This window comes from Hetaerina americana, unplaced genomic scaffold, assembly GCF_022747635.1.
Source record: "Hetaerina americana unplaced genomic scaffold, ioHetAmer1.1.p SCAF_32, whole genome shotgun sequence".
Classification (NCBI taxonomy): Eukaryota; Metazoa; Arthropoda; class Insecta; order Odonata; family Calopterygidae; genus Hetaerina; species Hetaerina americana.
Window position 1 is genome coordinate 3,842,058 of NW_027286897.1, and position 72,089 is coordinate 3,914,146.

Sequence of the window (72,089 nt, forward strand, 5' to 3'; positions counted from 1 at the left end):
GTTTTACGTATTGCCTCCACCTTCAGCCCACTATTATGGAGCCAACTATGACTATGGAAGTTTGTGATAATGGTAATCGAAACGAGGCAAAGAAAATTACAACTCTGCCTGACGTGAAGTCACCATAATGTTGTGCTGTCGGGGGTGTTTATCCATGTCTCAAGATCAGGCGGTCACCTTGCTTTTATATTTATTCCTCGAATCGCTCCATACCCTTCCCAAGGTCCTCTTTCCACGCTCACCTCCTCCCATTCCCCCCGGCTCGCCCTCTCTCCGCCTTCGCCGGCGCCGTCCTCATTCCCCCCCATCCACTCCGGCACGCACGGATCCTATTCCGCGGCCATTGTCCATTTCCCGCCCACCGACGACCCCCGCGTCTCTCCTCTCTCACCCAGCCGTCCTTCCCCGTGCATCGCGCTCGCCCGCCGCTCACTTGCGTGACCGGCACACGGGCGCGAAGTCACGAGTTCGACTCCCGTCCGTCTCCCTCTCTCTTTTCTCCACTGCCTCGCCACAACGGTTTTATACGTGAATGAAGTGACGTCGGGCTTCATTCAAGGCGGCGGGATTCCCAGTCCTCCCTCGCGGGAAATAAATATATCCACCCGTCTGGGATACGTTAAAGTCTCGCATTGGTGATGGCGCAGGTACACTCGGACGCGGCCACACCCACACACAAACGAGTCGTTTTGCATGGGGCTGCCCATGTATTACGTCAGACCAAAAGAGGGGAGAGAGAGGTCCAGGTGAATGCGATACGGGGAAGGGGGGGGAGTTAGTTTGAGGCGTCGTACGACACTAAGCTTTTGAGTCACACACCATAAACGCGACGGTCACCAATAAAATTAGATACCGTCTCACCTCCGAGCGATAATGAACCGATGACCTAATGAAAACGCGGGTGAAGTTTAATGTGACCGACGATACTACGAGGACCCATCTAAAGACCAAATGAAAACATTTTATTTTCTTGTTATTTTTCCACACAAATTTATTCATTATAGAACATTACATTCCACCGATGCATGTATTCACCGTTTAAAATCACCCTGAACAAATATATATCGAAAATAACGAAGTTACTCTGGGATAAAAATATCAGAGTCGCGAAGTAATGTCGATATAAAAGTAGCCCAAAAATGGTATTTCAGAATTGGATAATGTTTTGTTGATGCCAACTTCAGATACACTCGTGAAATACATTAAAGTCGAAAGTTTATACAATAAGTTTGAAGAATCCACACAAAATGTTAACACAAGTTCTAATGTAAGTACCGTGATTGATACTGAAGATATAATTACGATATTCAATCTTCTGTCACAAGCTGTGCATTATTCCTTGTCCTTTGAAGATCTGCCATTTAGAGGCTTTTAGAACGAAAGGCATGGCATGAGATGCCATGCCATTGGCAGGATGCTAGCGCTCCGAAATACGATTCAATCCCAAGGAGACTAATGCGGCCTGGCGAAAAAAGCGTCTAGCTCAAATGAGTGCCTAGACAAGGCAAAATGGATCGATGGCGGTGTTCCACTGCGCAATTTATCGACTTATGGCCTCAAAAAGAGCTCAAGGTGGAAGGAGCATGAAACATAAAAATCGTTCAGGCTCTAAGTTTCTGTTTTGGATGAATGCTTACGCCTGCATGCTGTTTATAGCAATAGGAGGCTAAATGAAAAATAAAAATTTAAACATACCAGCCCAACGTACTCTGCCGTAAACTTGAAAATATTTTCTAAAAATAAAATAAAAAAACTTTGCCCCACAATTATAACATTCGATTTTTACTGACCATTTTCGCAATAGACTTCCAGTCGAGCAAACATCTATTCTGATAAAAGTGGTATTAAATCAATCGAAAAATGAGAGGGGGGTTAATTTCAGATAAACGAAGAGCACTTGAGACGATGCAAGTTGCTATAAAACGTGACGGCCACTCTGATTTCGACATTGACTTCGACTGGCGCTTGACTACGCTTGAAATTTATCGGAATAGTGTGATATTTCATGAAGAGATACGCCTTCTCGTCAAATTCTCAAAACATAAGTGCGACTGAATTTTTCTGGATCTAGAAACTGGAAGAACGGTCTGACCTAAATAAGATCATGAAATAGAATTATGACCGAGAGAATTGAATGAAAAGAGTCAAGCAAGCAATCCGCAGAAATCACAAAATTTTTCGCCATTCGGGACAAAATGAATTTCCATAACCCGTAGATCCTATCTCCTGCCAAACTAAATCATATTTTTGAGTATTTGCGATCACCAAAGACGACGAGCCGAAAAACCCAACTCAAAATGTTTTCGTTAAGACGTGAAGACTGGTTACTTACCCACGGCAAAACTATTTTCATGTTTCTATGACGAACCGCAAATGCATCCAAAGATACTTTTTTAACCCTTAATTTTAGTAATGGAACATAAAATAGGATGCGGTAATTGTTTCATATCTAATTTGGCCTACATCAGATTGGTTTTTGAGAAATTTAAAAAACCTCACTCGCAATGGCGAACCAGTCGTTGTATTCGTAGTAGCTTCCGCTTAACCCAAATATTCCCCCAGACGATAGCGTGGCAACTTACTTTTGCCTGCAATTCGCGGCTCATTACGATGAGCTAGCCCAGCGACTGCCTATAACAGGCACGCTGGTGCCCCGCCCTCTCCCAGTGGGACGGAAATGCATCAATACAAGGTCACCACGCGCGTCAGCTTCCTCTACCCGATTAATGTAAGCGAATAGTTTCCATCCCTCAAAAGTGTAAAGGAAACAAAAGAATATTTTCCCATCGCTCCCTGAAACAATATTGATTTCGCAAATGTGATGAACTGTGTCAAGGTGGATGAGTCCAAAAACTGTCTCCGGTCGGCCTCGTATGTTGAAGTGGCGATGACATCCTATTCAGCCATTTCACACGACCCCAGAAAAGGATCTAATACTTGGGAAAAGTCCGAATTAACGGATGAACGCGCAAACAACGACATTTAGACTAACCTAGACACGAAATCCATCAATTGGATCAAGACGCAGGAAATCATTGCATTTTGAGCATTTTTGGACAATTTACAGATGAAGAGACACCTTGACATTGACCAGGATGACTTGAAATATATTCATTTTGTACCAGCTTCTATGAAGTTCCAGCATTACTCAAGTATTTTGATGGCTGATAACATTATATACGAAAAAAAACCCGGGTTTGGGGAAAATGAAGATTATCTTTCCATCACAATCAGCTGAGAAAATCGCAAGTCATTATAAATATATATGTTGTCTTTACAGTACTTAAATACTTCTTCCATATCCTTAATTGAATAACAAAAACCTTTTCTCCGAAATTCAGAGTAAAGAGAGTCCTATTCTAGGATCACATCACTGATAGCCTTAGTGCCCACTATTATTGTTGATGGACCACAGATAAACGATTCCTTTATATATTTTGTTTGCCGTCAAGAGGCCCATTCACAACCAGTGGTGTCCATTAATGATAAAAGTACGTTTTTTATTAGTTTTGTTGGAATAAAACAATTTCGACACAATTGGCCAATGTAATACATATATGTTTGCGACATAATACGCAAATTTTATCGTAAACCAGATTAGATCCACCAGTGTGTTTACTGTTTATTAATTTATTATTAAATTTCAATTCCATTTTCATTTAAACTCGCATTGGTAACACGATAAATTAAAATAATCACATTTAAGAAGAGATATTGGAAGAGAGATTGGATTCAGCGAATGAAAATTAATGAAATGGCTAAATAAATGAAATCACTGATAATATTTGAATCCCGAGTAGTGCATTAAGTATCCAGTTCATTACTTGTAGTTTTCATTCTGATGGAAAAGGGGGAAATGGAAAATAAAATTCAGATTTGTTTCATTCATCAAGCCGCAACATAAAACGCAATCTCTCCTCGCGCTTTTAACTAAACTATTATATTTTTTTTTTGTTTTCGTGGCTGATAATGCACCGTAATAGTTCAGGCGGTGGCACAGTTTTTCGAAAGAAGGTACGACTCTTTCACCTCGGGCGAAATTACCCAGTTGCGTCGACGCATATGTCGTTGGGAAAGCGGTTTCTGAGATCGTGGTCAACCTTAAGACCTATATTCACCAAAAGAGAACTTCCGATTGGTCAAGGTCCACATAAAAATAGAATCAGGTAATCTTAACTACGAAAGTATGGCTAGATATGAGGTCCTTCGATTGAGTACTAACAGTCTCTCTAAACAAGTTTTATCTTTCAATCACACGTCTAACAATTTTATCTCAGTGGGAAAGAAACCTTTCGGTCGCAGGCTTAAAAAGGAGTGAAGCGACCCCCCGTGTGGCTAGAAGGATTAATGGTTAGCACAGGACACGAGCGGGCAAAGATGGAAAGGCAGCCGTGCATCAGTGAATTTCGATGGTTTGGCAGCAAAGTTAGAAAATCACACGCGCAAAATTCATTTTGTTTGTAAGCCGATGTTGAATCAATCAAGAGCTTAACCCAACAAGAAGAATAAATTGTCAAATGTTGCCAATTATTATCTTAGTTTCGTCCAGTAAATCAAAGAACGTCTCCATCACATTTTCCTCCAGGAGTGAAGGCTTGTTTTGAAGCAGCGTTTACAGCAAACAAAACTCTTCACCTCTTTATACTCAAAATTCAAAATCACGCTTTTCATTGTGTCAAATTTGAAAACTCTGTGACGTTAATCATGGATATTGGTCGGTAAAATATGAGTAGATGCTTGAAATTTGCTGTTTCAACTTTCGCTGTGTGGCATTTCGTTCTTTCTGAAAAAAAACTCACCATCGCAAAACGTTTGAGATGTTTAATGGACTTAATTTCTTGATCGATGTCTGTAGTCCTACCCATACTTTCTCCTACCACTTCCTGCAGATAGCTTTAATGCTTAAAGGGTAGATATGTTAAATAAGATATTTCACAATATGAAATTATGAAACGACAGATTTTTTGGTTTTCAAACGTGAATGAAGGGCTTAGCAACATTTAACTCTTTATAATTCACGCAGCATAAATGGCGAAGTGTTTCTAATATCACTTTGGGAATCAAATGGATGATCTTGTCATAATGAGGTCATTGATAACGCTCCACGTATTAACCAAACTCACGGATACCCACATAACTAAGTTCATATTAATTCATGCTAAAAATAAGCTCAAATGACAAATCACTTACAGAAGCAAAAATGGAGTAGTCACTACAAAGCATAACAAAGAACATGAGAAATATGGATACACTATGAAACATAATAGAATCTTAAGGACAATAATGAACGAAACTATTGAAAGGAAACACATTAGCATAAAAAAATATAGCAGGTAATTCAAGAAAATTGCAAGCTATGTGAGAGAGACCTCCATTATGGGGAAAATGAGTTAACATTAACTGCGGTAATATTGGACGAAAGGAAAAACAAATCAATGAATATGAGCTCATTTATAAGTATCCTCATTTTTAAATTAAAGTTTGGGCGATAATATCGACTCTGCTGAAGAGAAAATGGAATTTACTGTTCCCGCAATGCTGCATCTAAACGTACACTTCAGAAAAGAGAAGTTACGTCTCGGAAAATGCTGCCAATATACGGGATCTTAACGACATCGTTTCATATTTATATGGAAGGCAGTTAAGAAAATATGAATTAAGAAGGGGATCAGGGTGATGTCGTGGCAAAGGTACTGGCTTCCCACCGAGAGGGCCCGGGTTCGCATCCTGGAGACGGCAGACCTTTTTCACTGGCGTTACGACCATGCTTGAGATTCTTTCTGGAGAGCACTTTGAGTGAGTACGCCGTCCATCGGATGGGACGTTAAACTGAGGACCCCTTGGCGCCTTTCGTTAAGAGTAGGCTAATACCGACGCCGGGTTCCTCTCCACCCTTCATCCTTTCCCATCCATCCCAAATGGCGCTCTCATCCCCACCCCTAACAAGCTACTATAAATGAACAAACATGCGAACCTGTGAAAAAAGCAAACGCAACTATTCCTTGAGGAATTGGGTAAATGATCGTTCATAGTATTACGAAGTTGATACCCTCTTTTGAAAATTTTAGTCATGTGTTAGCAGTTAATATCTTAAAAATACACTTATTACATATACCAACTTATCATTTTAATATGAATCATACAATTAGAGAGCGGGAGGGAGACCAAAGCGGACGTGTTTAAAACCTCGCTACTTTCAGCGAAAAATGCCATAATATTTATCATAGGTGACATAGCCTTCAGCAGTTTTTTAATCTTTACAGTCAACGTAAACCTAGAGGCACCGGAAGATCTTGAATACTGTAAGTAGCACTAGATGCAGTTATCATTTACCTTAAATTTTGGGACTTCCGATTCACTAACGGCGTATTCTTTGTCACCTTTTGTTGTCAATCTCAGGTTACGTGTTTAACTCCAGGAGTGAAACACGCAGTGCTCCTGGTTGGGAAATAACGACTTACCTAGGTGACCTAGTTTATATTAATATTTGTGCGTGTCTATTTTTGTATAAGAAAAACTACTCAAGTCTACGTTCACATGCTAGATATATATTAAAATACTGTGATGCATTTTGAAATATCGTTTGCCTCAGTCACATTCATGTTTTAGACTAAATGACTTTTCTCCTAGTTCCTAACCTTTTAGCAATATAAATGTGTTCTGTGTTTGGCTGATGTTGAATGACCACTTGCTACACATCCCCACGGTGACTTGGATGAAAGATAACAGGTAGACACTCGTGAATTTAGGGTATTCGTCTTGCAGTGAGCTCCGATGCATGTAAATTAAGAGCTAGGAGAAAACACGAAAATAAAATAAGGCCTCCTTATTTTCAACTGTTAGGTGTGCTCAGCCTAGCGTCAAATGCTTAACTGGCCCAATTTCTGGGACGATATATTTAAAATACAACCCCGCTCTACTAAAAAACAGTTTATATATGACTAGCTCCAGAAATAATCCAATATATGTAAAACGGGTCAAATGATCATAACTGTTGAAAGTTGACGGAGGTATACATTTCCTATATTGAAATGACTATTAATTCTTACCAACATCTCTAAGGTTTTCAAGCATATACTATATAAAAATAACCAAACAGCATGTATTGTCTCTCTGCATTTGAAGTAACGATCGCTGAGTTTTTGTTTCGTTTCTCCCGCAACAGTAATGATAATTTGTATTCTAAGTGCTGCGGCGGTTGAGATACAACGCAACGCAAGGTAAAACTTTCACAAGAAAAGCCTTCTTGTGAGAGAACAACATGTCATAATAAAAATATGATAAACTCTATAGTGTGCGTGTTAGCTACGAGCAAGCACGACGTTGAGTCAAGCAATAACTTGTGGAAATTGAACATATTTCGAAATAATAAAATTGTAATTTCCCACAGCCATCTATTAAGTAAAAACGTTTCAATATTTTTGCAACACTATCAGGGGCAATATGCCTAGTTAAAAGTATGTAGATGCGTAAATGGTACTTGCGATGGCATTGAAATGCATTGCACACAATAAATTGCTGAGTGCAGTGATAACAATTTATATTTATTTAAGAATTCGTGTCAGCTAGGTACCACCTATCGAAACGGATCGGCACTGTAAATGATATTGCACTTTAGCTCAATTTATTGGCAGAGAGAGTGATAGAGGACTTCACGGAAAGTGAAATAGAAGTGAAGCGAAGAATTTTTGAGAAATAACAAGGAGGAATTGGATTGATCATTTTTGGAAAACAAAATCGTTAGCCATTGTTAAAGGATTGGGCATAACAGGACACTGCCTCAAAACAATTCCGGGATTTCCTAACTTATGAGGATGATGGAAGCAATTTTCTTCCATAATGGAACTTACATATTCTTGAATATCCATTCACTTACACCATCAGATATTGATTACATAATAAACGTATTGCAAATATTCATCTAAAAAGTTTCAATTAACTGAAGTTCTTTCAAATAATGCAAGATGCTATCAATTTATAGATCCTTAACTGTAAAATAAAGCGTCATAATCATTAACTACGACTCGCACTAGCTATTGAGCCTAAATTGTTCAAACAAGACTGTAGAGTGACCTCTCCAAATGAAATCCTGACGGTGGGTATTAGTTTTTGCAAATTAACTTCATAACGAGTAAAATTTCCGCTAAATAAAACAATCTATGGGTCTAATTCTTGGCATTGAATTGAAAAACAATGTCAGTAAACCGCACAAGTACCAAGTAAATTTTCGCAAATTTGAGAAATATTACAAGCCGTAGGTATGACGGGTTGCACACTATCTGCTGTCTTTACCGTTAACTGTCCGATTACAGAGAGGCCAGGACTATGCTCCCTCGCGCGCATGGGTCAGGTTTCTCAAACCATCTACCAACTTTGCTTTGACATACAGGCGTTCCCTTGTGCTTTGGCTCACATTACCGCACCGTGGGGTCATAAAATTGAGAGAGAAGTGTTTTATCTTGGCGTGTCTCTAAAGTTATGCGCCAAAGGCGAGCGTAGTTATCAATTATAGATGCGGCAATTTGACTCGAAAAACGGTACATTTTAGTGGATAAATTACATTTCAGACATGAGCAATTTAACATTGGCAAAGAGGCAAGCATTGCACGGTCTACTAGATCGTGCCTACCACCAAGACGAGTTTCGTGCATTTTCCTTAAGATTATCCGGTAACTCTGCAGAAAGGTATTGAAGAAAAGAGACGAAGTGACATCGCGAGATACCTAAAGCAATATTTACAATATTAATGATATTACATATTTTATTTCAATAAAGGAAACTGTTTTTTTAACTGTACGAGGCGATTACACTTTACCGAATAAAACTGGAGGTGTATTCGTTTGATCATTATAAAAAATTCGTTCATTTCATTCAATCTTAGCATTCAATGCTACGATTACAGTCCGAAATAGCTTCTTGGAATTCCTTAAGATCTTTTTCACATGTAACCGAAATGTAGAACGGAAAAGTATTATAACTAAGCATCTATTTTACTGACCCGAAATTTTGAAAAATTGTATAAATACAGAGAATATGCCACTCCTAAAAATCGCAAAGCCATTAGGGTTAAAATTAAAAATGTGAAACCGATTTGTGGGAGCGAGTGGTACCCACTCAGATCAAAGTCTAATGTTAGCATATGTCCGAGTGGAATATGGCTGTGTCTTTCTTTTACATCGCCTTCAATTGTCGTTTGTAAAAATATTGACTCTCTTCCAATTCTAAGTACACCATGAACATTACGACCTCAGGCAATTAAAATAACTATTTGTATCAATGTCAATACTTATGATCCTTATATTATAAAAGTCCTTAGAACTAATAAAATTAAAAATGACAATATGTTCATATATTTGGACCATATTTTTAAAGATCTTTTCAGCAAAAAATTACTGCCTTCACATTAGAAATCACAATTTTTTAAAAAGACGTTTGGGGTATTTAAATTACTTTTAGGGAACAAATTCAGATGCATCTCTTAACATATTTCCTTTATCTTGCATGCATTTATCTTAAAAGAGAACTATATGAGGAGGGATGGAAATCAGTTCGTAAAAAATAGAGTTCCTGGTGAGAAAAATAGTCTCTTAAATCTCTCTTTCTCTCCCTAATTCCCACGCATCACCACTTACGCCCATTCTGTGCATCCTATCTTTCCAGTCGCGAGATTTCCTTCATCTTTACACCAACACAAATTTCACCAAGCTAAACCAAATTACTAATTTGTTTCATAAACTTGAAAGTTTGACCTACACCAAGAATGACTCGCATATCCGGTATATATCTAGGCGGTCTTGTCCAATTCCATTTCCGGTGGCCGGAAATGGTTCAGGATCTGGACCGGATTCGGATAAAGTGCGTTATGATTTATCCCGGAGGATTTTTTTTTTGCGATTTTGCTCTTCCAGTGATAAATTCCTTTTACGAGGCGGCTTGCGGAAAAGAGATATGTCAACAAATGAGAACACACTACAATTGGCTCCAATAATGATTACAGATCATTAGTGAACACTTTAATGCTTCAAAAGTGGCGTTTTTTTCAAGAATCTTTATACAAAAGCAAGCTAAAAAAATATCTATCCTTATTAAACTAATTTTATGGTTAATTGCAACTTATGACGACCTATTTTCATGAGCTTAGCGTTTTATTTGAACAAGACACGTTTAATTAATCATCTGCTGTCGATACGTCCAGTCCAATCCAATCCAGCACAAGGCCCGAGCAAAGTACTAATCTATTATCAAATCACATCACTGGTGTAGGTCTATATCTTATGTTTTGTCAATTCCAACAATTATTTTTTTGAAGTCTTATCACCCAGGAAAAGAAAAAGTAGCACAATGTGCATGTAGCCATTAGATTGGCATTATATATAGCTTAATGACATTTGGAGGAGATAAAATATCTCATTACTTGCAAAATCTAGGAAATTTTCCATTCCTGGTCCGGACCTGATAAAGCACTAGGTAGCATTAGAGATGGAAAGGATATAATGATAAAATAGTTTGCTCTTTGAGTTAACAGCATTTGAAAGGTTAAGATAGAGCCTGACTCAACGACAGCCTACGTGAGCTAGTCCAACCAGAAAATGACAATGCAAAAAAAAACTGTCAAGATTCAAATAACCTTGATATTCAATTTCACTCCGGTTAGAAAATTCATATAACCTATTATTAATTTCCTTATGAAATTGAACATTCTGGGAAAGGGATAATACTTATAAGCATGCCTCACGTCGTAAATAAACAATATCTTTGAGAACTTAAATTACAAAGAGAATGAGTCCCAATAATCACTCACAAGTGACTCAATATAATTTCAGATCGCAGAAAGTTCTGTAGATTATCCCACTTTTAAGTTATTTCAACCATCGTTTGTTTAAAAAAAAGAGAAAGTTCGATTATTAAAAGCCAAAAGTTCTAAATAAAAAGAAACTTCAACGGCATTCAATTTTTTTAAGGTAGCAAATTACATATGAAAGAATTGGATTCAATGAGGTAAACCCGACGTAAATAGTCTCGTGGTTGACCATTTTTTTCGCGCACAACCATTGAAGTATCAATTAAAATATCTAAAAAGCAATTTACGCCACCCCAAAATTATAAATGGAAGTGCCATATTAGTTCAAACTTAAAATGCTAAAATATCAAGTCATTCGTGTCAAATTATTTTATTTATAGCGCTAAACGTATACATTTTTATAGCAAAAGGAATCACGAAGTGGCCGTTTTGGTGATAACCACAAGAGACTCCCCAGTACAAATTTAATGAAATCGATTGAAGGATTAAAATTTTGCAATTTATGTAATTCATTTTAAAGAGTGTATATCACGACAAGTTAAATCCAAATGATGGAAAAGTTTCATGACATTTTTACCATGGCTAACTTTGGCAATAATGAACGACTCCTAAAACTTATCATCATAGCATTAGAATGATACAATGTATCATAATTATTTTTATCGTTAAGTAGAAATGTATCATTAAGATCACTATAATAATAAATTACAGGTACTGCTGTAATATTTTAACCGGAGGGAAAGTTTTAGAGAATATAAAGTATGCAAGTCTGATAAAAGGCAGAACCAAAACCTAAACACCTAAACATAAATACCCTGATGTACGACGGCAGCTGAGTAGATAATGTAATGAAGGATTAGAATTCATTTTTGTCCATCCATCTTTATTTATACTCATTATGATTACTCCTTGGCAAATAATCCCTACGAAGCTGAGAAATCATAAGAATGGGGCAAAGTCAAACCTGCAACTGAAACATGGAAAGAAAAAAATAATTAGGAAAAATTTCAAATTTTATGACAACATTACAATAAATTGTCAAATGTACTTAATATTTTGTGCATTCAGATGGAATTCCTCGAAGTCGATGCTTTTGCAACCAACTCTGCGACTAGAATTCCGACAGAATGTTTCAATTTTGCCAGTGAGTGGTAGCAGGGCGCACATATACTCTTCGACACTTTAGGTGAACAAATTTCCTAATCTTCATCCCTGCCGTCGACTGGAGGTGTTCGTGACGTCACGAAAACGTGAAGCCTTAATGCGGTGGTGTCCTTAGACAAACCACGGCGTGATAAAGGTCGACGCCTTTACGTAACAATCCGTTAATATTTTAAGCTCCTTCGAAGACGCTCTAAACTTAACTCACACAGAACGGAAAACCTCCAATGAGAGAAATGGTTTCAAAAAAATGCTAAGAAGAACCGGGAGAAATTTATCGTAGTCGTCTGCCCTACGTGTTCCTACTTTTGCGTCGTCTCTCTGCAATTGCTTAAAATTAAAAATTAGCATCGAAAAACATGTGAAGTATGGGAAAGTACGCAACCCTTGATAACAGCGATGTGAAAATTTATTTACCATAATTGTTTTTTGTAATGCCCAATTATTTATCGACACTACCAATGCCCAAAAAATATTACAAGTATTTCCACCGCACTCTGTACTCATGCTTATATTGCCTCTATCTGGGATATACTTTATTTAGCCGAAAAAGGGCTATCTTTGTGATATCCTAAAGCAAGCTGCACGCGATCTGATTCGACAATCAATCCGACTTCGTGAGGATCCTACTTACTTGCAGCATATTCTCAATGAGGCCTAACCAGCAAAAGATAACATTTATCCTTGACCTTTTCATCACATTTACCTAGTGCTCTTCCAATAAATCCTAATATTTTGTTAGCTTGTCCACATATTCCCCGTATGTGTTTTACTCAGGTGAGATTTTGAGTGAGGGTAAGCCTAGGTATTTAATTGAACCTACACATTCCATTTAGGTGTTCAATGGAGTAGGCGTTCGGGAGGGAATTGCTCTTTTTCCAAACATTTATCACTACGCACTTTTTTAAGTTTAATTCTAATTGCCAAGTGTCGCACCGGCGTTGTATAGCATTAAGGTTATCTAATAAAGCTACTGTGTCCTCAGGATCACGGATATCACGGTATTCCACTGCATCAACGTTAAATAAACGTATCTTACGAGTGACTACGTAGTTAATTTCGTTAACGTAAAGAAGGAATAAAAGAGGTTCGATAGCACTTCCCTGGGGAACACCTTAAGTAATTTCTACTGCATTTGAGCCAACTCCATCTATCACCACTCTTTGTACCCTCCCGAAGTAAGAATACCACGAACAAATAGCGCAAGTCGTATCTAGCAGGATATACCTTTTCGGAAACCATACTGAATTTTTATTAAAAACTCTGACTATCGTGGTGTCTCACGATCGAACTAGCAACTACTCGAATATGTTCCATAACCTTGCACGAAATGGATGTGAGGGAAATAGGTATGTAATTGCACCGTTCCTCCTTGTTTCCGTTTTTAAATATTATAGTTACGTTAGACGTTTTCCAATCTCTTTGATCTCAATGAACCTTATGATCTACCAGCGGCTTCTTAAATATTATTTCTAGACACGGCGCAATTTCCGAAGATAGATCCTTAAATATACGAGCGGGTATTTTTTGTTACTGCGGAGGGCCCGGAGGATTTATTAGATTTAACATTTTTCAAAAATAACCTGATACCAACGAGAGCCTATATTTACCATTTTCAAGCTAGTGTTTATCCGCGAAATTGCTAGACACCTGAAACGGGCTCAATCCGAGAGGTGTGATTGGCTTAATTCAAATAACTGAAAAGGGTAAATTAGGTGTTTATGTTCGTCATTCGTGGATACAAAAAACACTACAACCCGTGTATAGAACTATATAATTTTTTTGTTAACGCAATTTAATAAATATTTGGTGACAAGGGAACTGTTGACATTTATCATTATTTAGTATTATCCAAATAATGCCTACATTAACGTGCATTTTCAATCAAGCCTTGAGCTCGTTTAATGGCATTTTGGATTATTTTATCTTCACCATTATAAGTGCACGGTCCATTCAGCGTCTATTCCAAAATATGGAATATGGCTCGCGAAGAATAGTGGGCCATAACTGCGGCAAGGCGGCACGCAAAAACATAAAAGTACATTTAAACAAGCATTGGCTAATTATAATGAATGACCAACATGATGAAAGACCATTTCATGCATTGTTGCGCATGTTGTCTAAAATTTCATTTCAGTTTCTCGCCTAACAAATTGACTAGAAAATGTATTTCATGAAAGGGGGGTGGCGGCCTGAATTTCTGATGAAATCGTGAGACTTAAGAAGACCAAAAAACTGGAATAAAATAATTCGGCTACCGGAAAATCTTAGATCATAGATTCAGAAGCTATTTTATATCCTACGAACTCATAGTAAACCCTCCCTCAATTCACTCATCTGCTATACGGATCACTGTTTCTACTTTTTCTTTTATCATCTCAAGCAGTAGGATTTTGCATCATTATTTTTAGTTAATGACATGTTTCTCATTACTCCGCATGTGTTGCCAATATAATTAATTTCTTCATTTCAATTTCAGTAACTAAATAATATGCATACTATGTAAAAATAATTATTACGATGTATATATAAATTTCCTCTAATTAATAGGGTTTTCGTAGCGCACACCCCCTTTCTCTTCGTAGGTGTTTTCCTGCGTGGGTTTTACTAGGTGAGAAATGCCACGCTCTCCCTTGCTTTTCCCACAAACCTCATTTTTTGCTTCGACTTTCCTTATTTTATTTTTCTCTTTCTTCACTGTCAAGAACTTTGAGTATGCGTAGGTTCATGCTTAATTATTATATGTATATGTTGGTATTCATGGATGTATATATATATATATATATATATATATATATATATATATATATATATATATATATATATCCATATATTCCTTTTCTTTTCGATTTGAAAATCTGCGGTAAATAAATTTGTGCCTTTCTGTATTTATGTGTACGTATGAATGTAATTATAAGTTTTATGCCTAATATATAATACATACGACGATGGGTTAAAAGGAAGAAGGGGCCATTAGGTCTCCATTTCCCATCAAATAAAGACCTCTATTTATCTATCTAAAAAGGTTCGGCAGTATAAGCTATGACGCTTTAAAGATGAGCAAAACTAAATTAAATTAATTAATGAAGATTCAATCAAGCCGGCGATGCGACTTCTTTATGAATTAAGAATTGATAGGTTAAATAAGACGATCAAAGAATAAGTGCACAGCTAAAATTTAAAAAAGTTCCACTAACTAATGATATCTGATAAAGTTTCGAATACCTTCAATATTTCCCGTCCCCCTTCTCATGCAAAAGTTTAATACACTGCAGGGATTGTAGACGCCTTCGTGCAAACGTGAAGTTGTCGACATGACGGAGCGGCCTGGAATCGGATCACGGATTTAGGAATTTGCACCTAAGAAATCTTTCGTTCCATTTTTATTTGGAAAAAACTACTTGATATCGAAAACTACGATACAGGGTTTTTTTCTGCGGGCATTTGCGATCCACTCATATCTTGCGCAACTCAAACAAATTCAAGGCTGTGCTCGAATGAGTCTTATAATCAACAGATGTCGAATGTTCAATTTGATTGGATGGTTCATAAAAGAATCTACTGTCGTGGGTGAGTCTTGCACAAGAAACGGTGGAATGAAGATGTCGAGATCGTCAATTTGAAATTTTCCCCCGGTAGAAAAATTCCGCGTTACGGTTGATAAAAAAACTTGCAAAAAAGATAATGTACTGACAAGCGTAAAGTAATCACACGTTGAGAAGTTGTTCTGTATAAAAAACTTTGACAATTATTATCTATGAATCAAAGGTAACGTTTACGCGTCCATACTAAGATGGACGGCGCATAATTTTCTTAAAATGGTAGTATTATCAACAACGAGCCACACGGGAGTGGGCAGCTGGTACTTTTCAGGGTTCCTGATAAATGGTATATCAGCACAACGACAGCTAGAAATGAGGTAATAATATTCAAAATAGAAGGCAATCTTGATCTGCCATAATCAACGTGTCAGTTAAACTCTGCTTTCAATCGAGGATGTTTATAATACGTAAAATTCAAAATGTTATATAACTTTGTTTCAGGTTGGAATTTTTTTTATCGCTGCGGTCTAAGCTCCTGATGAAGTATAGAATTTCTAAAACTCGAGAGTGCGAAAATGTACTTGCATCATTGACAACAGCTATAATCTGACATTTAAGTCTATTAATTTAATTCAATTAATCTATAAAACCATAGCAACTGATATAGAAATTTAAGAACCATGTCAATATTATATTTTAATTTTTATTCCCGCCGATTGGAAGATAGTATACAGAAAAATTAATAAAACAAAATATATATTTTTTAATAACTCTTAAATGATGCATGAGAATTGGTGAAAAACTTCAATTAATTTAACTATGGCACTTTAAAGGTTTCAGAGCATTTTTTTTCAAAATAACGTTTTCAAAAATGCATAAAAAGGGAAAATCAATACCACGTAACGGTTAGTGGAAAACCTGTCATTCTGTCCAGCAATATTTTCACTCTATATGGGTAAAATATCAATATAGCTTACGTATTGCCCTTGCTTAAAATTATGATGAAATTGCAACAATATATCTGCGATTTGTTTAGTTGGAAATGAACCTCGTCGATTTGGTGATAGTTCTATTAGTAGCTTGAAGATTAACCGATTTTCCAAAATGTCTAACGGCGAAGTCGTATTTTACGTAATAAATTAAAGTATAACATTGATGCACTTAAGTATAGTCAAAACACGGGGATATATGATTTTTCCATTTAATTCGTTGAAATGAGATCATGTCTCAAAAAGACGAATAAACGGTAGTGATGTTGCAATATTATTTATGATTCTTGGTTCTTTTAGTTGAATACCAGAGTTTTTATGAAACCGTTGTCGTTAATCAACGTTGTAAGCATTTTTAGCAATATCTACAACATGAATGGCATTAAAGGATTCACGAAATGAATTTAGGAGATATTTTTCGAGGCATTCGAAAATTATAGTATACTATATATATATATATATATATATATATATATATATACTATATATATAGTATTTGATATACCAATATGATAAAATAATTGAATTCCGCCTGCATTCTAGTGATGCAGGAAGATTAGGATTTCCGAAACCACAACGACATGACTTTCTCCGCCATATACTACACTACAACCAATTGCAGTTAAAACAAAGTTACACTACATATCTACATGCCATTTTACACACATAAGAATCTAAGATCAACGGAATTGATATTGAATAATAAATCACGAAGCGAAAAATAAAATATTCAGAATGGAAAATGCGCTGTTATTTTAACGCTGCTTATAAACTCAAAATTTCAATGTATGCTACTTCAATGAATCATGAAATTGGGGAAATTTAACTAATTATTTCAGAGGTGATCAATATTAATGAAATAGAATGATAATGTAATATTGATCCAAAGAATAATTGATTTTTCAAATAGTAAGCAATACAAATAATTAAGGATATTTTTTGTCAGCAGAGTGTGTTGCAACCCTGCACTGATGGAATCTGCCGGAATCAGCGAAACTTCTAGTATCGTATGTCAGTTCAAGTAAAGTTGGATATGGGATGGTTTTATGTGGACGAAAATTTTTAATGTGTTAGGTCTTGCTTTCTATGAGCATGTCGATGTCAAGGAAATTGATATGGGGCGAAGAGATAGTGAGGTGAAGCATGTGAGAGATAAAGAGTTGAAGAGCGTTGAGCAAACACGTAATGAATTATTTGCCATGGAACAATACAACGATGAATATGTCATTAGAAAACCTAACCCGGACCTTGTTGATGAGATTGGGCTGCGAGGAATTTCCCTTTTTGTTTCTCCATGAATTAGGTGGCATAAGAGGGAGACATTCCCATTGCTGTTCATTTCAATTAACAAAGGAGTAATTTAAGTAAAAGGTGTAAGACGTTAGAGAATGAATTTCTCAAGACCAATGGCTTGTATTCATATATATTTATAAATGTCATCCCAAACACTCCATATTGTACTCAATCTCTATATCTTACTCTGCCTTTGCATATGCAATACAGAAAAGAATAGAATACTTTCATAACCTCCACACCTTCCTAACAATTATTAAATATCCAATCTCTTCTTAAAAAATGAGGTTTGCCGCTTTCCACTCAATTCCTCAGTAAACGAGAAAACAATAAGCAACTATCATCGATACCCAACTTTTTCACAGAAAACACACATTTCTCAAAAACATTTCCCCCATTTTAGATAACAGCAAATTCATTACGAAACCAACTGCCGAAAAGTCCCACAGAGTATGATGTAAAAACCCATTCAAACTAAGTCAACGTTCTTAACAACAGCCCTTCCCTCCACCCGTCTTCCAATAGAGGTTTGCAAAATCGCATGGATTTAAACTTCCGTCTCAAGAACCTTAGAAAACGATAAGTTAAACCAGTAGCCAACCGAGTTGGAGTAAGTTTTCGATTAACCCTGGCGCTATACACTACTCTACTCATAGTATTAGTAGTTTTTATGGGAGGCGACCGACAGCTAAGGTCATTTGCGCCATTAGGAATGGATGGGAAAGGAAGGGTGGAGAGAAACCCGGCGTCGGCGTTAGCCTACTCCTGTCGAAAAACGCCAAGGGGTCCGCAGTCTAACATCCCATCTGACGGACGTCGTACTCGTACTCATCCAAAGTGCTCTCCACAAAGCACCTCAAGTAGGGATCGGGACACCACTGAAAAATTTTTGTTGCCTCCAGGATTTGAACCCGGGCCCTCTCGGTGGGAATCATTTACTCCTAATATCTGACTAAAATGATACTAAATATTCTTTAACCCCATGCTACATATCACAATATTCAGACGAGAGAAGAATTAGACGAGAAACCATAGAAATCCTTTTTGAAATCTGTCAAATCCTTGTTGAAATCGCAGTGAATCGAAAGCCAGAATCAAGAAAATACCGAATCCCTAAGAAAAAACTAATTTAATTACATATAAGGAAACATTATTCCTTTGAAATTCATAAATTATCCCCAAGCTCGAATGAAACCGGGTTCCGCCCCTGAGTTGGGCGGTCGGTGCTCCAGCCGAAGATTGAGGTGAGTGGCGGCGGCGTGGGTATTCCCATGAAAGCCAACCTTCGCTTGCCTTGCGACCGGTGAAAGGAGTGTTTGCCTCCGCCATAGCGATGTAGCAAGTCCAAATGATCAAATCCGACATCAACTTGGGCAAATTGCCGTGGAATAAATAAATACCTCTTGCGAGGAGGGCGACTGCGAACAGGAGCCTAGATTTCCGCTCTATTCGAGGGAGTTCGGTAAGCTAATAAAAGTTAAAACTTAGTCCAATCCATGCCCCTAACAGGTAAAAATCGGCCATTGGGAGGTGGAGACACATGGCCATGCACGGTTAAAAGCTGATTCAACAGCGGAGTTTGAGAAAGATGAGTTAACTCCTTCTCCCGTTGGGAAACATTTCTCCAAATACAGGCGACATCTAACGAAAAGCACTCACTTCTCGACGAAAGATCCCGTTGAAACTACGGTCATTATTTTCCTTAAGCACATTGTAGGCTGACGCACTACGAGGTAAAAACTCCAAATTTGGGGAAAATACCCTGACCAATACATTTAAGTGGGAAACGTGGGCAGCAGTTCGATCGTTTTTCTTGTATTTCAATTCCGTAAAATACATAAGCAAAAATAATTACGGCGCTTTTTCAGGATACACTGAGTCTTTAAAGTAAAAACTCATTCTATTTCTTTCCTTCGACTTACTAAGCAAAGTGAGTAGATATGCTTAATTGAGTTAAGGTGTATCGATAGCTACAGACATGTTGCACCCTCGATTAAGTTGAGTTATTAATGCAAAATTAATAAATAAATACTCCAATTATAATAATAAATACTCCAATTATAATAATAAATACTCTAATAACAATAATAAGTTAATAAACAATATAATCCAATTATTCTAATCGCACAATTATATATTTTTAATATCAATGAAAAAAAAGAACAATATCAATAATATAACCAATAACAATTCACTGGTAAGTAAGTGCGCCGTGAAATAAGAATGAGTAGAGTGGGCTTATGAAAGTACTTGCCATAAAAGAATGAAATGATATCTTATTTCGTCACAAATGATCCGTAGTAGACCCAAAGACTTGGATGAAAATATTACTTCGATTATGATATGCATAGCAGAAATATCATTTTAAAATCAGCCAGTGGGTATGATTAACAATCTTAAATGTACACAGCATATTCCACAATGCATCATTATTATTGCTATAATATTATCCTGAACATTTCTTAATAAAATATTCCAAATGAAACCATATCGAAAATCAAATTTCTTTCAATAAAAATATGCGTGTTCATTTGGAATTTCCTAAATCCTGAATGATTTACGTTCTTTAACATTTTATCAATAAATGAAAACCATATTATACAACGGAGACTTAAAAGGCATATCACGAATCGTAAAATAATATCTAAAAATCCCTAAAACATTTACCAGGAAATTTTATAAACATTAATTTATTTTGTTTGGAATGGCACATGCAAGAACGAAGACTCCACGGTTCTTCAAAATATCTCGGCATTCATCACCATAAAACCAACAGTTGAACCTTTCAACTGTTTCAATCTAGGTGAGAGTACGTTTAGAATGAATTTGTTTGATCTACGGTAAAAAAAGGAGCCCGTAGTTTCTCAAGAATATGATCAGCAAATTAATAATGTATGTGAGGATATTATAATTAAATTTCATTTCATCCCTTTTCCTCTGTATCCAAATAAATCCGTGACAATACTGAAGAATAATTAGGTGTAAAAAATGATTGATTCAATGATGGATTTCGGAATTGCACTCTCTCAGAGCCGTCTACTCATCAGAAACACAGCGTAAACAGCGAGCGTCATAAAATACTGTCCCGATGTCTCAATACAATTTCTATCCCAACTAATCGCTTAGTGTGAATAATATTGCTTTCCCGAAAGAGTATCGTGGTGGAAAGTTCACAAAGCGCCCTCGAAATCGCAGCAGTCCACCCTCTCTCATTTATCCCCACGCTGAATGATTACTTCTGGTGGCCACCACTTACGACGAACGCCCCTAACACTGATTTATTATCAGGCTAAAGAGAGATTTTTTTTGTTCCACGCCACCCAGCGTAACAGATAGCCAACCAAACGAGAATAATCCGATCGTTTCCTTCCTCGGATCGGGAAAGAAGGAAAGCGATCAAATAAACGCAGTCGCACCGTGGAAATCATTGCGTTCCCGCCGAGCGGACACCGCCTACCCCTTCGCTCACAAAGCCCGTGCCCGCCCATTAAAGCGATTCTTTTGCGAGGGCCTCAACGCCGTTATTATGCACGCGCGGTTATAGATGGATGGTTTCGTGGCTAGTGGTGCTTTTTGAATCCCCCGGCGTGCGAAAGAATCGAATGGAGAGCGAGTGTGAGGGTAGGGTGATGGCTGGGGGATAGGCTGGGGGGGTTGGAGGAGGAGGAGGAGTTGGAGGATAAAACAAGAATAAAACAATGAAGGGAAAAAAAGACAAAATAAAACGGTCGGATCCGCGATTCACACACGCATCCACTCAGCACACACACACACACACACACGGAAAATTCCATTCCCATTGCCCAAGTGCGTGGATTTCCTGTTTCTATTCTTTTTTGGTTGGTCGCCAGGCGAAACCGCGGTTTATGGTCAACAATTATATGCGTGCGTACCTACCTCGAGTGTCGAGGGGGTGAGGGAAGAGATGGAGGTGGAGGTGAAGGAGGGGAGTAAGTGAGAAGGGAAGGGAGGCGCAAATCGTGGAGCCAGCTTGAGCAGTGCGAAATACTGTGGGAACTGCGGGAAGTTCGAGGAGGGAAGCTCGTCGGATATGACGCGTGCAGGCGTGATAATTTCTTTTATGAAAGCCCTTTTTTTTCCTAAAATAAAAGGATTTTCCGTTCGCACACTCATTATTTTTTTAGTACAAACGGGAAGGCCTTGCTGTCGAGAATGATGCGCCCAAGTGTCGCTTTCGAGGAGGAAATCAACACCTTCCACGAATGAATGATTCAACATGAATAAACATACCTTTCGATCACGGATGGGATTTAGCGGCACGAGAAAGCGTCATATATTTACTAAATTACATATAAAAAATGTAATTTCCCACGCAACCAATACAATATTGAGTAAGAATTGGTACTTTCCCGGTGCAACATTACAGTAAGTTTTCGCGGATTTTCCACTGGATCAGGTTTTCAGCAGCCAGAATTTTGAAGGCTAACATCATCATCATCCATCGATAGCAAGCCCTTTGGGATGATGACGGAGTTAGCCATCGAAACGTCGGCCGCTGAAACCCTGACCCAGTGGGACAAACCCTAAAAACAGCATGATGAAGGTTATTTTAGTAGTAAGCCCCCAAGAAATGTGTATCTATCGTAATTAGTTGTGAAGTTGTGTTATCTTCTTCGAAGGATATTTGAGTGGAGAGGGAGTGGGGGTGATGCGAGTTTAGGGAAAATCGGGGACTTCGTTTGAAATTCAATAATAAAAGTGTGTTCCGTCAAACAATAGGTAAAACAGAATTGACGTACCGCATGAACAGGGAACAAAGGCATGTAGTATGTCCATATTACTCATTCCCTAGGCTTAGATATCCATCAAGTTCAAATAAGCACTTTTGAAAATCTCTCCTACCTATTAAAACTTTAACAGAAGATTTTCCAAATGAAAGACTTAGAATTGCTAGGGCTTAGTCATCTAGCCACACTTTCTGCATATTGGTTAGCATTCTTCCGTGACAAATCTTCCTTATTACGCCACAGAACTGGAGGAATGTCATTTTCCTCGTATCTCATTCTTCCGCTGAATGCGAGACCGATTTAAAAGATCAAGCTCTTTTTCTCCAATAATAACTTCGCAGTTTCACTTAGCAATAATTATAATTGCTAATATTACGGCTTTATATTAAATTTTTATTAAAAAAATGTTAAAATATTACTTTAAAGCATGTCATTGTATGCTCTTGGCCGAAGAATACTGATCGCAACAGTTTTTCATACTAACTTTGCCAAATATCCGGTGAGTATGTGAGATACTACATTTACAACGACATAAGGGCGCACGGGTAAATCATTTGGAGACCCCTTAGTACTGCTAAGAATCCTGACTTAGTAAAAATTGCTGTGGTCACGTTGGTAACATCCTCGCCTTAAAATCAAGATTTCGTGGATAAGATTCCTTCCAAGGTAGATTTTCCTCCTCCACTTCACCTTATTCCATGTTTCCATTACGGTGCCAAAGTGGCCAAAACTAAGCCGTTTCCGGATTAAATCAAGAAAAATAATGGAATTCGCCTGATTAATTATGTACCATGGGATCATACTCATGATCGCTGTAATTATTTGGCCATAATCACATTCTGATTCCCTGGATGCAATTTTATGCTGCGACAATTTTAATTTGAACAGCCATTCTCACGGCCTTGCCTACCCGTAGGCCATAACCTAACCTCTAAGTATTTACTCCAACTTGACCCACAAAAACTAAAAAGGTTAAAAAGCTGGAGAGAGAATCCCGTCATTCCTTGATTATAACTCTTAGGTTTCCGTGATGATTATCAAATTAAGAAAAATGGTCGTACCATCGAAGTCGTGTGGTTAGTTCTCTCTCCATTAGCTAGTTTCATAGATATTACAAGTACTATAAATCATTTTGGGTCCAAAATATTCAAGCTGTCTCTGACCATGACTACAAATTATATAGATGCTACTTTATAAGTTATTTGCCAACTGTTTATTTCACTTATGAAACTAACAAGAATATGTATAGTCTAATGCACCACTTTTTCGCGAGAAACACGCAAATTATCATTCGGATATTCAAAGGTAGTGCGCATTCATGGAAAACTTTTGGTCCCTTTGGACCATAAATCAACGGAGGCAGAAATAATCGCAAGCAATGCAAACGGTCCACACGCATTATACAAAATCGGTATTTGCAATTCACGAATACGTTCGCGAGTGGGTGATTTCGTATTGATAATATCCGAATGCTAAAATCTACCTTTGAGGACAGACAACCTGCGCGACGACGTTTTTGTTTTGCGTATGCAGCCGGAGATGAGTTCGGATTCGAGGGAAAGATCCGTGGATGCGTTTGGGATGGAGTGGGTGGAGGGAATGTGTCCCGCGGTTGCAGTCCATTGAGATGACACTTGCGTTTCGGACTCCAAAAAAAGGGGGAATGAGGGAGAGGAAGAGTGTGTGTAGGGGGGGGGGACGGTTTCGCTCCAAGGGTTCGGGACTCGGGTGGATTGATGCTGCATTAATGCAAATTTGAACTAGAAGCATGTGGAAGTTTCATCCGTATAACTCCCTTCCCTTTCATCCAATTCCATTATGATCGGATCCTGTGTGCAACGAGGCGATTTCAACGATGGAGTGAAGCGTAAGTTTTGCTTATTTTTTCTAAAATTTCCAATTTCGCGACAGCGAAAATCGTAATACGTCGTGGTGTAAGCACGATGGTTTCCGAACGATCTTAGAGTGAAACACCCAATTGCCCTGGGAACTTTTTTTTTATGCATGTCTACAAAATATTGATTTTCAAATGGAATTGTTACATCTGAAGAAGATTTTCAGGTGTCACCTGCATTCAAACCGAAAGTATCATGCGTGAAATTATATTTATATATGCATGATCACAATAAACTCCAATGCCAACTTCCATTGCCAATGATTTTAAATTCTAAATATAATTTATTTTCAGAAGCGATGGCTTCCACATAAAAATTAAATATTTTCCAGGCAATTTAAAGGTGAATAGGCCACGTGAGTTTGTCTGTGACTTCGAAGGAATAATTAGAGTATTAGCATCCACGACTAAATCCACACAATACCCCGCAAGGGCATGTGGTGTGGTGTGTTAGTTCACCAGCCATGCATGCAAAATCCCAATCAAGTTATCTATCTACACAAACATTAGTTTCATCATGCACTCGAAAAATGTTAATCACACGAAAGAAAGCACTTACACATAACAATATTCAATAACAGGACACGTATACTAATGCTGACGGCAGTGATACTTAAGGCTTGGAATGCTGAAGACAGTAATATTTACGAGGGAAGACTTCTGGGGTAACTACGTGGAGGGAGGTAAAGAATAGGCATTGTGAATTAATTAAGAAAGGTAATAAGTATGCAGAGTCAAAGGATGAATTGTAAGAGTATGTAGTATTGCGTTTGAAGATATTTTGTGTGGGTTAGGGTTTAGGATCACAGTAGGGTTCAGTGCCAGAGTTCATCAAAAAATTAACCTACCCTACGTAGATGTCCACAAGTTCATGTTCCTCTGAATAACATCGTGAGTCTCCATAACGCTTTCATTGAATTATCAAGAGACCAGCGTTTGGAAATAATCTCAGGAGCGAGTTCGGTTTGCTAGAGCGGGAATTTAACGTGAACCTTATTTGGTACGTGGCTCACGTTTACTGGTAGGATTAAGCAATTTGATCGTTGGAATTCGATGGACTTAGATTTCCGCCGTATTATAATTGGCATGGCGTCGTATGATGAGCAAGGCATGAATCATTCGAAACTAATCCACGGTTTTTACGCCAACTGCCGAGAGAGATTCCATCGCATGGCCTCGTGCGACCAGTTCCTCCCGTCTCACGGCCATTTTGTTGCCAACGAGAGGGGAAGAGGCCCAATGATGGAGTGGATGTCGAAATATTTAGGAGTCCGGCCGACTTTCACATCTCCAAGACCGCGCTCGGGCCAATCGTGGCCTCCCTAATCTCAGAAAAAAAACAAGATGGCTCTTGACTAGGGCAAAATGGCTCAAACATTAAGGATCTGAGAATCATATTTCGGACGGGAGTTTTTGATTGAACCTACATACGTGGGTTTCCCCAGTCTGAAATGAGCGGAATAAATTGTATTTCATCGTACTTTGCTCCGTGGAAATGTATTCTGTGTTTTTTCTTTTAAGAAGGCCTCTTTTAATGTGAAGCAGACGCGGATTTTCGATATATTATTTTACTCCTTAATGCCTGCTTCTGCGGCTATCTCGACGTTTCTTGTTATGTATTCACGATCAGGACACCCGAGGCCAGTAGAAAACATACTGGTACACCAGTAGTTCACGTTTGGACATTAAAATACTTGTATTTACTTGGATTAAAATGGGCCGATGAGGAAAATTTTCCTGATTTTTCATTTCATTTCATGCAAGTTTCCAATACGCTGAGAATACGGCCTGTGACAGAGGGAATTACAAAATACTTTATAATGACCGAAACCGGAGGCATTCGACATGACCATGACGACCGAGGTCCATTACACGATTTAGAAAAAATGGGTAATTATTGGTGGGCAGGGATTAGGAAGAGAAGTACGCATATAAGGGCAAAAAAGGGACTTCGATTAACACCCATAGCATTACGATAGAATATGTGAGTTCCACAATTTCATCTTGTAACTACTATGCTTTGCCATTGAGCCTTAGTGGTCTGACCATTAAGGGTTAAAGAATGTACTGCAATAGCCACATGTTCAGTGGCGCATACTGGTCACCTCGCCAAGGTAAATGCCAGTTTCTGCAAACGAGTGGTGTACTCCCCATCTGAATTATTCGGTGAAAAAACACTCGATATGAAACCGAAAAATTCAACAAACAAAAATTTATGAAGACTTCGAACATGAATGCTTTTATATTAAAGTACGCAGTGCTAAAACACCAGCTGCCACAATAGTCATAAAAAAATGCTTTTATAATTCAAAATCTTCGAAATTCAGTATATTTCGCTAGAAAGAGCTGAGTTATTATTACAGAAACTCCAACTCTGAAGTGACGGTCGAGCAATTACCAAGCTTTTCCGGGTTTCATTGCTCTCCTACTCCATACGTTACTACCCCATGGGTCATGCACAGATTTCAGAAAAAAAGACACATATTTATTAATCATCAACTTGAAGGTCAACTTAAACCTCAGGAAAAGTGACGAATAATGTTAGGATGGACTTAGACATCCATTCGAAGAAGACTTGAGGCTGCCTCACAGCTCCGCCTAGTATTAATCCAAAATCAAACTCATTCCGAAAAGTTGCAAGGACGTCGAGAGTGCTGACGCGTCGCAAATCTTCATTATCTGTTATTACTATGACCCACGACGGCTGAACGTGCTGTGTCGCAACGCTCTAAAAGCGAATTCCCCAATCCTCCTCTCGCTCTATGCCGAAGGAGAAAGAAATATCTAGCTCGACGAAGCATCTACGAAATGTGTTTGTGTGTGAGTTAGCGCGTTAGGAGACGAGATCGGCAAATGGATGCGATATCAGAACCAGTTTGTGCCAACATTCGAGGGTTGCGAAAGCCTATCTCAAGCAGCCGAACTGCTGAAGCCGACACGTAGAATTGAAGCGGGCGGCGCGGAAAAGGAATGAGAAAACTCAAAAAGTCGTATACCCCCCACCGCAATGGCCCCAAGTTGGGCAAGTAGTCTCGTTCCTATGGACGGACGGGGTTAGAGTTTCAGTCGACGGAATTTATTTCGGCGCAAAAGGTTTATATCATGCGTTGACACAAAAAATAGCACCGATGCGTACTCCAACGGGTAATCATAAAATCCTAATAAGACATGACATTTGCTGAGTTCAAAATCATCCTATAAATCAATTACCCTAGCGTACTGAACCACATAAATCAGTATGTTTATGGCATTGATGTGTATGGCCTAAGTAAGTATTTGGTATTTCGGGGTAAACAATGCTGTAACATAACGGATGGATACTTGGCTGGAAATTCAATCACCTATGATTATAATACATATTGTATTATCGTAATAACCTGCTTATCACTCACAAATTTATAATCTATCAAAGGCTTTTGCTACCGTGATACTGAAAATAATTACATTTTGTTCAGAAACAGAGGAAAAAACACAAATATTGAACATTGACACACTCCATTCATTTATAATTTTGAGAAAGAAAATATTTCGAATGTGATGTTTTTCTCCGCATCTATGGCAGTGAATGTTTTCCGTTGCTGTGATCCGTTGAGCACCGAGTGAATTCCCATCGCTAACGCAGGTTTAAGGTCTAAATGAATAGTTCCCATTTTCCCTAAATTTTGCCAACATCGACGCGGGGAAATATTATCTCCGACAACGCTGGACCCAAGACCGTCCTGAGAATTTTCCGTACGATTAACATTCCAAGTTAACTTCTTCTCAGATTTCTGGAATTAGACATTTCTTCGGACATAAAGTGTTCCCTTTCAAAGTCCGCACTACTTGGCAATTCAATGCAAACAGCTAACTTAATGTCTTTTAATTCACAACCGACCTCAGTGTCAAGAGGATTGCGTCATTGCGATGCAATACACAGAACGCAATCAAATACTCAAATAATACGATATTAAGTCGACCGTGACGCAAGTTAAGTGTTCCCAATGCTTTTAATGAAAATACTGCCCGAGAACCTGACGGACACGAGGGTTGTTATCGTGGGAAGGCGTTCATCACGTCGCAGATCTACATAGTAGTCGCATGGCTACGTAAAAAAGTGCCAATTAGTCAAGGTGCTTTGCCCGAGGTAAAATAGAGTAGCAGGTGAGCAACGAGGCATATCATTTCGCAATGCTTCCTCTAAAGAATGGATCGGTGCTCTGAATTACATTAGTTTGGGCGGGAGTCATAGTTTAACGTCTATAAATATAGGTTTTCTAAATACACAAGAGATGCTTGCTCTTAACCATTAACTAACCACTATCACTCGTTTCAATAAACAAAATAATGTGAAAACACCTCGTTGCATCTCTTCTGGGTAGAAACTGATCATAAACGTGGGAAGCCTTTTAGCACGACTGGGCATACACATATAGATGCGCTTTCAAGGGTGCGCGAAGTGGAGATGGACTTCTCGTGTGGAAAACCCACTTCATCCGCGATACAGCAACTTCCAACTTTCGGTGAGCCCCTCTATATGCTGGTTAAAATTTGAATTCCGGACCCCGGACCGTTTCCTGAGTAACCATACCGTATCGTTCCGCTCGTCGTTAAAATTCCATATGTTGACTGGTTGCTTTAAACGCTTCAATGGTGAATCTTTCTTGAATGATTCATTAACAGGCAATAACAGATTATTCCATTTTACGCTATAAAAAAATTTGTGAAACTTTCCAGGAAAAAATAGTAGAGCTCAAAAGAAGCAAATAAATTGAGCTTAATTTCTAAACTGCACGATTTTTTCCCTTTTGAAAGGAAATGACCATATTTTATTGCTTTCGCCTGAATACCAGATATTACGTAAATAATGTTTTTTCCATCTCAATAGTAAATAAAATAAATATTCCCTATCATTTACGAATGGAATTAGGAATTATATTAGAGAAAATATTTCATCACATTTAATAAAATATATAAATATCAATAGTACTAAATAAATTATTTAAGGTGGTAAAATACTTCATTTATATGGTTATTTATTTTAAGCAAATGATTATTAAACTGATAAAGGCAAACGGATACTGCACTGATTGCTCGAGACGGTTGATACGGAATTAGGGAATACGCGCTTGATTAAAGTGTAGAAGAGAATAAGAGATTACCACATTATATTTTATAATATAAACGTACAGATTTAATCAAATGATAAAAATGCAACTGATAACTTTAGAAATGCGGATATAAAGCCATACTACAATGACTCCTTGTGAAGGGGGCTTCATCCTATCCTGGCAATTAGAGGGGAATTAGCATTAGAAAATATTTTAAGCCGAGTTGATTTAACCTCCGAATTGATTTCACGGGGCAAATAAACAGATGGGAGTCATTGAATCAATTTCTCTCAGCGATTACATCTATAAAATCTCCGGAATTCAAACTGTTTCGGAGCGCTCGATCCTCCGTAAGCACGCGCGTAAAGCTCTCAACACGTGGCAAGCGCCACGAATCAGTGCCTTCGCACTCCAACGGGCAAGAGTGTCGGCGATGGAAAGTGAAAACAATAACGTCGCGCCTTACGCATGGTAGGCACATTATTAACTCACACTTACGGTCGCTTCCATCTGCCGTTACAAAGGCAATAAAAATAGACTCAATGACATCTCGGGTGCTGAAACAACCAGCCCTTCTCATAACCTCCGTGTAAGCTGCTGTGCAATTGTGTGACGGGCGTAGGTATCGACTTTCTTGTGTTCCAGTGTGACTCGATATTGACAACGTGCCTTGAAGACCGCGAGATTAAGGCAATGAGTGTCGCCACTCGGGCAATTCGAGAGGCTAGCCCGGACGGAGTGCTCAGAGGACGTCAAAGGAAACGACATCACGGAAAAAGACATCCCACCCTCGATTTGGGGGGGGGGGGGAGATTCGAAAATGCTGCACTAACGTCGCTACGTTTTCTTCAACAGCGGTTGTCTTGCACTTTCAAAAGTGATGCTAATCGGATCGCTAATCTTTGATCGATTCAAAGGACAAGGAAAACCAATGCTTCACGTTGGTATATCCAAATTATGGATGGGATTTTTTTCGATTATTACCTTAAAATATTGATTTTAAAAAAACCCCTTAATTTTGAAGTGGATAATACAAAGGAACATTTTACCTTAGAAGTAAATATTTAACCCATTCAAACCATCCGGAATTAATATAAATTACGGAATGAGATCGAGTGCAGAAAAAATAAGTCAGATTTGTGAAAAGACTTGAATTAAATTAAAAATGCGGCCAGATTGTTAAAAAAACGAAATTGGGAAACACTAGTTTATGGTTAAAACATAAGCTAAGTTTTTCACCAAAATTGGAAGTATTTTTTCAATTATAAAGATGTTTAAAAATATCTATTCCAAATTTGGGTAGTGCAGATCAGATCATAAATATACAGCTAAGTGGATTGAAGAAAAGATACGCTTAAAATATTATTTATTCGTGTACACATGAAACCAGAGTAGATACAATAGGAGTTGCATAAAGAATAATTTGTCATAATAGCCAGGTTAACTTATTCATATTTTTATAAAATAATTATTGCATGTAATATACTCGTATAACCTCAAACTCAATTATTATCGCATGCAGAAAACGCTAGTTCAAATTTAAAGAGCGTAATGCATTTTCGGAATTATCAAATATTCTAGTTACCTTTATCATTTATACTTCGCAACTTCTCTTATCTCTCAACCAAAACGTGACCAACATTAGTTCAGGCAACCATGCAAAATAAATGTAATACCTAGCATATCCTCGATCTCTGTTCCTTGTACAAAATATTTCACGCCCAAATAAGGATTCAAGGGTAGTTTAGGGGATAATAACGGCTATATAATATCAGAAGCACTGGATATATGTACCCCCTACATTTCGTCCCTTACGTATAGAGTATATATTTTTTAAATTTGACAAAGAAATATCAGTTCTGATAATACAGGGTCGCACCCAAAAGTGGTAGGACTGATTTTCTCTGGCGCGAACGGGGCGGTGGAGGGGGGTCTGCCTGGCAGGTTAAGTTGGAGGAGGCTCTTAGCAACAGACCGACACCAACCTCAGTCGCCTGCGGGCTGTCGTCGAGTGAGGACACCGTTTTTAGTGAAGCAAGTTTTTTGTCCGCGTCGAAAAAAAAATGAATCTGAATTTAGAGCAACGTTATTCCGTGAAGTTTTGTGCGAAACTCGGGAAGCCGTTCCACAGTATTTGAGTGGCACAAGTTGTTAAAAGGGGGTAGGGAGCTCGTTGAAGACGACCATCGCTCCGGACGGCCGTCGACGGCCAGAACCGACACGAATGTGGACAAAGTGAGGACACTGCTGAACACAGACCGACGCTTAACCAGTGAAGAAATTGCAGACCAGTTGGGTCTGTCTGCATCCAACGTCCAACGCATTATTTCACAGGATTTGGCCATGCGCAAGGTGTGCGCCAAGATGGTGCCGAAAATTCTGCCATGGCGCGCTCGTCGTCAGACAGCTCCTGGCCAAATACGGCGTTGCCACGTTGCCGCTCCCGATCTGGCACCACCGGACTTCTTTTTCTTCCCCCTGATGAAAAGACAGCTCAAGGGACGACGTTTTGACTCGATATAGGCCGTTCAAGAGGCTTCGACGAGGGTCATCAACGGCATCCCCAAAGAAAATTTCCAGCGGGCGTACGGGGAATGGGAGCAACGTTATACTAAGTGTGTAGCAGCTCAAGGAGCATACTTTGAAGATTATTAAGTCGATGTAAGTATATCGTCAATAAAATTCTTGTAAAAAAAAATCAGTCCTACCACTTTTGGGTGCAACCCTGTATATATCTATGCAAAATAAGTAAAAAAATAACTCATTTTACATTATTTAAGTCCCTCTTAGCCACCAGGATCGTCAGAAAAGCTTGTAAATAGCCGTATCTGGTTTGTTTGTTGCACCATTCCTAAGGATTAAAAGTAACGTATTTTACGTAATTCTGGTCGTATACCATTCAATTCAATTAATAGTTTTGTAAACATATTAGTCTTGATTTTTTTCTGATTGATAGTGCATTATTTTATTTAGGTATAGCATTTTTTTTGGTTCAAGCATTTAGTATTTTGTGGTTCTTCAACACACAGTTTTTGTCAACATAAGATTTGAATGTTTTTGTCAAATCTGAAAATGCCTTATATATTAAGAGTCATAGCATGCTGAGGTATATTCTGTCTTTTGTAATTATTCTTATATTACCCAGTATTAGCACATAACAAGTTTAGTTTTGTATATGAGAGATCTATGTTTTCAATTAGTACCCAATTTTCCAGGTTTTTGCTCTTTCTATTAGTAGCTTTCATAATTTTGAAACTGAAATTTAGATTTGTGCACACCATTTGTACTCATCATTACTGTATTGAATGTATCATTTCAAAATCATGATTATGATAGGGACTTCATTATTTTACATGATTTACATGATTCATTTCGTATAATATAATCAAAGCAGAAGTGTATGTCAGAATAAAAAGAATGTTTAAACTAAAAGGCACACCCATTCCTAGACTTCCACAATATTCCACTAGACAAGCACATTGTTCGATATTCAGACATCATACTAACAAGTTTCACGCTATTCATTTGTATATATTAAAATACTTCCAATTCAAACCCTTTTTTATTCATAAAATTATCACCAATGTCTTCCCCCGTTTATAGTTACCTCCTTCTCAAACTACAATTATAGTAGAGCTTCGAGGCCCAATTAATTACATCCAGGTCTCGTGAATTACACCGACGCGTAACGCAACTTACTTCCGGAATATATAGCGTTTTAACGTAGCCCACTGAGGCATTTGTATTAGTTCTCTTGGCCCTCCCCATCTAAGCGAGGAAGCATTTGAATACGACTGCACGCAGACTGCGCTCGAGTCTGTCAATCGACGTCACCAAGGTCTTCAAATTAAAAAGTGTCGCTACGTACTTTCACGGATGAATTACGACCCCATAAGCACCAGTGTTGGCAAACATTTGCTCTTCCCTCAACACTCTTCCGTCTATTCTATTCGCCCCGAGTTACGAACGACGCATTCTATTTATAATATAAAATGATAGGGCGAAGATTGCACGCGCGGCCTTCACCCGCTCACGTCTCGTCCGGTTAAGTGTGTCTTCCTCGCGGCTGCTATCGCTGTGTTTCATTTTAAATCGGGAAGCGAGCCAGTGGCAGACGGCACTTGGGAGGATCCTCGCGTCCGGTTGATCGGGCAACAGTTCGGATTCCCTGCAATGGAAACATATGCGGCTCTCCATAAAGCGCGAGTGCTGCACCGTTCGAACTGATTCCCTTCGATGACTGATGCAGTGTTCCCGCAATAACAGACAGTCTAATCTCGACATATCAAATCCTCTCAAGACGTTTCGTTTGCTCATGGAAAGGGTTTCGCCCTGGATAGTAACTCCCGGATAGATCCAACGTTCCAATCTCGTTATATATGATTACTGAATCTTCTATTTCATCATTTGATGCAAGATAATTTAATCTCTCCTTCAGCTGTTTGCTATCCTAAAGATCGTGTGATTTCCGCCTCAGGCAATGAGGGCTGTGAAAAATTTGCCGGTCCAAGAACTGGGAAGCTTAGTGGCAAAGCGGAGGTTGCCTGATATGCCACTAGTGTTCGGGCCGAGCAAATGTATTTTTAAAGGCGATAATAATAACAATCCAGGGTTCATAAAGTGGTCACATTGAGGCAGTTGTACCAATAAACATTTAAACGGCAGTAAATGGATTTACCATAAACTTTCTCTGAACAATGTTCACTCTGACGAACTGTCCCTCTGGATTATTCATTATACTCTGCGATTAAATGAACAAGTTTCGTTCGTTCTTTTAATTATTAGTTTCCGTTATCCGAGTCTTAATGATGAATTTTTACTCTGGATAGAGTGCTCGGTCATGGACCAGTTAGTTCCAAGTTTAAAATTTAACTCGTACGATATGTAAAAAATTATATTATCTTGAAATGATGTCAATGAACGATTGGTCGATAATAATGTTAATACAAGATACACCTCAGCCAATATGCATAGGAGAAAATGTACTCAAATGCTGATTTGTCGCTCACCTGGCGACCGTCTTCAGAGAGGAAATTTTGGGTGCACGAAAGAGAATGTTTGAGTAATACCACGTATTTACTTACTTACACCAACGTTGGCTTAGACGTATCTTCTAATAATATGAATCAACATCATGACCATATCAAAGGCGTTTTGACCGAAGACAATAATAATTATACACGGTTATGCAACAAGATGCAGTCTCATCTGGAGGTATCCATTTCGTTACAAGGTTGCGGACAGCATAGTAAGCCTTAAAAGAGGATACAAGTTGAGTGACGCATACTGATCTCGACACACCCAAGGGTTAACTCATACTGGGCGAAATTCAGTGCACCAAAAATTCTTGAGAAACCATCATCGGGTCAGAAAAAGGAACTGGTCCCCCAGAAAATGTGAATATTACACGCCACTAGATTTAGTACAAGTGTGCTCTACCCTCAGACCAGAATCACAGTAACATTGCTCTCATTTACTCGATTAAACATTAATTTGTAGGTCGAAATCTCTTGTAGGCTATAATGCACTTATGCAGTTCTAAATCGTAAGCAAAACATACGGTGTAAATTTAGCGTTCTGCGGTTCTACGTATTTCCTTTACTTTAATTATACCACAGAACAAATCGTTATAGAGAACTCGAGTTTCGCAAAATCACTTTGATAAAAGTTATATTGCTGGGGTTAATACATTTTTTAGTTTGAAAATTAAATAGCTTTTTTATTTATATCGTAATGAAAAATGTGCACATACTTAATCCCTGAAAATACTGAAATTACTGTACCGAAGTTAAGGTAGGAACAAAATGTCGGAATAATCCATTTCACTAACTAAATGCTTGGGTTTCTAAGATTCTAAATTGAATTTCTATGATTTCAAATTGTCCTGAACGACTATTAAATCATATTCAATCTCTCAAAAACACAGGATTAATTTTTTATTCAGTCAAGAAATGCATCCTCGTTACCATCCCTCGTTGTCCATTGTTCGTTATGAGAAACACATGACCGCTTGACTCGCAATCCCGTGAAATCTTTCTGGTATTCATTTTCCACATTCTGCGAGAACTTACTGTGAATCTGTGCGCCCATACTCTAACCATTTTCGCGTCCATGGAAAGTTTATAGACCTGTAACCTCCGCTCGCATTTTAAGGGGATATGAGAACACTGGGTGAATTGCGGTGAACGTTCTCTTTATCAAGAAACCACCACAGAGTTGACCCACTCGCCCTGCCCTAGTTCCGCCGAAGGAAAAAGATTACACTCTTAATCCGGACGAAATTTAAGGCGAGTACTCTATTCCGGTATTCCGCGAAAGAGAAGACGCAGCGAAGGGCTGCTTTCTCAATGTTATCACAAGGAAAACAAATCGTCCATTATATATTTTGAGGAAAAATAACTCTGGATGGAATAGAGCATAACTTGGAGCAGTTAGAACTTATTTGAGAAACACTCTAGATGAGAAATGATCATAGAAGTAGGAGAAGAATTTCATTTTTTGAGAACCATTTTAAACAGAGGAAGGAGAAAGTGATGTCGCAAAGAAAAGATAGGTGAAAACTTTGCTATGGAACTTTCAAATATACCGTTTCAAAACTTAGGACCCGTTTCCCCAAGTTACCAGCTAGTTTACAATTCCTTGTAATTTACTCGCTCGGAGTCTGCTGATGCTAATAAATGGTACAGCACTTGTCACTTGCCTACACTGAGTATATTAGGAAAGCTTAAAAGTTTTATATTACATTTAAGATTGTTTTCACAGCACTATCGCATTGATTTGTTACGGAAAATAAATACTTAGTTATTCCACATATATTTTATTTAACACGCCCTAGGTTTCGACTTACAAAGTCATCATCAGGTAGTCGAAAGCCGTTTGCAAGTCGAAACCTAGGTCGTGTTTAATAAAATATATGTGGAATAACTTAGTATTTCTTTTCCGAAATGAATCGCTTTCACAAAGTGACGCCTGAAACCATTCTATTGATTTTTTACTTTGAGAAGTGGATACCTGGTCGTTGAGGAGAAAAAATAAGCGTCTATTGGAGGTTTAAAAGACGTGAACTTGAAGGAAAAGGAAAAAAAATAATGGACTGAAAGGAAGACACACGCATAAGCGCTACACTGGCAAGAAAATGTAAATGGCTGTAGGAATACATTTAAAAAGGCAGCGAAAGTGGATGGAGAACATAATGAGAGGCAATCGGATGCTTCAGGCTGTGATTGAAGAAAGAATTATGGGGAAGATTCTTGAAAAATTAATGATTAAGTAATTTGGACGGTATGAAGGACGTTTGATAGTTTTTGACTCAGATGAGTGCATGCATATGAAGTTTTTTATACTTAAAAGAGCTTGTAAGATGATGGTTTTGCATAATAGATTTTAAGATCTATCAAAAATGCACATTGGTGTGGACTACAACCTAATTATAAGAAAAACTAGAATTGTTTGCTCTAATTCTTGAAATATTTTACCCGGAATAACTTCGACTTAATTTTAATAGAGTAGTTGGCCACATAAAGTATTAGTTAATTTAGGCTCATCAGATGCAAGAAAAGTACTTATTTATATTAAAATCGTTTTCATTGCTGATATTTTTACTTTGTTTTTTATGATAAAGGTTTGTTATGATTCATTAACGTTGCCATACCGATCCATTTTAAGAGAAGACATCCCTGTACCAATTGAGCGATAGATTCAAGTAGATATTTTCAAACCCAATACCGTGATACTTTGGTAGTTCTGTTAAATCATAGCATACTTATTATTTATTATTTGAGTATTTTACTTACTTCCTGGACTTATCACCTACTGCTCGTCTTCTATTTTTCTATGTTCCCATAATATTCATTTCACCCCAGGATGTCAAACATGAAAGGCTGTACACTACATCAGGTTTTACATGAAATTAGTTCTCCATCAAGGGAGAACGAAAAAAAGGCCATGGGCGAAAACTGGAAATCCACATCCTATTTCTTTTTCAACTTATATTAAGTGGTTTTTCATTCTATCATCTATTCATCCCTTGAGGTAAAGAAATGACTTAACTTGGTTATTTCTAATATTTTCTTCCGTAAATGTTTTCCCTTGATCTTGACATGAAAAAGACCCAGATATATTAATCGGGCATAATCATTATAAAGCCTTTAAATATTTCTACTCTCAAAAATTTCCTCACTAGGTTTTTCAATCTACAAATACGTTTTTCATAATTTCTCATCCCCGTGGCTAAATTCCCGACGCACCGATTCAGAAAGGACATCCATGATAAGCTTGAACAATTCCTTGAGTTTTCACAGAGCATACTTCATTTCCTTAATGCAATGGTTAATATATTTAATGTGCGACATCCGCGCTCACAAAACTACCCCAACAATTCATTCCTTGAGACCGCCCTGAGAGCAGATAAGTGATTCACTTATATTCTATGAGAGCAAAGTGCCTGCCTGCCATGTGGATTTAACCGTGGGATCTCCGCTCCAATTCTTCGCTACTCCGAAACAAATTCGAGCTATCCGAGGCGAAGGCAGGCGGGGGCTATAGAAGCGACCGACCTTCTCCTGCTCAACGACCCGAGGTCTTCCGGTCCAGGACCCATAGAACGAAAGACCGTGGGCGTCTTGGCGTTTTCAATATCGACACTCCTTGAGGGAGAGGGTTGAGAGTTATGACGTTAACCTGTAGGGCGGCGTATCGCTGCAACAGACATCCAGGGGTGGCGACGCCATTGCTGTATAGCCCCACGCGGATAATCAAAATACCTACATCGGCAATGCCTCAGTCCGCTTCCGCTAGCTTCACCACCTATCTATGGACGTGAAATATTTTTAGGTTTCGTAAAATTCATCTCAACGCACCATTTAATGAATTAAAATATAATTAAAGACATTAGACGAGGAAATCGTGTACCGTTATCCAAACTCAAGCTTGGTTATGAGTAAATCGTTATCCGAACTTTTGACATACTGATATTCACGATTACATTAGTTAGCTAAATACATTGATATAAACTTCATATTATTACATACAAGATAAATAATTGACCATATTCTAAATACGTACGTGCTATTGTTCACACCCGGTTTTTTAGCCACAATATCACCCATTTATCATCTCCGAGACTACTTTTGATGTGGTTAGCAGGAGTGATCATGTTAATTACCCATCGTATAATAGAGATGTACCAAAGAATTTTAAATATATATATATTTCAATGGAAAGAGAAACTGTGTACTCCGCCACGGGCATTAATCATTGGTCGGAAAATATGGCTAATTCATCCGCATCTTAATACGTATAATTCCACAAATTGCCACAGGAACGTGCTGCAGATTTTTAATAGCGTTAGGTAATATTAACTCCCGAGTTGTTTCAATGATCGTGCCTTTTATTTTATACTTTTTATGATCAAGGTTAACAGCCGGAGGAGGAAAATAATTTTCCAAGTCCGCTTGTAAGACAGTCCTCTTACTTTCTCATGGTGATATCCCCTATAAATGAAAATTAGAATTTTTATCATCTCTTACCAGTCATTATTGAACTCAGGTGGTTTCTTTCCAGCCAAGCTTCATGCCCTCGGGACCTCAATCGATACAATTTCTAATCATTACGTGAGACGCTCTCTCTTCGCTCATAACTATTTTTCCAATTAATCGTTCAGCGTTCATTTGCATTTAGTCTAATAGATAAATAAAATACTTTTAGGCTGTTCATATTCCTAAGTCTTACAAAAAGTCACCGTTGTACGAAATAACATTCCTACTTACCATACTATTCTATATTCACTAAGAGTTTTGCCACAATTCCTTTGACGAGAATTTAGAAACGAATGCAGATCTGCAGATGCTGCGAAATATTATCTTTATGTTAGGCCCGATGTCAGTGCGACCCTCAAGAATGTCACTTTGTCCACGGCGCTCATATCTGCTTTGGGTTTCTTTTCCACAGAAATGGATCATGGCATCTTGTTTCAGAATTGGCTGGGGACTCTCATGTCATGTCTCTAATCATTGTCCCTCTACCCGTGTTAGAGGGACTATGATAATTTTTGAGTGACTTAATGACAATTTTCATATGACTTAAAATACTTCATGTTCCTTATTATTATTTATATCTCGGTAAATGATCATATGAACAGAAAGTCGGATATTTCACAATTTATAATATTGATAAAAGTGAGAAAAAGCATACAATATGCGGAAATGGGAAAAATGAGTGCGATGGGGTAATAATCGCACTTTCTTGCGTTAGCAATCAAATTTCCCCGAAAATTTCTACGAGCAGAAGAACTTTTACCCAATTCTGCCTTTGCGGAACTGGTCATGAATAAGTCACAGATTTCAGTTTTCCATTCTGCCTTTTGCATGCATTTCTCAAAGAGTAATGACAGCGAATTTTACTCTTCATTCGCCATATCCTTGAGCACTGAATAGCTAAAAGAGTGTAAAAAATGTATTGAAAAAAATATAATCTAAAGGAAGACTTCAAGCCAATCGAAGTCCTGCACTTCAATTTCATTGACGTGAGTATTTATACAATTTTGCCGCAAATATTCTAGTATAGTGCCCGCGCAAATGAAGTCAGTAGAAACTGCGTCGGAATGCCGAAGAAAAACAGCGACAGTCCAGTTAATTCGCTTCCACTTTTAGTGACGTTATTCATTTTTCAAAAGACTTTTGTTAATGCTGAGAGGAAACTTCCGGTACGGTTTCAGAATGATAAATGAAAATCACACTTCCTTCTCCTTTGTTCCGTCATTAGAGGTATGACTTCGTGCCACTCACAAAACAAGATTCTGAGCGAAGGAAATAACGCACATAATTTACAACATTTGCCCTCACGGATTAATACTAATTATATAACTTCTTTCGTGCACCTATTCGTGTTTTTTTACGTGACAAATCCTCTAGGGAGCGGTACGCGGCAAAAAGCCATCTAATATGGTGGTGGAGATGATAGATGAGTCGGCAACGCAGACGTGAACGGTCCTCATATCTTATTGTTAGTTAGTGCTTCACCCCACTCTCCCCACCCCCTCCTCCAGAATCCCCTCTCCCGTTCCCTCTCCATTCGGGTGCGGGCCCGGCCCAGATGGAGAGGCTAGAAATATGCTCGTGGCACCGCGGGTTTCCAACTTGGCGGGGAGGCCGGGGGTTGGGAAATGGGTGGGGAGAGGGCGACGATAAGGATAGGCTAAAGGGGCCAATCGCGGCCGAAAGATTACAGATAAAAAACTCACCGAGGGTCCAATGGTTCTTCCTTCCCCCCACTCTCTCTCGCTCTCTTTCCATCACTCGCCCGCCTCCAGTCACTCCATCCCTCCTCTTCCTCCCTCTTCGCCCCGCACGGACGCACACAAGAGATGGGGAAACTGGAGATGGAGGGTCGTCGCACGTGATCCCGTGCGCCACGCCATTAGCACGCAGGAGGAGAGGAGAAAATGGATGATAGATTTTTTTAAAAATAAAACAAAAAATCAGGAGGGATGAACTGTGTGTATTATACCCAGGAGATTTTTCGTGTCCCCATCATCAACCCCCTTCCCTTCTCTCTCTCTCCCTCTCTCTCCCCACTCCGAGACTGTGCAGTGCACCAAAACGTCCGCGGATGTTAGTGCTAATGCGGTGTCCCTCTTGTCGTCAGTCAGTTCGCCGCCGTCGCCCTTGGAAACGGGGCGAAATTCACCCGCCAATCGAATTGCGCGCGCGGTTGGAGTGATGGGGTGCGGGAGGGGGGGGGTTAGGTGGAGTGTCGATGGGTGAGGGAGGAGGGAGGGGGTTGGGTAACGGGGATGGTTGAGGGGAAGGGTGGGGGAAGGGAGAGGAGAGGATAGGAGCGACTAAAAGTTCTGATAAAATTTGAAGGCTGTTTCGATAAGGAGTGAGTCCCCTATTGGATCGAAACTCATCTGGAAAAGAGCAATAGTGTTTGCCCAAGAGTTGGGAAATAGCTCTATCAACCACCGAAAGGCGATCTTCGGATCCGTAAATACGCGTGGCAATATGGGCGCTTACTAACACCGTTTCCGGCGTAATAAGAATAAAGTTCTCGGTCCGAAGAGTCTGACGAATCTAATTTAATTTTTGAATTTCTACTTCAACATGCCAACGAAGAAGAATGAATTTACACGCTTCATTCACTAAAGAAGCGATCAATCCAGAAAATAATACGGATGCGGTTGGAGAAGCAAATTACGATGATAAACAAGGAGAAACATTGGCAATTACTACTTACAAACATTAATGATGTTTCCGTCTACCTTGACAATGTTCTGCGCCAAAAAGGTAATAATACAAAAGACTTCAAAGATTAATTTCCAATTCCAGCTAAAAAATAGCTATTTTTAACTTATTTAACTCTAAATCTACATTTGATGAAACCATGACATGAATTCATTGACTTTAGGCGGCATGTTCGTTCAATATTTGCTAAACACGGAGTTATACATTGCGTTCTATGCATTTAAATATGCCTAAGAATTAATGCTAAGTAAAATCAATGAATTAGATCAAATCTATTTTGAAACATGTCAAAGCGGCTAATATGTATACCAACCAGTGAGTTTACCATCTATCAAGAATTACCCTCAGTGTTTTAGGCTTTCCAGGGAATATTTTCAGTTTCCCAGGGTGTTCAGCCTCCAGACAAGTTTATGTTTGAGCAAATATTGGTCAAGTGTTAATAATTACTGAATACAGGCGTCAGAAATGATAAGGAACCATTGCTAACCTCATTGTCGAATCGGGCGCGTAATATGACTCCCTGTAATATGCAGGAAGTGCAGGTGAATACGTGAAGAATAACGGGTAAGCAGATGATCCTGATCAGAAATTCTTTTGTCAACCCTAGTTATTTCGTATGACTTCCCTTAGAAGAACATACATTTTCCGCAAAATGAAACCAATATCCAGATAAAATAGTGAAGCACTGTTTCATTACAATGGTATAACTGAACGGGAACGCAAATATTAGCAAGGGCAGTATCATTTCAGTCCATTAAAAATGTATTATAAGCATATCACTATGAAGTCTGATGTTCAGTCTCCACTTGACATACTGCATAGTGATAACCATAGTAAGTGAGAAGACGTTACCAAGTACTCAAACGGAGGCTTTTTTAAATATAACCTTCAAATAATCAGATCCCCTCGTAAATGGTTCATTTTAAACAAATATTATAATGCAAGTACAAATATATGGGCTTACGCGAAATTGAACTCATGAATAAACTATTGACTTTTAATTGCTAAAAATAGCCCAAGTGAGATAATGACTATTCGTTGAAATCATAACGTGCATTAATGGTTATAGGGGACGTGATAGTCCAGCGGATAGAGCGCTGCGCTACTGACCGGATTCGATTCCCGTGGGCATCCCTCAGCTTCACCCAAGCTGTGTGACTTTTCAGGCACCAATTCATCCGGGGAAATCATAGGCGGCGCAGGAAAAGCAACTGCCCCCCCTACCCTGATGCATGAATTTTGCACGCCAGGGGGCTTATTCCAATGTGAGCTCTATTTTCACCTATCATACTGACCTTCGGGTAATTGCTTTGTATCCCTCAATTTGCAGAAATCCATTTTGTACAGGAGTTTAACCAGAACCAATGTCAAAACCGATTCATGGCAAAAACTTCAAAAGTTTTTAAACATATGTAATTATCACGATACTTATTTCCTCACTACGATGAATAATTTTTTTTAATAAATGAAATTTTCCACGTTTTTGTTTTGCATGTGGTATTGTTCCCTTTTACGGTTGGTGACCTAATAACCCCCGCCACAGGCGCTTGCGGGGTATTATGTAGATGTAGATGAATAATAGGAAACTTGATTATCATAAAAGAGACATATATCGCAGTTTCTCGGTCGATTTCAGTTTACACCAAATACCTTTGTTATAAACGTTCTAAACAGTTATTTTGACTGCACGCCATGCCAAAATAAATGTCAACTATAAATCTTCGTCGGACATTTGGATTAATCGCCATTTTTGGTACTAAAAATATAAAATATCTTCATAATTTAGGAAGTAGTAAGGCATATTCGACAAAAATAATTCACTCATTATGATTTTATAGACCAAAACCCATCCGTAACGATAAACATATTATTTCTAAATCCCTACCTGGGCCGTAGGAATTACCGAGCAGCCGAAGGTAGATTTAAGCAGAACTTACTTAACACAGCAACGGAAAGACTCCTGATCAAGGAAAGGAGTTCGTTATCTGGGTATCACGGCATTTCAAATGTCGTTTCAACTCACCTAAGGCTTACTTCCTAGAACAAAATTAAACAGAAAACACTGCCGAACTGAAAATCTTAAATATAAAGAGATTATCTCCAATATAGAAGGTAAATGTCATTAACAACGATGTCTCGAGTATGATAGAGTTTGTAAAAAAATACCCTGATAGAAATCATTGTCGCAACTTGAAAATCAAGCGGTATGGTATGTGATTATTTCGTGTAAACGATATATCGAGTACTTCATACCATAGCCAACGTCTCTCGGTTGCCGCACAGATAAGTACTTGTGCACATTTTATTTTTTTATTCGTTATTGAGAATGTCTGGGATGAAGGGATGACGTAAGGCAAACAACGTACAGGGAGGAAAAGTTGTGTCTTGTGCGGCAAGGCTAAGAAATGATGGCGTGTTTAGTCTGTGTCAATCAAAAACCTCTCTCAAACGGTAGACCACCAAATAAAATACATATTAACATTTGCTTAGCTTAGGAAAATATCTTCTTAATTTATTCTATCAGATTGCTTGTATTTGACAGCTTTCTTTCTTCATTATGAAAGTATACAAAAAGAGTTTCTACAAAATTGATCACAATTTAAGGTAAACATTCCTCTATCCGGCACTTCAACCCTGTTTAAGACGGAAACTTTCCCACGATGGAATATTTTTACGGCAACGTGCGATTTTGCTGTTGGAAAATTTCACTGCTTTAGTATTCGGCATTCTATACGCAACAACTATTGAGTAGCCTAGCAAGAGAATCCATCAAGTTGAAATTCCCGTTGATATCATGTCCATACATTGCTGCAATGCATTACAGTAAACGGCTTTTAAACGAATGAAAAATCCAACGAGACAGCACTCATAGACCACGAAGGTGAAGAAGGCAAACAAATAATTCGGACCAACGTTTGTTACATTTTTAAGTAGGTACGCGCTGCATTCAGGAAATAGCTATTTGTGCACTTTTAGAATCCATTTTATGATTGGAAATTGAAAAGGCGACCCCGAAATGGAAAATACAATCGAAATAATAAGCATTCCTTATCCGCATCGAAGATCAAAGCGAATAATCACAACTGTCCATGACTGACCAGGAATGATGACTGAGCCTGAGTCCAAAATGAAGAAATAATATCCTAGAGGCTATTTTGTCTTTCCTCCAATTACGCTTTGCTAGACGCTATGAATAAGTTACACACAGAGCCACGGAAATTCCGATATGGAAGTTTTGAAAGACACGAAGAATATCTATTCCCTACAGCGGCGTCTGAATTTCATGAACTATGACTCTATCCATTAGCGGGTTAACGCTGGATAATGAGAAACAATAGAGGTTGGAAGAGGCGCGCGAAGTTACTTCTTTAACGAGGACTATTTTGGGTAATATGGACGTATTGTGCGTCACGAAGAGGAGGGATGACGGATAGAAATCCAGCGTTAAGAATTAGGCGATTTTGCGTACCTGATGACCCGCAAAGGCCGAACTCTGTCCGATGGATTGGGTTTGAAGTTAGATCTGATGGAACTATGCATGAGATTTCCAGTCCAACATCAAGTCCAAGTTCAACATCCAGTCCAAAGAACAGAATGATAAACGACGGTTGCGAGGCACTTTGGTTGCTCTTTGAAGAAGCAGAAGCAATTCCTGAAAAACATTTCCGACGCATTCTGGCACTCTGAATATTTTGATTGATGTCGACTCGATATATTTCATCGATTTCTGACTACAGCACGAAAACTGAAGATGGGGAACAGCTGACCTTTAAAAACTCAAGTACGTTTCACGACAGCTATCCTTGATCTATCAATGGCTCTAATGCAAAAACTGTATTCAACACATTAATGCCTATTGCCATTCGAGATCGTCAGGTTCCTTCATCTTTCATATGCGTTGGGTGGATCATTAGACTAATATTTTATTGAACAAGTCGTTGCTACAGACACGCCATAGAATTTAATCCAATAATGACAGATGCCAGCAAAATGCACATTTTCCATGTTAATGATTTAAGGGATATGCTTAATCTATCCCCCTCAAAAGTAAATACGCCCATTATTTGCCATTTAATTCCAAGTATCTCAGAATAGTTTTGACTTCGATCAGTGGTTAGCATATAAGGAATAATAGACTAACTAATCACCTACCAAAAGCCACTGTCACAAGTCACAAATTATGATGAAATTTTCATCGAAGAGAGAGATAAAACTGGTGCATTGATAAAACTCATTCAAGGAGGTATCTACTTTGTAAATTAGTATGATGCATGCAACTAACTGTATCGGGTCTGTTGTACGAATGTAAAATGATTTTTAATATTTCAGAATAATGTCAAGAGAATTTTGGCAAGTAAACTTCGTCGCCGCGAAATTTGCAAAATTACCTCGGACATGCTTAAAAACACGGACTAACTTCACCAACAAATATAAACCATTGCCTTCCCTCGAGAACATCATTCCTAATGATAAGTGCAGCTTATTAACTCGAGTCGTTTATATTCTATTTAAGACTAGAAATTACTTGATAAACAGATAGCCGGGATGACACCAGTTTTAATTCTAGTGCCAGTAAACAGAATGAAAGCGTTAAAGGGAGAAAGGTTCTTTTGCCAAAATACTCTCCTCCTCAAGTGAAGTAATAAAACCAGTAACAAACATAGTGAAGTAATGCACCACTCTCCCAGGAACAATAAATTCCCACATCATGAAAAGACATGTGTAGACTGCTTGACCTCATCAAGGATCCACGCTCACATTCGTTATTTCCCTCGTCTACCCATAAATTGTGGGGTCCACTTGGCCAGATTCGTTAGACTGGCCAGGATAAAATACTGAGGGTGCTAAATGTATCCAAGGCCTAGCCGAAACCGTCTCCTCTTTTCGTAATCGTACGTAGGAACAATATACGAGTACCATACTTATGACAAAACTCAAAATATACAATAAAATATCTATCACTCTCAAAAGTATTGTTTTAATCAAACAAGTTCAAAATATGGAGTCGGGGAGAACAGGGCACTGAAATAAATTTTGCTGCGATGAAGAGGTACGTTTAAAAGAACTACCATTTTCGGTTCAAAGTAATGCACGTTAAAAGATACAAATGAGAGAAGGCCTACTATTTCCTGAGGGTTAAACTTATCTACCAATAACTTATATCCGATTATCTTTATGTCTATACAAAATTGTTGGATAATTTCATAAAGCAATGGGTTCCGTTAAATGCACTGCTGATAGAAAGGACGTGAAGAGTAATAATACTCTCTTTGTCAATCCCCGTTTATATTGGATGTCCAGTGCTAGTGATCTGGCAGGATAATATCAAGAGGGTTCATCGCAGGAATGTCCTTTTCTTTAATTATTGATGAAAGTGAAAATTGTCCCTAAAATGCTTTCAAACCATAGCCAGGGGTAACAAAATCAAACTAAAATATACGCTCGTTTAAAATTACTTTTCTGTCAGAAAGTGCGATTACGCGTTCCCGTATCATTCATAGCCATGCACAGTGATCCATGATATTCAATTAGGTAGATAAATGCCAATGATAAAATGAAACGAACTCGTTTAAAACATCCTCATAATTACCCAATTCACAGTCCAATCATATAAATAAATCCCTTTTTCTATCACCACACATTTTCATTCGTACCTGAAATCGATGCCGTGCCCGTCAGATGGATTTAATAAAGACCAATGTATAATGTAGATGTAATTGACCTATTATATAGAATCACTTTAGTCGTTGATTCATTTATACGTTGTAAGGTATTCTTACATATTTTATTGATTTCTACCTCATGATTAAAAACTTTTCATCCAAATTGCAGTCATTATGCGGTGACAACACGTCAAAATTCGTATTAAAAACATTAGGTAGAATACCAATAATGTATACAATACAATTTAGTCTCACCCACAAGGAGTTATCTCGAGGAATTCACTGCCAACAAAGGTTAAAGAGAGATGTTAACTTTCACACAGGATAACTACCTTATTGAACGGTGTCTACACCGCAAAACATATTCTTTTTATTTCAACAATCATTTCAATGCAAACACTTTCACATAATCCTAAGATTTTTTTGGGTTATATCAGATAAGCCTTTGACCTTACAAATTGAGAAATTAGAACACTACGGCAATAATATACCGATGACTGGGTATGAAAATTTTATATTTCTCCGAGTAAATGACGCAAGAATAAATAAAATCATGAGAAATGAAAATAAATAGTTAATAAATAGGGCCACGTGACTAAGATTACTTATCAGCGCTGATAAAAATGGGGAAAGACAATTTGCAATACCAATACGCAAACTGAAATGCTCACTCCATGCATGTCAGCGTCGTTATGTAATTCTGTAATATCAAAGATTATGTCACATTTCTCTAGTTGACTGAGGGAAAAAAGCTTGAAATTATATGATATTCAAGGGCAAACCACCTTCAAAGTTGGATTTCAACTCAATTTCGGCCATTTCGCATTCATTTTCACTAACACAAACATACTGAAACGATCATAAAAACAACACAGTTTTAAGTGATCGGATATGATTATGTTTAGTAAATATTTGTGATAACAAAAATGAAAATACTTTGACAAATTCCAAGAAACTGTGAGGGATACAGCAACGGTAACTTTCAACGGAGTCATCCGCTAATATGAATTTCAATCTAACAATTGCAGAGTGTAAAAATCAAAGACATCGAGGGATCCGGGTTCGAATGCCGATCAAGGCGAATGATTTTAACGCTCTGAAATTGTTGCATTGAAAATACTTTCTTGAAACGATATTCTTTTTAAGTAACAGTGGAAATTTAGGTCGATGATGCGTCGAAAATTCGGTAAATCGTGAATGAATGACGAAAATAAAATTCCGTTTTCACCATCTCTCTGCATATATTAATAATTAAAGCTTATTCGTTTCTTGCAAAACATAGTTTGATACCATATAGAGATTAGTCATAAATTAATTATATTGTATGCATTTTGTCAGCAGGCATATTATAAAAAATTAATTAAACCTGCAGGGTACACGAATTAATGGTAAAGGAGAGTATCCGGCTGCATCATGTTAAGCATTGAATTAATTTTGCGTGAATTCCGCCCCCGAAAAAGTGTAATAACTTTTGCTTCCTCCTAGTTACGAACAATAGTAGCTCGAATGCCATTTATTCAATTCTTATGCATTCTGTGTTTATCACGTGTAATTGAAAAGCACTGCAATTAATGCACCAGCTTATCTTCCTCAGATAAAAATATAATTACACAGACTGCGGGATACTCTCACATGATTTATGATGAGACTGGGGAATAGTGCAAAGACTCGAAGGATTAAAACTCAATGAATGAACGATAATGAAGTTTTGAGTAAAAATAAACGTGAAAATGTTTTTGACTCAAAAGTCCGATCGGTATGAGTCTCTTAGAAGGAGTGAAATGCATATATGCAGGCAAGGTATTTGCCTATAAACTTTCATTAATTATTTACGTATGTACTTATAAGAAGAAAATCCGATGAAGACCTACAGAAATGTGGGTTTATCAGTAAGACTACCAGTAAAGGAGAGGGAGTAACAGCGATGGGTAATTTATAATTAATTAGGCAATACCTTTACCCGTATAGGATGTATAATTTTGCATATAGATGAGAAGATTTTATTGGGTACGTAATGACGAAAATAATAGGTTATTAGCGTAACTAAGCACTTCTGGGTCTCCAATGGCTCAGAAGAGTGAATGTAATTGACTGATTGTCACATACATATTTATAGCCATGCTGACAACATACCTGCTACAAGATTATACAAAAAAATTATTACTCTTGCAGCAATTAAAAATTAACGACATTCACAGAAACAAAATAATTAGAATATTTGGAAGCCAATTAAAAGACAAATACTCTTATATTTTTATGGAATCACCCGGGTACACAGGAGGTGAAAAAATTAGAAATTATATGGGTTCAAATAAAAGGCAAGTTGTCAGAAAACTAATTCGGTAAAATGTAGCCTGGCCTTTTGCAGAGGTGCGCATCGGAATTTCCCGTAATCTCTAGAATGATAAACCAGACTAAATTCCTCGGAAATTATGGAAGGTATTGCTAATTGATTGCATCAAGTGCGTTATTTTTAAAGCATTATATATTTGGTGGATGGTAAGTATTTGGTTTAATAAAGAGAAAAAAAATAAAATGCCGTTGACAGTCGCAAAGTCGAAGGCTTCAAAAAGTATTCATATATTCTTTCTATTCAACCAATACAGTGGAGCGATTTCTTACCCTCTCTACTGAAATATAACACCCCGCATCACATAATGCCTTACCTCATGACAAGCCGACGTTTAGGGCAACTGTCTCATAGCACATCCATGAAAAGGAATCGCAGTTGACACGGTATGCATGTAACTCCAAAGGGAGATGCTTAACCTTGGTTTTCCAAGATCGAGAACAGCGCGGGGGGAGGAAGAGAAACGATCGAAATTATATCTATCACCGCTGGAGTTTTTTTATCTTATTCCATACGGGTAGCCACTCTTTTTGTGCACTGTGGCCTAGTAGTGCACCTTAATTATAGCCTAGATCTGCCATGATGTCTGAGAGACTTGCACATTACTAAAAGCCACATCTATCACTGGAATGACTCCTGATGTACTCTCTACTACAACTAAACGCTTTTTGCGTGTGAAAATTTTCACATTTCTTCTTTCACACATCTCCAATCGATCTTACTTTAACTAATGCAATATGACCGCGCTCTAATATAAATATATTCAATCTAATCTCAATGTTAGAGGAGCTAGGCTGGGAATCAATCACGGAGCGAAAGTTAAATTGCAGATTAAATATCTTGAATAAATAAAAAGGATGTCTCCTTAGCAGTGATGTTGAAAATGTATTATTACCCCCATCGTACTACGGTGTGAGAGACCATGGCAAGAAAATTAGAGGGATTAAGTGTAGAAGAGATAGACTTTAGACGTAATTTTTTTATAGGAACGATAAACATCAGAATAACAGTTTTCGACCGCGGTAAGGGTAAAAATATTCGGGTCAAAATTAGTCTGGTTATTCAAGCTAGCTAGGTTGGTATTCACCCCCTGCCACACACCCTAGCAGTGGCTTGCAGGGTACTAAAATATCTAAATATCTATCTAAATTATCTAAGTAATAGTGTCTACTACGGACTCAGGACACTTCAATCCGAGAGCCAGTTGCACGTCTGGGAGCCCTTGGCCAAGTTAGCTAGGGACCCCCTCCAAATGAAATACGATCTCTGCATGTATGCACCTAAGGTGATGATGAAAAGACCGAAGGAGATTCGGCGTTCGGTCCACAGTGAGCGGTCCACGGCAGAGCCATTATTCGACTCTGATGCACTAGCCCGGCACGTTCCTCCTTCCCTAGCTAGTCTTGTCTATCCATCTCACCCCGGTGCGAACGCACATCTTCCCTTCCTCCCCCCTTCATCCTCGCTCAATTACTCCACGCCACCCTCCCCCCCCCTCCGACCCATCCGCCGATCACTCCAACCTGAAGCTAGTTCCCTCCGCCTCTAGTCCCCGTCCCCGCCTTTCTTTTCACCCCGCTAGCTGACTCTAGCTTCAACTCCGCCCGCCTGTGCCTTCTTAGCCTGGGAGATTCTCCGACTTGATTCCGGTCACAGGGGGCCGAGACCGAGAAGGTTAGGCCGGCGAAGGCGATGCGGATGGGGGGATGGGAGGTGGGGGGGGGGCAGAAGGGGACCGGGACTCACGGGGGTGAGAGGACCCTGGATGCAAGAGAGAAAGGGGGAGGGTATGGTACTGTTGGGCGTTTCGTGGGAGAGGGGCGGAAAGGGAAGTGGAGGAAGGTGAAAAAGCACCGTGCTTGCTGCGGGGTTGGAAAGGGCGGATCGTCGCTGCCGCCGCCACCACCGTGGGAGGATGAAGGAAACGGTTCCGGCGTAAAAATATAGGGAGCGGAGGGGGGGGGGGTAAGTGTTGGGGGATCTAGAGACGAGTAGGAAGGGGGGGGGGAATGGCAAGAGTGCTCCAAAATGACGGACCGGTTCGTGCAGCTACTCCGTTGCCGCTAGGTTGGGAAGAGATAGAGAGAGAGCGTCGGCGGTGACTGCTGGGAAATATCGGGTCCCGTTGCCATCACCGAGCCGCGGGCACCATTCTTAATGTTTACTGGGAAAGCGATCTTCTTTTTTATTTAAAAAAAATTAAGGCTCTGTATTGCTCTCCTCCCTACCCTCCTCCAACCATCCCTTTTCTTCCGATTGCCACCGCGCTCCGCGTACCTCCGCGCTCGCGCGCCTCCCAGCCCCTTTCCTCTTCGGCTCAGACGAACTCGACTCGCTTCTTCTTCCACCGGTGCTACACACTCTCTCTCTCTCTCTCCAACTCTTTCCTTCCGTCTTTCTCCGCCTCCTTACGGTCCTCCCTCCCTCCCCCCACCTCTAGGCTCCTATTACTTTCCTGTCCACCTCCCGACGCGGTGTCTTTCCCTAGTTCGCGATGTCAACTGGTTGAGCGAAAAAACGGAACCCCCATACGTCACCTTCCAAATCGAGAAGTACGGAATTTCCCCACTCCCTCTATACAGTTTCCCCGCGAAATCGCACAAAATTAAGAATATATTCCGATGTTATTTGTCAGAACATCAAATCCGGGGTAGATTTTCGTGGTGGACGTCGTACATTTCGGGTAACTACGAGAGATTGTGAAGAATTCGGGACGTGGGATTTGAGTCTTTTGGCTTCGCTTGACAGCGACAAAATAATTACTGCACCCCCATCTCTGTGATATTCTTATGATCAAATTGAAACTTTTCTCCAATAAAACTTCCAAGGGTTTCCCTTGACAGACAAGAAATTTTGAAGGTGCTCACAAACTGATGCAGAACGTTCACTCAATGCTCCCTCCTCCTGAGATCGAGTGGGGCTCAGATATACTAGCTGTAATAGCGCTATAATAGGCTGAAGGAACGGAAATGGAGGCAGGGCAATAGATGGGGGGCCCAATCCCCGAAGTCAATGACACGTGCATAGGAATTGTGGGGTCTTTTGGTAGATGATAGACGACGGCTTCATTGTCAACCAAGCTATGCATAGGGTACTGAGATATCCGATATAATATACAAGGTTGGTCCCAAAAGTCGTCGGACTGAGTCGATTAAAAAAATGTAAAAAATCACATCCAGTCCTTAGAGAACTTCGGTAAGTCTTCGTGATATCACATCGAAGGTAATGTAAAGGTAATAAACTAAAAGTATAGGCTGCTTGTGTCTCATAATTTTTGTGTATCTCGATGATAATACTTGTACACGTAAAACACCTCATATTTCTACAAGTATCGGAATAACCGAAAATAAACTGTTATTAAAGTTAGCGTTCCAGCAGAAGGATGAAGATGATGAAAATCAGAATTAAGATAACCGTCAGATTAAGTCAGCCGTCGTGGAATTTGGAAAACCTTCCAGATCGGCCGAGAATAAAGTATGAAATAAGTATACGAGATAAAACCATACGGATTTAATTTGCTTAACCAAATAATATACATTGCGTTCATCGATGAGTAGGCAACCGGGGATCCAGGTAGCCCACTATGAGGAAGCTCGTTTTTACGGTGCTGGTAAACCTTCACGCCACCCACAGAATTTTCAAACGCTTCTACATCACATGTTCCTTTTTTTCAACACTACTATAATGCCTTCTTAGTGCTTCATAAAGCTATCCCTCTCTAAACAATCGAAAATTTCTATGATTGATATCGGAATAAGACAGGAATCATATAAAAGTTTTACTAGTTAGTGCATCGTTAAAGAGTAGATGGCTAAACCGAGAAATAAAGAGAATACATTCAGTTATTAAATAAGCCATGCGATTGACCATACCCACAACGCTACTTCGAGTCGGATGGACAGAGCATATCTAGCTCATGCCGAAAGCACATAGGACCAACATGGAACGGAGCCACGACTATAAGAAACAATCTTGTAGGAAAACCACAACTACATTGGGAAGAATCTTTAAACATTTGATGAATTGGCGCTTCTAGTAAACCTCCTGGTAACTGAAGGCAAATGGTATCGATGGAAATGGAACATCGCTTTGGACAGTAGCAACATCACAATGGTGGAAATTCGATCTAAATATTTCTCGGCAACACTTTTTAAGTCATATTTGTGTTCTGAAACAAGGCGTCAGCATTACTATAAATTTCAAAGGTGAGTTCGTCAATATTGGATGAGATTATATAATTGCTCCGTACTCAAACCCACGCTCTATGCTTCAGCAATAATTAACATACATCTCATATAGACATTTATTAGACACATAATTTCCTCAAATAGCATTGAAAAAATCCTACCATTAAATGTCCATGCGTTTCCATCTGGGAATGAGTTATGATACTATATTATACCTTAAGTTAGGAAAGGGCTCAATGATGCATTCATGTCTATTAGTTTACCATTTTTATACTCCTTCAGTCTTGACTTGGTGGAATTTTTAATCGCACAGACAAATAAATGCACGGAAATCCTACAAATAACTACATCTTTTCTACTTTCGCGACCCACCGAACCCAGCATGACACCATCAGGTGATGCCACACAATACCACACATCTTTTTGCATTACCGATAAAAAAATGAAATTGAAGTGGCTTGAAACACAATTTAGATATTCATCCTCCATTCAACAGAAATTACCTCTGTCATCCACAGGGAACTCGTCGTCGAAGAGCGGAACACCTATTTTCGCGTTCGGCCTATTCCCAAACCTAAGGCCAAGTATGCCATTTTGACTCACGAAAGAGCGCCATGCTTCTCCCAAACCCACGATCAAGTGCACTGCAGTCCCGCAAAATCTTATCTCCTCCACAAACACTCTTTACTTATCTCTTCCCTCTTACCTCTGTCCCAATCCCTTTTCCTTCCCATACAACCGCTCTCTCTCTCTCTCTCTCTCTCTGCCTTCTCTTCCCCTCCCTCGCCGTGAATCCGTATCCTTTCCCATTCTCACCCGCCTCTTCTAGTCGAACCCACCCCCACCACTCTGTACCTCCCCCACACTCCTATGCAATCACCCTTCCAGTCCATCCGTTTCCCACACACACACAGACTGCGTAACAGTGGATTTCGCGTAACCTAGAATAGGTTATTACCTGCCCACCGCTCTGACCGGAGAGAAGAGGAGAGGGGAAAAATATTCTCTTGCTCAGTCGGCCATCATTTTAGTCCGTTACAATCCGCCGTCATCTAAAATTCTGATTTTCGATCTAGGAATAATTAACTCTCTCTCAATTCCACCTCGCTCCCCACCCACCACCCCCCTCACCCTGCCGATCTTCCAAGCGCGCGAGCGGACACGTGCAACGTGAAAAAAAAATAACAAGTCTCGCCGCGCATGCACAGTACGCTATTTGCAGCAGCACACGCTGCAAAGACTGGTGTGTGCTTTTCATCATTTTTGTAATCGAAAATAAAAAAATATTGAAATCTTCGTAAAACATTGAATTTTGAATGTCTGTGTGGATGTAAACTACTGAGTATGAAAATGGCTTTTGCGGATCGTCGAGAAATATGCAGGTTGAAAAGCGAAACGTGACTCATTTCACGATCGAATCACTTGACTACTCGAACGCTGCGATTGTGCGCTGGGATCAAAAACTATCCTCGAATTTGCCTTTCCGCGAGCGGAAAGGTCAACTGATACTCTAGCGAGAATTTTCGCGGTTAAATGGAAAGGACAAAATGAAAGGGAAGAAAATGAAGAATGCAAATGAAGAGATATTCAACTTTGAACTTGAAAAAGTTCCGATACAAATAAAAAGTTAAAAGAAGCATGATCAATCTTAAATAGGTACCTTAGTTGCACTTCAGAATTTTGAATAAAGACACACGATATTATAAAACGTTTAATTTATCCATATCCTATCGAAGAAGTTTTAGTGAAAATCCAAATGCGTGTGACCAACACAAAATCGAAGGAAGAGTGCTAAACTAGATGTAATTTTCGTAATGTTTAAAACCCAAAGGAGGCAAATCATTCAATTTTAATTAGATAAAGTCATTAATGAATTGATGACATTTTTCCTTATTTTGCATTCAGCGTTCTAAAAGTCATGAAATCCATTAAAAAATTGTTTAAAAGGATGATACTATCAATGCTGTCAGAGCAAAAATAAAACTTAAGTTTGGCAGAACATTCAGAGAGTTAGACTCGTCCGATCGCTTGGCCAGAAGTAATAACTGCAAACAAAACGAATTCCGTAGCATCTCACTGTTAAAAAAATATTTTTCCAGAACTTTCTAAGCTGGTAGTGATCTTCACTGAAGGAGATAGAAAAGTTAAACATGAGAGTGCAGTGTGACGCCATAAACGAAGGGGTTTCCGCTGAGCAGCAATCATGCTTCGCATCGAGTTCATGATCACTGGGTGATGCCGAGTGTGGTCGTGAGCAATCTCGTTAATGGATTCATACAACGATGACAACGGCAGAAAATTTCCTAGATCTCGACCTAATCGAGAAGAGAGAAATCGTACTTCAAATACCTTTAAAACAGCATCGTATTAGGAGGGCCTTGAAATCTTGGCTCTTATTGGTACTCTCGTATGCATAAAACAAGGCCGATGCAGCCAATTTATGTTCTACCATTTCCATATTTTCTCGCTAAAAGTATCATAAAACATTTTGCACGGATTTTACATCATAGTTTGCTTTTCCGTCCCCTTAAGAGTACAGAAATATATCATAAGTGTTATCAAAAAATAAAAGGTAACTCTGACCAGAAAACATATTACTCAACCAAATGAAAAAACATTAAAAAGTTTAATGGCATATTAAGGTGATTGGCATTGACGCCATATCTTTCAGTTATGACAGCTACAATTTTGTTTAATTGTGACCCTGGTGAGTCGCTGATAACCTATGTTAAGTTTAAATAATATCAAATAATTTGCACTTACCCTATTCTATTAAATATTGATCGTTATGTAGACGGAGGCTGATTACATATACACGCCAACCTTTAAGTGTTGAAAAAGTAACTAACTCGTATTGACGCATGCAACTGGCTCCTATTTGAGTTAACTGGGAAACACCTATCATACCTCCAGCGTATAAGAAATGAGAGTTTAATGGTACGCTTGGATAAACCGGAAGAAAATAACAACCGAATGAACCAAACCTTTAAAGGTCAAACCAAAGGCTGAAAATATTACAACTGCGGTTTCGCGCAGGCCTGTGGAAGTCGCGCCACCTGCCCGAAAATTGGTTGGCCACGGACTCCCTCCTTCCTGTTGGAGCACCCAAAATCGGTTCCTTAACGTTTAAATGGCAAGAAATCAAGGAAAAGACAGAATGAAATCGCCAAGGCTTGCTCGCTCCGAGTGTGGGGGGAGGGGCGCGGTGGGAGAGAGAGAGAGAGAGAGGAGGAGGAGCAGAGGCGGGGCTCTCGCACGGGTTTCCTCATCGGGTCTATTATTATCACCCTTTCATTGTCGACAATTCAAGGCAGTAGTAGTATGGTGGAAGGCGTGTCGTGGACGTAGTAGTATCATTCGTAGCGTTCATTTGCTCACCGGAAGACTCTAGTACGTGTTGGATGGAGAGGAAAGAGAAAGAGGGGGGGAGGGTTCGAGAGGGAGGGAAAAGGAAGAGAGAGAGAGAGAGAGGGCGCTTATACTGACTGAGTAAGAAGGGAGATAGAGAGTGGCCGAGAAAAGGAATATTGCCTCCTCCTACCTTACTCCCAGTCCACCTCCTCGTCGCGGCGACGCGACGGCGCGGAGTAACGATAGGGAAAGAGAGAGAGAGAGCGAGAGATAATAGAGGACACAAGGACGCCGTGCGGGCGATCAATCACTCCCGCCATACAACCGTGCCACCGATGGGTTTTTGGCTGCCACGAGTGTGAGGTCAAGGCACTGGCAGAGCGCGGCGGTAAGAATAAATAAAAGAGGATGGGAAAAAGGGGAGGGAGGCATGGCATGCCTTTTTCGCATCCCCATTGCATGACCATCGGGGTTGAGCTGCTCCACCGAATCGGTTGAGGAGGGGAAGGTTGCCAGGGCGGAGAGTGAGGGGGAGGGCGTTTTTTGGCGGGAGAACTGACCTTGGTGCAAGCCTTTTTTTATTAGGGCCAGCAATGGTTTGACGTATTTTTAGAGGGAAGGTGTATTCTCTCGCGGTGGATTCTTTTGTTCCTTCCGCCACCGCTGCAAAGGGTGATTATACAGTATATATATATATATATATATATATATATATATATATATATATATATATATATATATATATATATATATATGTAGTTATATTTATTTTTTTATTTCACTCTCGTAAGAGTTTACATAATAACTCCGCGGGTGATGTCAAGCATAAAAGTTCAAACGAAGACATCCACACCACTTGGATGTAAGGCACGCTCCTCCCGCAAATTAAAAAATGCTGAAAAAAATCCCGAGGGGAGTCATCGACTGAATATTATTTGGAGAGAATTTCTTATGTTTTTTTTGAATGAATTTTTATGAAGCAAAAGTAATTTGGTCCGTAGGAGGAAACCCCTTGTTCTCGCCGCCACAAAAGCAATGAATCGTCCTTTTCTTTTTCGCTTGTCGCAGACATTTACATAATAAACCGAGGGTAAAATTATGCATAATATTCAAAGGAATATATGTCCGGCATTTTGCGTTACTAAGTATTGTCCAAGCATTTCAGTATGATCACGTAAATCAGACCTCACTAGTGGAGTAGAAACTAAAATGTCTCGATTAAACGCTTGTACAAGCACTTGTATTAATTTTTTCCGGTAGCAAATTAAGAGACATCGAAATAGTCGTTGACAGAATGGAAAAAGGATATATTTCATGAAGGTTTTTCCCGTGAAAAAGAGAAATTTTATGTTTTACATACATATAATTGACACGATCTCTTACAGGTCATAACTAATGATTAAATCATTTAGGCGTGAATGCAAAAGGTATACATGATGGGATTGTTAAATGACACTATTTAATGGCGTCTATTTAATGACACTGTGATATGTTTTAAGAATGACTACTGTTTGTGATATCATGTCATTGCCACCCGGCTTATCGCCTAACAGCAATGTATCCCAAATAAATAAATAAATAACTAGCGCTTTAATAAATTAATATTTTTATTGAGAAAAAATGGTTGTCCTTCCACTCAAACGACCGCCATAGACAAATGAAAGCATCAGTAAATATTTAGAGTCAACCCAAAATATGCCGCCATTAATAGTTATATTTTCTATTTGAATTTAGGTAATGTTTACTTAACTATCGACAACCCTGGAATGCGGACATTGACCTGAGGTATTTTAATTAAATTTTCTTGTTCCCGAACTACTCTGTTGCATTCTCAATTATTTACTATTATTTCAATGGCTTTCCCACTTACAAATCGCACGCATGCAACTTTAATCACTCATTCCATAAATTTTATATTACCGCCACTCGTTTAATTACACCTTGTTTACGTATGAGATTCTCATGCACTCCACGCGCGTGTTAGTACACTACGCTCATGCGAAATCGCTCCCGTGTTTCGTCTCTTTAACTCGGCATCTACAAGCGAGTGACCATTGTTCTCTCCTCCTCTCAACCCGCCCTCGCAAGGCTGAACATTTAACAACGGCTAAACTCCCGACTCCCGGGAGGAAGCAAAGGAGAATCTCACCGGTCAAAAATCTCCAGCGAGCGATGCGAACGGACGAAGAGGGTAACCCAGGTGGCATTCACTCCCATCTCCTTTCCTAGACATCCATTTTCTCGGATCCCTCTCAATATCATCCCCTTTAAAAGCCTTCCAACGCCCACTTCCTTCCAGTTCACCAAAGGCCTCCATTATCATCCCTCCGCTTCCGCCTCGGTTTCGCAGCCGACTCCTCCCCCCTTTCCCTTCACCCCCAACCCTTTCAACCCTTCCCCCTCCTCGAAAAAAAATACTCCTTCCTACGGTGCATGCTGCCATCTCCTGGGATTCATATTAATTGCCCAAACGCTGGAAATCATGCTGCCCCGGAAAATTAAAGGCTCGAACGCCGTCTTATCGATGATACCCTCCCGACCCACCCCCAGATCATTCCGCCCACTTCCTCCTCCAATTTTCTCATTCTCCTGTGGTCTGGATTTCGCGTTCCCCCGTCCGTTTCATCTGGAGGCTTCACCGGACCGTGCAGACGATAGCCACCAGCTCTTTGTTTCTTTTGCATTACGAGCGGAGTTGTTACTTCTCCGCGTTTGAGTGACCGCCTTGATTTGTAAATAAATGGACGTTATCTCGATCCACGTTCCTTCCATTACTATTATAATAAAATCGCATACAGCTGCAGGGCTGTGGGGTTGTAAAAACGAACGCCCGCGTCATTATGAAAGTCATAAACTAGGCCACAACACGAGCAGGAGTCAGGCGATATATGTTTATCTCCCATACGCCGATTTAAGAGTTGGTTAACACTTTTTGTTTTATAAAAAATTTGGATATATAAACGAGATATCGTATAATAAATTCTGCAGTTTTCTAAAATTTTCACTCCATTTCTGGTGTGTGGTAGCCCACTAGATAGTGCTCGATTACTCAAAGGAGGTTCAGGAATGGATGAAACCCGTCGATGCATCTTTAAATTAGCTGTGTGATTTACAGTCGAACAGATCTTTCAGTGGACCCGTAGGGCTTCCCGACCACCTCGCTCAAAATCCACCTAATGCCAACCTCTCCTATAGCCGATTATTCCATGTGTCAAGTTATAAATCAGGGCGTTACAAATGAGAAAATGAAGGGAAAATGAAGTCATACGAAGGAGCAGGTTTAGCCACAAAAACAACTATTTTTTAAATTTGAAATAAAATGCCGATTGACGGGATTTGGTAGCCTAGTGCAAAAAATTACACTACTGATGGACGTCTCCTAGGTTTAAATCCTGGACGAAGGCATATCTAAAGATTCAAATGACCAAACCTTTTGATTTCTGCAACTTCGTAGGAAACCGAATGCTGGACAGGGAAAGAATATGTCTCCCAATACCTTGAATGCGTATATTTCACACGCATTAAAACTTAGATTGGGGTGAGCTCTATCAAAATATCATCTATCAAATTCACTCTTGAGTGGAAAACTGTAAATTGATACCGATAAAAATATTAGGACACAATAAAACACTAAAAATTAAACGGCATCCTTTTATCCACACCATTGCCATATCTATTAGGCAATAACATTATCGTAAAGGCGAGGGAGGGCTCATTTCGTTGGTTGGAGCAACGAACAAACCAATCCTCCTCAGAGGAAAGACCGAGAGGTTTTTCAACTAGTTATTAGTGAAGTCAGAAGCGCGATAGGAAATTCGCGTCACTACTTAAGAGCAGAGGAAGTTCGGGAGGGCGAAGTAATTCGGCTAATTTTCACTTTCCCAGCATTAGCGGATACGCGGATTTGGACTCTTGATATAATCAGTCACCTACCCCAAAGAACAAGAAACAACTTTCATCCGTTAAGTGTATCCGACGACTTTTGGAGAGCCTCGAGGGCTCAAAATTCCACTCTTCTTGCTTCTGAAAACAGCCGCACCATTCCGCCCGACGAGGAACTATTTCTCCGCTCTGTAACTACTGCTGTGCCCCAATTAGCCGCAGCTAGATGTGGGCACGGATTTCGGGTGGTTCTCCCTCAACGCTAGTAGCGCGACCGTGAACTTGATTCACTCGACGCTTCCTATCTTCTCTCAACGACCTCTTCTCTCATGACACAATTACGTGAACCGGATAAAGCGTCGTAAGGAGTAATTTATTTTACTGCGCAAATAGAAGGAATTTGGTAAGGTGACATAACACAAAAACAAATAAAGCCGAAATTATCATTATATAATAATTCAGAAACCTCCCTCTTCGTCTGCTAATTATTTTTAGGATATTCCTCGGCACGCTATGGACCTAAGATTTGATCTAACGATAGATATATACACAGATGAAACTGCGGAAAGCAGCATTATACAAAATACCACGTTTCATTTCCAATTTCAGAATCCATCGCTCGAGAAGTATATCCCACGAAAATGTTTTGCTCAAAATGAATACTTAGAAAAACTTGTAAATATGTCAGAATAATAATTAGATGCTAACAGAGACAAGACATTCACAACAGCGTATCAGATTTGGCTGGAGTGTGCCTTATAGTTGAAAAGAGGAAAAAAATCACCGAATGGCTTAATGTGTTTTTTTAAACCTCGCTTCCTATGCATTTATAGTGCCGACGGCTTGGTAACGTCCTTGTACATCAACCCAGATATCGCGGATTCGATTCTTGCCTAGATAGGAATTCATCCACCTAGGGCTTGCGTATTTGTAATTGTCTTCCATGTAACGCTTGTGGGTTAGTGATTTTAAAGTCTCGATGTCGACCCAATGAATTCATTACATAAATAAACAACAGAAATAAGCAAACAGATTGTTGCATAATGCAATTTTTTCGCCCGAACTACACGCTATTTCAAAAACTTTCAAATGTATTAGAAATCTGAAACTTGAAACATGTAGGAGCTGTATGGGACAAACTTAGACTTTGAAAATGATCGACAGATAATCTACTGCTTACAGGGTGCCATATGGGAGGGATGGTGTAAAGGGAGATTCCATACCATGGCGCACACACGTCTCATTCCGCCTTGTACTTAAAAGGCTAGCGGCTAAATGAAATAATACACTCAAGCGATCAAAACTGCATAAAAGCAACTTTAAATTAATTGCAGTTTCAAAGTTTCAGCGACCTCTATAATCATACGAGACGAGCTGCTTTGAGTTGATCCCCATTACAATATAAGAGTTCGAATGAAGGTCCGCCTAAGAGACCACCCAATCTAAAAATATTATTTCGTTACTGGAGGACTACGATTAAAAATTATTCAGATCATTTGAATTGAATGAATTTCCGAACCTCTTTTTTAGGCGTGCAGTTCCAACCAATAATCTTACATTCATGATATTTGGTATCGTAGCACGACAGGGGTTAGTAATACAGTTTTAATATAATATCTAATAAGGCCTTTTTCATTGAAGAGCTTTAGTCGGTATATAATTTAACGTTTTCTCTGTGAGCGCATTTCTTCAAATAATTTAGTCACATTACTTTCTCAGTCGTGGCATCGTTTTGGAGATGTGGCTTCTATTTGCACAACCTTTCTCATTGAGATACTCAAAATGAACCAGGATTTTTAATCAAAACCTTACTGCCATTTATAATTTCATTTACAAACCACTCACCTTCACCAACAGTCACAAAATTAAATCCTGATTATACTCAGACTCCCCTGACTCACACTCATCATGCAGCTGAAAACTAATTGCCCAGATGTATATGCATATCACTGGAAAAATGATATTTAAATGAAATAGAGAGTAATTCCGAGGTATAAGGAATAGGAAAGGGGCATAAAGAAAGAACTGGAATCATCAATATTTAGTTGGAAAACTAGAGATAGCGATTTTCTCGTACCAACTCGTGGACTTCTATTGAATAGGATACTTCGCTCATAAAAAGTACAGAAAGTAAAAAGTCTTTACCATGATCTTCAAATTAAGATTAAGAGAAATAATTGTGAATAATAGAGATGTCTCATGAAAGCTGAATGTTCCTAATTTCTTGCCGCAATCAACAGCGTGATGATGAAACCTATTCGTAGAAAACATAATTTTTCATAGGGTACTAAGTAGTGAAAACATCAATTTTGGAGTAACTTTGGCGAATGTGAGCTAGAATTGTGATCCATTTTAGATTACATGCTACACATTTCCATCACGGATTTATTTCTTTACTTCCTGCGTGTAGTCATGGAGACGCACGATGGGTATCCAATCGATTTCTGTCATGATGCATTTCATCTCAGCGATTTTGCGGTTGAAAGAGGAAGCTAATACACGCATTGCTTTTCAACCTATGTTTCGCTTGATGTTCAATCCGCATGACATTTCTCAACTTCACCACGGATATAATCTTCAGAGCTCAAGTCCCTTATGGTCCACATGCCGCGGCTCTGAATATGTCATTGGTAAAGGGTTTCGACGGTGATCACCATGACCAGCTGAAAAGAGCAAAATGGACAGAAAATCTGCACTTTTCGAATCTCGATTTGAAGAGTCCAAATGGATGGAAATTTACCACAGTTGTTACGGTCACTAAACTATCACCGTTATCGAAATCAATGTTCATTAATTTTAGATCGATCATAAGCAGCTTTCCACTCAATTCTCCTGTCGGGTAACTGTCACATTTCTTTCGGCTTCAAGCCTCACGCGACGAGTTTCATAGTATTTGTCTGCGGTTCTTCGAGTTGAGTTTTTCTTCCACAGCTGCCTTCGAAAAACTTCAGGCTGCCTCCAAATGAAAAAGATTCATTTTGATATTTTCCATCAACGGCTTTCCTCTCCCAACCTTCATTTTGTTTCTCTATTAGTCAATCGATTAATTCACTTCATCTTCGTTTATTTCCACATGGCTCTCTTACTTCCGATCATACTTTTCATGCTGTAGCCACCGTCAACGTTTCAAAACCACAGAAAGAAATACTCCACTGGGAAAATATCATCCAATTTTAACTCCCGTTCGGCACCGCGAGTCAATTTTTCCTCTTGTAGAGATGGTTCTCTTGGCGTTTGATATTCTGCTCATTTTGTTCCACCTGGTTGATTCCTCATCGTTTACATTCCTCACGCGCTGAATCTTTCGCTTGGATATCCTAGCATGACCGACGAGCGGAGCTAAATTACCCAGACAAGAGTAAGTGTTTAGGCCACCATCATCCCGCAAGAACTTAAATGCAGTATCCTTAGGTGGTGGTGGGGGGGAGGGGTGGCAGTTCCCATCTGTCCAAACCATTGGTGCTCCCAACTGTTACATCCTGGTTCCAAACAAACCCCAGTTAGACTCCCGGGTCGCATTCCTGCCCCCCCCCCATGAACTCCTTCTCTCCCCCGACAGCTTCAGCCCCCGCTCTCTCCTTGGCATTCGCACTCTTCCTCACGCTTCTATCCTTTCACAGCCGACGTCATTCCTCCTCCTCTCCTTCCTCCTCTCTCGTTCCTCTCATTCCAACTTCCTCCCTCTTTTTCTGCATTCCACCTACCCTCCCTACTCTCTCTCTCTCTCTCGCACAAACCGACCCCTCCCCCTCCAACCCTTCACAACTACGCCTCCACTCCCATATCAACCCCATCCCAACCCTCCTACCTCAATGTCCTTACCCCCTCCCTCAAGTTCGTGAGTCTCCGTCATGTACTTTAGTAGTGGGCGACGACCCCAACTGTTGGGGTGTGAGTGGCGGTTGGGAGGAGGAGGAATGGGGGACGAAGCGAAGAAGGGGAGTGGGATTAAGGAGCGGGTGGGGAGGGGGCGGACCACCATTTGCCCCATCAATCAACTCCCAACCCCCCCCCCCTGACTCTCTCCCGCTCCCTAACCCTCTCTCTCTTTCTCTCTACTCCCAACGGGCCACTTCCCCTCCCTCCCCCCCACTCTCTCGTGTCCTCACTGTGAAAATCCTCCCTTACCCACCCAACCCCTCTAGTCCTCCTTCCGCTTCCCTCGACTTCCCCCCTTTTGGCCCCCTCCGACTCTCTTCCCAATCGAATTTCGAGTGGGTGAATAATAAAAAAAAAGAAGGGCGAAAACAAAAGAGAGACGAAGGAGTGGTGTGGGAGGGAAGGGAGAAGGAGGTGGGGATGGCTGTCGGGGGAGAGAGAGGGAGAGGGAAAGACTCCAGCCGCCCAAACAATTCCGGACATGATTGGGTCAAAGGCCTCTTAGTTGAGTGCGGTTTTGTGCGACCTGCGCTGCGTGGGAGAGGGGGTAGGTGTGTAGGATGAGGAAAGACGGGGGATGGAGGGGGTGGGGGAGTCGGAGGGGAGGGGGTCAAGTCGATGACCTCCCCTTCGCGGGGTCTTTCAGCCAACTGGTGTCGGTCGGGAAAAGAAGTGTGCAATATGCAGTTAGGTGACGGCGGCGGGCGGAAGGGCCAGTCCTGGGAAGCGCCCGCGGAAAAGTTCGTGCTGTTGTTTTCAGCGTTTTTTTCCGGTTTAAGGTTACGTTACGGGGGAAGAGGGGCCCAGGGCATTGTATCGACTGTCGCACTTTCGTGATATCGCATCGCATTGTCGATCCTCCAAGCACTACGCCGCCGACATGGCGCTGAGATGTCAATTCCGAAAGTACGGCATTACATTTTTGACAACCACAATTCAGGAAATACTGGGGTAATAAAAATCAGAATGAGGATGTAGACATATTGACTTTTTAGTTAGTGCGAAAATCGATCTTTCCAATAACCTGCGTCCAGGGTGAGCACAGAACGGATTGCCGTAAAATAATAACCAATCGCACACATGTTACATAAAGCGAAACAGTTCGTTTACTCAGAACTGTGGATGCATCGATATTTTTGCTAGAGGAATTTGATTTTCATCGCAGCGCTAGCATGAGGTCGATGATTTTTTTTAACATGGTTAGTCGTCGGGATTAGCCATTCAGTGCATCCAGCCATTTCGCGAACAACTTGAATTCGTGAATATTAATCTGATGAAGTCTGTGGCCCGTTTCAGTTACAATTGGAAACAATGGATGGCATTTTATTTCGCTCGACACGCGACAGTTGCACGACGAGCACGCAATCGGACTCGTCCAAAATGTTTGTTAAACGCTCTTCGTTTGACGGATTGAAAACAGAAACACCAAAGCATAGTATGAAACGTGTAGCATCAATGTTTCGATCACAATGAGGTTATCCGCCAGAGATTACCTTTTTGAATGAGGCCACCGTTTTATACATTATGCGAATCTAATTTTAAAGAGTTCTGTGAGTTAACCGCTCCCATTCCACGTTTTTCATGCTCTCTTGTAAAGCTTTTTGCTCGTTAAAAACATTAAAATGTTTCAGGCGGCATTCCTCGATTACGATTCTCAAATTCTCGAGACATATTCAAAGAGAGCCGAGTTATTTAAAAAAAAACTCAAAATAAAACCAGTCCTTAACATTTCTATGACTATTTGGCTGGCTTAATTAATGAATAAATCGTGATAAAATAAGACTAAGGAGCCCCGGAGATACTTAGAGGGGTATTCGACAGAGCCGTGAATGACCCAGAGAGCGATAAGACTCCTGGAGTTGCCAGAATTAACGGAAAGATAATCATGTCACTCGGCGTCAATGCAAAGGATACCCTCTTTGAAATTACCAAAGGTAGCTACGAAAGCGAAAAACTGCTAGAGAGCTTAGAAAAAAGCCTGATGATAGAAATACCGAAGAAACCAAAACAGATAAATGCGAAGAACACCGAACATTGAGCCTGGTTTTTACGCATCGAAAATGCTTGCTCGGATAGTCAGTCGAAGCATAGAAAGGAAGAAATGAGAAGACCTCAGGAAAAAAAGTTTTGGTTTTAGGAAAAACTGAAGAGCAAGAGAGGCAATACTCATCTTGAGGTTATTGGCCGAAAATTGACACACGTAAACAAATCATTTTATGAGGCGTTCGTGCACTAGGGAAGGACTAGGACTATGGCTTGAAAAACAATGCCGAATGGAAAAGGATACCAAGATACTAGAAGCACTTGGAATTGCATACATTGACGAAAGATCCAGCTCCATCACAAGAATCAGGTAACAACCAAGAAAATGAAAACTGGAAGGAAAATAGAAGCAATATTAAAATAAGGAGTCAGATAAGAATAAAACCTCCCGCCAGCACTATTCAACGTATATTCATAACAGGCAATTAAAAAAGCGCAAGAATTTATCAAGGAGTCAACGAAAATTGCAAAGAAATCAACAAGCTCCAGTCTGCAGATTACGTCACAGTAACTGCAGGAATTCGAGAGGACCAGCCAAATATTCTGAATGCCATGAGTCAATTACTTTGTGAAATATAATATGAGCATCATTAAGGAGAAAATTAAAGTCATTGTGTGTGGTAAGGAGAAGTTAAAGACATATCACATTTCGAGGAGTAAAACTAGAACCCTTCATCTTCCTGGACAGCAATATAACTTGGGATGGAAAAAGTTTAATCGCCATCAGGTGAAGAATAGCTCAACCCAAGAAGGCGTAGAGAAACTAGAAGGATTAGAGAAGAACTAGAAGGATTGGATACAGCTTAAGACGAAATGGATTAGTTAGAAACATAATAGAATGGAAATTTGGAGGGAAGGCCGTGCATGGAAGACCAAGAGACCAGTACATTGGGCAAATTAAGAAAGACGTAAAACAGAGAATCTATCGGGGGGTGAGGGATTTATTTATCACTGAATGGAGAGGAACGGAGAAATGGAGTAAACCAAAATTAAGATTTAAGTACCGATGATGATTAACTTTTTAATTCAAATATTACTATCACAATGTCGTTTGATGAAAGGCTCGCGGAAAATTGGATCGCCTTTTTTCAATGCGACACTCATACGCCATTCCAAGGCGTTTTACAAAGTTCGCTGAATGTATTTTTACCCCTGCGGCCGCATAGCGGGAAATTAAGTTATCTATTAATATTTAATGATTTAGTAAGAGTGGAGACTTAATTCACATCCAGATTGTTCAATTTCCTTAAGAAAAATTTCTTAGTAAAATTTGGTACCATGTACAAGCCCTATCTGAAAGATAAATATTTGTAATCACTCCAGCCCTTGAATGAGTAATTTTAAGGCATAATGTGATACAATTTTGTTAGATGAGTTAAGGATTAGGATTACAGAGAATGCGAGTATTTAACAGCAAGCAGAACATTATACCTCTCTAGGAAGTAATTTTGACGGAGATTGTCAACCTAAGAGGGAAGCTAAAAGAAAGAATGCCTTATGAAAATATACTTTTACGAAGAGGAGAGAGTTGATGGAAGGTACCCGTGTAAGGATCAGTAAGAAGTTTGGAATGCCATGTTGATTTATCTCGTTCCGATATTTGTTCGTTTAGGGAAGAGTATAAGCGTGGATTGGATACTTTTAAGGTGCGGGTGTGAAAGAGGATGGAAAAGGTAAAATCGAGGAAAGAAAATAAACTAAAATACTAGGTATGGACCCGAAGAAGAAATTTTTATTGAGGGAAATTAAACGGAGATTTGGGGAGCAGACCTAGGGTATTTTAATTGACGATGCACCGTTTAATATTGCAAAAGATGTAAGAATTTAAGGCAGGAAAGGTGAGGCGTGGGAACAAAAAGAATGCGTAAGTTGGACGGACTGACTAAAAGTAGAAAATACGTTGAATTGAATAAGGGTCTATTCGGTGGGGAGCGTTGCGTTTGCCGCGTCACGTGAGACTTACAGGTATGTAGAGGTGGCTGTTGTATTTTCCAATTCAAAATCTACTTTAACCGACTGACTACTATAAATAAAAATAAAGTTGCAGATTTTGCGTATATTTTCACTTTTCTCTAACGGTGGTGGACATATGTATTGAAAAGTCATCGACTTTTCTGTTTTTGAATAATCACTTATATTATTTCAATAACAGGGATTTGAAATGAAACGACATCATGAGATACAATAAATGACCGAATTACAATGGATTAAATATATTCAAAGTAGGGGCATGGGAAGAAGTGACTAGGGTAACATTATGAAGGAGGTTGTCCCTCATTATTCATCGTAAGAATTTTAGACGGGGAGTTTTGATAATTTGAAATACAATATTAACTTACTATATCGGAGGAAAAGTCAAAAATATAATACAATCGACAAGAATTTTAAAATTCCACCCTGTATTACAACTTTCAGTCATAGAATAACTAGAATTTTTACTGGAAGGGTAATTTGTGGGACGATTACTTTAACATATTTATCAAGTTTCAAAGAAAGAATTCAACCCTGGTGATTTTTATTTTTAAACAGATGATCGTGTATTTCACTACAAGTTTGAACTTCAATGTGTTTAGGTCTCTATAAACATTAATGATAAGTAAAGAAATATTTTCATAAATACTTTCTCGAAAAAATATGCATACACGTAACTGCTATTGTTTTATTCATCGTTCTCAGGTTGACCTTATCAAAGACTTTATAGTGTACTGTATCCAACTAGTTTATTGGCTATTCATTCATAAAATCTACCAAGATTAGGTCCAGCACTGCTTCATTCTGTTTATACAAGGAACAGCTACAAATAACCGAGAAAATGAACGGTAGATTGGGAGCATATATTATTTAAATAAGGCGATTAGCAAGCAAACGAAGAATTATTGGAAAGCCTAACCTAGACATAAAACACAATATTGGGTCAATCATTTAGCATATTTCGCGTAAATCTATTTGAAAGTCATTTGATGCACCGCCATATTAACTGTTTCCATCACAATTGTAAATTTATTTCTTCAAAGGACAATAATCATATCGAGGAATGCATATCCATTTGTAATTTTCATTAGTACATATTTACAAATCTCGTTGAAAGAAAACACTGAGGGACTTTTCAATTAGGCTTACTCATCTGGAAAAATTAACACAGTCAAATGGACCTATTTAGCCTTATAACTGCATTAAATTGTTGAGTGTTGACTTTATATTAGCATCAGAGAAGTATACAAAACTTTAAAAAAATGCTGATATAATTTATTCTATGCATAATGCATTTCAGCTTAAGTCAAGTAATGCTTTGAAAGAACATGTGACATTTGATTGGCCCCCAAATGCTTATGTTTTGATGAAAATACTAGTGGAAATAGGCACTGTGTACTGCTTCCGGAGAATATAAATTTGGAATCTTATTATTATTAAATTTTAATGTATCGATTAAGATGCGTTGTTTATGTTTTACCATACCCTAATTTACGAAGTAATGGTGTCTACTCAGATGAGGACTTTTTGTTGAAAATCTGCCACCACACCATACATATTAATTTAAACCAAACAGGATTTTTTTGTGTTCCTTGAAATATAACCATTTAGACTCCTGACCTATATGGCACTGAAATGCAACAGATGTCACGGCCAATACATGAGCTTGACATCTTCCCGGCTTGCGAAACTCAAGGAATACATATCGTTGGGAACTCGCCAAAATAGTTCAAGGGTTTTGAGTAAGCATGGGGAAGGATTTAATCTCTATGATTCAACAGGTGTGGTTTGAGAGGGCAATTAGTATTATTTTAAAATTAAATTGTAAACATAATAACTATAAAATGACAGTTAACACAGATATTTGAGCTGTATAGGGAGTACACATCGGACCACTTACTTTACCTTGGAAGTAGAAGTTTATAGATATTTTCACACTAATTCATGCAATAACCATAAAAAGTGACTGATGTACGTTATTAACGTCATGAACATTATGGCACCATGAAAAAAATACAATTACTCTCATTGAATCAATTTTCATCCATTAGCATTTTGGTCTTTTAGCATTGGCTATGAGAATAAGAGGGATACTTTTAAGAATGGGCTTACAGTTTATTTCTAGAAATTGAACAATTATTCCTCAAGTATTATCTTCCCTGGGAAACCACCCTTGGACACAACCTCCGTAAAAATAACTTCATCTTCGTGCGAATGCAAACACTGAAATTAAACAATCGAATAAGCATCAGGATTAATTGATTTAAATAGGCCTTTGCTTCGAGTAGTGACTCTAAACATGGAGAGGGTAATAGAAAACGGACACACCTCCCGAGCACTCCATTCGTCTTGAGGACTCTTAAAGGAAATTAATTCTGCTCAGGTTCGACGATAACTCACCGGGGTTGTAGGAAAGAGGCTGTTATAGCCCTTAAGAAAAATACCCTCATGCTCAGGTGAAGCAAACGGCGATTTCCTCGCATTAAGAACCAGCCAAGATTACTCATTATCACCGTCCCCTTCACCACGTCTTCAAAAGACTACACACACCAGTTAAAGAGGAAATCAACTTGTCCGGCAAACACCCGATCCATCCCAATAAGCCACCCTCCGTTTGCCACCCTTTAAAACGCTTCTGCTTAGTCTCCCCCTCCGCGCCTTCCTTCTATGGTGCTCCCGCTGACGCCTCCGCACAACCAACATCTTCCACGTTTAATGCCACAGCCATAATCTTTCAGCCACAATTACGAGGGCCCAGCGCGCACACCAACGCCTGTCCATACACACAATTCCTGGTCACTCCTCAGCCTCCCTCTCCTTCACGTGTACACTCGCAAGAACCTTCCCACTTCCACCGGCTCCAAACGCAGCAGGACTTGTGAACGTGGAGATCCCCTCGGATCTAAGGTTGGCCGGAGAGAACCAAGCATGAGAGGAGATGGATTTGTTAGCTTGAAAAACTAACCCTGACGCGACTATAAATGTGCGCTTTGATAACAAAAA